The sequence below is a fragment of the Saccopteryx leptura genome, chromosome 5 (assembly GCF_036850995.1).
Source record: "Saccopteryx leptura isolate mSacLep1 chromosome 5, mSacLep1_pri_phased_curated, whole genome shotgun sequence".
NCBI lineage: Eukaryota > Metazoa > Chordata > Mammalia > Chiroptera > Emballonuridae > Saccopteryx > Saccopteryx leptura.
Genome location: NC_089507.1, coordinates 190,953,476 through 191,018,138, shown reverse-complemented (window position 1 = coordinate 191,018,138; position 64,663 = coordinate 190,953,476). Strand labels below are relative to the sequence as shown.

Genomic DNA, 64,663 nt, shown 5'->3' with positions numbered 1-64,663 from the left:
AAATGTAAAACTTGCTGGAAGGAAAAAAAACATTTTCTTTTTTAGTTTTAGATGAAAGACTCACAGTGTCAAACTCAGAGAGAGAGAAAAAGGGGGAAGTGGAAAAGGAGGTGGTGGGCTGAATATAGAGGTGACAAATGAGATCAGCTGTAACTTAATATTTCCCTGTAATGTGACAGGGACACTATGTTAGTGTATGAGTTTCTGATGATACCCAGAGCAATAGTTGTATCCCATTTCTTTCTTTACCCTCAGCCTTACCTTTAGACCTCACTTTCTAAATTCAGAGCAGTCAGGTAAAAGGGGGAGAAATAGAAAGATTTGAAGCACAAAAGGCTGAGAATTATTTGTGAAAAGAGAAAAAAAATGAAGCATGGGAAGGAGAAGGAAAAAGCTACGCAGAGGCCAGGGGAAAGTTTGGGAGGAAGAGAACAGAGAATAAGAAAAGGCGGAAGTTGAAGGGTAGTCCCATGCACCCATGTAAGAGATCATAGAAGAGTAAAAGAAATCAACTTGTACCTTTTAAGAAGTGTTAGTCTGGAAAATGAATTGGACTTTCCTTTTTATCTTTATAGAGATAGAATTAAATATGTTCCTGGGCTGAGTTGTGTTGGCTGGAAACACTGAACCACATAGAGTCACTGAATTTTAGATGGGTTACATTTTGGGAGTGAATCTCCAAGTCTTTGGTTTTGTGATGTGACTTCCAACTGAACCTTGAATTAAATTATCATCTGAGTCAATAGCGCAATGAAATAAAGAGTGGGTGTTTGAATTAACTCCAGAGAGGAAGAGCAATGTACTTGAGGTTTTGCTGAAATGAAAACTGTAATTGGAGGAGGGGAAAAGCAAAAGTAGTTCCAGCTTGAAAATCAAACTTATAAAGTAAATATAATGTATTCAATTCAGATTATTTAAAAGAAGAAAAAAAACAAACAACTAGGTCCTATCTGATTGGCTCAATGGTAGAGCTTGGGCCTGGCATGTGGATGTCCCGGGTGCAATTCCAGGTCAGGGCACATAGGAGAAGCCACCATCTGCTTCTCCACCTCTCCACCCCCCACCACCTCCTTCTCTCTTTCTCTCTCTCACCCTCCTGCAGCCATGGCTCAACAGTTCAAGCACATTGTCCCCGGGCACTGAGAATGGCTCTGTGGAGCCTCTGCCTCAGGCACTAAACATAGCTCAGTTGTGAGCATGGCCTCAAATGGGCAGAGCATCAGCCCCAGATGGGGATTGCTGAGTGGATCTCAGTTAGGATGCATGTGGGAGTCTGTCTATCTCCCCTCCTCTCCCTTGGAAAAGAAGGGGGAAAATTTGCCTTGTGAAGTTGCAAACTGGACATTCATTTTCAGACAGATTCCCTGGCCATCTAACTTTTTACAAATTATTTTCCGTTCTCAAATGTTAGTCACAAAGGGAACAGAAAGAGCAGGCCTATGTCAGTCACAGCTGCTGCCTTGCCCCACTGGTGGTGAACAGAGTCATTGCAGGGGGATCTGGCTGCTTCCGTGGATGTGAACTTGAAGGAGACCTTGGAACCACTGGAACAAGATAATAGCTCCCAGAAACTTGAGAAATCTGTGGTAAATACGTTGCCAAAGAAAGACCAACTGGATAAACCTTGAATTTTGATTTAAGCATTCCACCAGCATGATACAAAAAGGCACCTACACAAAATAAAAAGATGCCGGCATCTAACATCCTACATCGGAATGACTTACGAGGTGACGGTCTTGAGAGGACGTGTCCGGAAGAAGTGGCTGGAAGAGTTCCTCAGGCGCACTGTCTGCCAGGGGTGGCGAGTCTTGGCAAATCTACTGGTCGGAGAAGGTAGGTGGGTGAGCCTAGACTTGCTGCGTTTTAATCCTGAAGCAAGAGCTCCATGAATTTCCAGTATTGGTGAGCTGACCTACGCTGGAACAGACAAAGAATGGATTGTAGCCTGACCAGGTGGCGGCGCAGTGGATAGAGTGTTGGACTATCTGTATCTGGGATGCTGAGGATCCAGGTTCAAAACCCTGATGTTGCTGGCTTGAACCCAAAGTTCACTGGCTCGAAGCCCAAGGTCTCTGGCTTGAGCAAGGGGTCACTCGCTCTGAGGTAGCAAGGCACGTATAAGAAAGCAATCAATAACCAACTAAGGTGCCACAATGAAGAATTAATGCTTCTCATCTCTCTCCCTTCCTGTCTGTCCCTCTCTCTTTGTCTCTGTCGAAGAAGAAGAAGAAGAAGAAGAAGAAGGAGGAGGAGGAGGAGGAGGAGGAGGAGGAGGAGGAGGAGGAGGAGGAGGGGGGGAGGAGAAGGATTGTAATAGACTTAGTACCAGCTAACGGCTCACACCATGGATTGTAATAGACTTAGTACCAGCTAACGGCTCACACCAGAGACCTCAAACAGATTTAGGGAACTGGGGATGATCGCAAGATATTCCATCTTATTGAAGTCTTCTCAGGTGAGCATCAGTAGCATCCAGATCTCAATCTCTTTTTGCCAGTTGGGCACCAATTTTCTTCTAGTTCAGGTCAGTTTCCTGTGACAAGATATTTGAAAGAACCAGCATAGGTTGAGTCCATGCAAGAATCATCCTTGGGCTACCTGGTCAAATTGGAGGACTGGACATGGCCAATGTTGGCTTCTGTTGTGAAGAAGAGGAGCATCTAGTGGTGCCTCTACCTCAAGCATGTCTGTCAGATGACTCATCTTTCATTATATGAATCATGGGCACCGGAGGAGAAGAGTTAAGATTCTTGGCGGGAGCAGCCGGAGGATTAAATACTAAACCTGACATGTTGGCCATCAGGGAGTTTTCCCGTTCTCTGCCCCAGTGTTTGCAGAAAGGATAATGATGAATTGTGGCAGAGGCAGCTGAACCTGTCAGGGATTTTGAACTGCCTAGAAAAATCAAGAAAAGTTGGGGGCAGCAGATGGAAAGCGTACTAGGCACAATTTCTTTTGACACCCAGGTATTTCTGGCCTCTCTCTCACCTCACCTCCCAATCAAGGAGAATCATGGCAATGTAGCTTTGGTATTTACTGCTTTCCTGGAGTATAATTGTGCAATGAGGAAAACCTTATAAACTGGGAGGGGGTGTATGTATCAGAAAGGATTCTTCTCCATCCAGCCAGGGTAAAAGTGGAGAGCTAGGTCAGGGAAAAACGGAAAGGGAAACAGAGCAGTTAATGCTCACACTTAGGGAACACCAAAGAGAGATTTTCAAGGATAGACAACAGCATAAAAGGTGGAATAATGCAGGGTTGAGAAAGGGACGGCTCTGGGTACTAAGAGAGGCAGAGAGTGGAAGGAACATAAGGAAATTGTTTCCTTTTGATTGTTAGGTTACGGTCCTTTGAATGCAACAATTCACAGAGGCAAGCCTCTAGGAGCCCAGGATTTATTTAGACCACAGGAATCTATCTCATAGCAAGAGGATCCACCACCCAAGAACTCAATCATTACCAGTTTACTTCCTCCCAGCATTCATGATTGCCTCCAGGATCACATCATCCTGTTTTTAGGAGCAGGATATCTCGAGGTTCAGCTGGGGGAGGAGGAGTGTCTACTTCTAGTATCTCCTTCCTACTGTGAGTCCATTCAGAGACCCAACCGAATCACGAGATTTTCACAGGCCCTGCCATCCTTGGCCAGTCCTTGTCCCCTCTGCCAACGCTGCCGAAAGCATCACTCAGGCTCTGTAACACACGCTCCACCTCCACTCCTAGAAACAGCAAATGCCTTCAGGAGAAAAGCAGCCCCAAACACCAGGATCCCATTCCTGGCCTTCCCAACTCCTGTAGATCCTGGCCCGAGGACCTGCTAATCCATTATCTTTTCAACTCTGATGCCTTCAAGAGCATTGTTCGTGGACACGGATTTCTCTTTCCACTCACACTGTAAGAGGAGTCACAGAGAAGTCAGGTAGCATGACTAACTGAACACACTACCCAGTGGTGGGGCTGGGGTTCAACCCCAGGAAGAGAGGGCCCGGCACCTCTTCTCTCACGTTACCTTCTAAACCAGCGGTTCTCAACCTGTGGGTCGCGACCCCAGCGGGGATCGAACGACCAAAACACAGGGGTCGCCTAAAGCCATCGGAAATTTGGTCATTCGACCCGCTGATGTAGGCTGAGCTATTGCATAGTGGGCAATTTTCACTGTATACACAAGTAGGCATTCTGAGCCAGTTCCTCTGACGTATGGGGATTTAATTATTTTATTCTCACTATACATCCGTTTTCAACAGTGGAAATTTTAACCTCCCTTATTTCAGTCCCCAAGGATGTTTGGAAGAGTCATCTCACCTCCTTTCCACTTTTCCACGGCTACAGTGACAGGAAGGGCTGGGTGCACACCCGTCTTCCGAATGCCCTTTGAAATGAGGCCAGCACAGTGTCCCGAAGGCTTATAGCCACCCAGTTCTGGCCACCCCCAGCCCTCAGAACAGAGGGAGACTGAGGTTAGCGCACTGAGTTTCTCTAGACGCTCCCTGGATTGCGAAAGGAACCCTCTGGCGGCCCCTCCTTGGTTCTGTATACTTTCCAGAGCAGCTAAAGGCATATGGTTTGGGTTTTATCAAATCAAGAAGAAAAAGGCCTGACCAGGCAGTGGCGCAGTGGATAGAGCATCGGACTGGGATGCAGAGGACCCAGGTTCAAGACCCCGAGGTAGCTAGCTTGAGCGTGGGTTCATCTGGTTTGAGCAACCAGCTTGGACCCAAGGTCGCTGGCTCGAGCAAGGGGTTACTCGGTCTCCCAAAGGCCTGCGGTCAAGGCACATATGAGAAAGCAATCAATGAACAACTAAGGTGTTGCAACGTGCAACAAAAAACTAATGATTGATGCTTCTCATCTCTCTGTTCCTGTCTATCTGTCCCTGTCTATCCCTCTCTCTGACTCTTTCTCTGTCTCTGTTAAAAAAAATTTTTTAAATCAAGAAGAAAAAGGAAAAATGAACAGACTGGATGGATGGACAGAAAGAAAAATTATCTTAACAAAGTAATATTCTTACATTGCCTAGGCTTTTGAGAAAATTTTTCTATGAAATGCAATATTTTGTTTTTACTTAGTTATCACTATCATTAGATTTTGACGGGGCTGGAAATTTACGTAAAATGCAGTCATACAGGATCAAGGATTTATACATTTTGTGATTGGGTGCTTTGTGATTCAGGCGAGGTACTGCTGGAAACGCCACCTTCATTCTGGGTGCTGCACGTGCTATCTGAGGAGGCAAAGTAACGTGGAAGAGCAGAAAATAGGTATCACTGGGCTAAATAACCAAGACTATTATAAAGAATATAAATAATAAATTTATAATGCATTGCAATACAAATAAGTATTTTCAGTATAAAACTGCATTTGCACAAAGAAGCTATATATAGTCACAAATACAATGAAACTACATTGGAAACATATCCAAGGCGTAGGAGTCACACTTATACAATGTCACAGTTCACATGAAGCTTAACTAAGAATATGCATCTGAAGGACATGTCATGGTCTGATGCTATCACACGCCTTTGAACCGAACTTCCTGGATCAGAAAACTGTTCGAAAGCTGTCAGAGGTTGATCAGGCTTGATGACTCCACGTTCGGTTTTTCAAGGTAAGTTACAATCCTCAGGAGGATCAAAATGTAGAACTGAGGTAAAGAGATACTAAACAAGGACCTTTTCTGTTGGCACAAAAGATTCACATGAATACTTTCCAAAATCTTGCTGTATTTGACAGGCTGGGTTTAGCACCCATTTCTAACACTGGCAGCAGTAACACGGGAGCAGTGAGAGGAAGGGCAGGGAAATACTGACACTTGAAGCAGAAGCACCAACGTCCCTTCCCACTCCATGCCCACGGAAGGTGGTATGCTGACTTCTCAGGGGCACCCTATGTCGTCCATGATTTTTTCACTTAAGTGTTTCCCCTCCTGTGAAGCACCATGTAAGGTCCACTCCTGAAGAACTCGGTAATAAAGTCCCATGTTAAGTACTTTCCCTGAAAGACATCTGTCATCTACCCCAAAGGTGTCACAGGAGGGAGGCTCTGCAGGCTTACATATAACCAAATCGTGCAGCACCGTGGCAATCAACAAGGGGTTTGGGTCTCAGATTAGGACAAACTTTGGCTTTCTCCGGTGTCAAAAGCCAACTTGGCCAAAGCCCGTTTACTTTGACCGTAGTAGTTACTTTGAATTTCTGTAGAGGCTTGTGGCTGGAAGGCATCATATGCAGGTCAGGTTAAGTGCCCAGACAGGGAGCTGAATGAACCCTGCCTCTCTCGTGGGATTGCTTGTATGTTGCCTGGATAGGAGCTCTCTAAGCAAGCTGGGATGGTGTAGCAGATCCAGTAGATGTGTAATAAAAGAAACTAAGAAAAAGGCAGCTGGAAGTTCCAACCTCTCCTTCTAACTAATGAAAATGCAACCTGCCCCAGCTACTCAGACATAAAACACTGGACTCCCATTTCAAAATCCAGTTTATTTAATTTGCCTAATTTTGATTTACATAAAACATTCTTGTGTGATTAAATAACTGATATTGCAATACAGGGAAGCATGACTATTTTTTAATTTTTAAATAAAAATCATGTTTCCATGCATTTGACTTCTGGAATAAATATATTACCTATAAGAAATAGCCTTAAAATTCTATTGAAATGTTAATCTAATTTAGAATTATTTTAGCTTGACATTTTCTCCTTTAGTTTTAGTCTGTACTAAAAACAAATGTAAAGGCTTCAAGTGGAAAGAAATAAAATTAGATGTATATTTATCAGACCATTTGGTAAAAAAAAAAAAATCTTTTGCCAGAATATTAAAAAAACAGGAAAAATGGTTCTCATAGCAAGACATTTAAAATTTTAATGAACATTCTTCTCCAAATGATTTTCTCCCCACTCCATCTTTTAAAAAAATATTTCTGAGAAAGAAAATATATTTTAAAATATTATATAGTTAGATACTATTTGGGGTCCAACTGGAAATTGGCCTTACATTTCTAAAAAGCCAAAAAGATTTTACTTCTTTATTCCCTCCCCTCTAGTTGATACTCAACATAAAAGTTATTTTATTATGAGGGAGGAGAGATTGCACAGAAAAGCCAAACGGAAACCTTCCTTCTTCTGCATCTCTGCACTTGAACCTAACGACCTCTGAACACCTGCTTCTGCGGATTGTAAGAGGAAGGAATCCGGACCAGGAGGGCACGCCCAGCTCCAGAGCTACCCAGAAGAGCTTGCTGGGGGCAGGGAGATGCAGTGCCACCATCAGGACAATGACACTTTGGGTGAAGAGACCTGCCTCATGAGAGGGGAAGGAAATGAGCAAAGGTCCAGATATTCCCAGTCCCCCAGTCTCTGCTGGTCTCCAACTTGAGGCTGTGTTGCTATCTGAAGAGAAAAACTATTGGTGACTCTTTTTTTGGGGGGGGAGAATCAAATTGTTTTACTGAAGGCTTTGGGGGGGGCGCTGAAGGGCTGGGAGGACAGTGAGATCCTAGGTCCCCAGTTTCACAGCCACCGAAAGCTGGTGACTTGAACTTCACCATACTGCGGGATGAGACTGTCAGGTGACTGAACTGGAAAGATGAACAATAACCACCCTAAAAACTGAATTCTGGTGGAATAAAAACTCCCTTTGTGTTAGGCTTGCAACAGGCTCCTTCAAGCACAAGAGGAGAGCAAGTTTCAGAATCTCCCCGCCCACCAGTGACCCAGTGTTCAAAGTTAATATAAGACAAGGGTTATCTAAACAGCCAGGTAAGCGAACACTGCGTATTTCTTTTTTAAATGACAGCAACTTTTGAATTTCATATACCTGCTCTACTTATTATTCTGTCCAGACCCTAGGGGTGCAGAATCAACTTTAGTCATCTTTCATAAGCTCGGAACCTAATTTTATGAATTTATTCTAAGACATAAATCAGGTAAGGCAGAAATAGATGAATGGACTTTCTCAAAGAAACTGGCCCCCTGGGTACGTTCAGTAGATTGGTCACTGAGAGATTTGCAGGGATAAACTTCTTTACAAGATTAAGGAAGAAGGAAATGAAACCAAATCTTTCATTTCCACATATTCACTCTCATTAATTCTTTCACCAAAAGCACATCACTGAAGGAAAACCAGAAACGGTTTTTCAGTTAATATTAAAGTGGTTCAAGACCAGGGAACCCCTTGAGCCAAAACAAAGTAACACAGTATTCAAGGTTCCTTCACAAGACTACCTTGTACTGGCAAGGCACGGGGGACTTCTGGGGTGAAAAAGAATATTGCTAAATAAACTTTTTGAAAAAAAAATCACTACATTTTGGCAAAAAACAACAAAACTCTCTTCTGTAAATCCCTACTTCCTTTTGACTCTCCGAAGGTTACAATATTGTGTTTGAGACGCTTGGCAGTCGCACTTTGTGGGCTGGGGCTCGTGATGACCTAAACCTTCCTGTGGAACAAGCGCGGCTGCCGTCAGCGGCCGCTGTCTGAGCCCCCTCCCCGGGCGCAGCCTGACCAGTGTGGGGGCCTGTGGCCACGCGGGAGCGCTGGAAAGGTTCAAGGGGAGAAAGAACGGAACAAAGGAGACTCGGAGTCGGGATGACTTCCAAGCTCTTTTCTAGAATACTATCCAGGGCCCTCTCAACCTGCATCTCTAAGTAAGGGTCCCTGTACTGCGGTGACTGGAGTTTCTTACAGTCTGACAAAAATACTACACAAGAGGAAACAAGAATGAAACCAAATCTTCTGCTGCAGGCAAGGCTGGTCGGGCTGCTCAGTGCTCACTCCCTGGGGCCCACGGCCTTGTCCTCGGGAGGGCTGGGTGGCTGCTCTGGTTCAAACTGCCCCCAACAGCTCCTGGCACCAACAGCCTGACTGTCTGATTGTCATGCCTGGAGATTCGCACGGAAGTGCGTCAGGCTTGAGGCCGTGAGATCGCACCACGAGGCCGTTTCCAAGAGAAGCTTGCTCACTTAACGAAGAGTTGGTTTAAACTGCAGAGCAGAGGGAGCTGACATACTCCTCTGCTCCATACTCGCAGACATAGTCTCTAAAGCTACGGCCCTTTGTCAGCACGCTGGCTCCTGCGCTGCCTCAGCGCGTCCTCCACCTCAGGGGTGTCAGCGGCTGCGTGCGGGTCACCGGGCCCTGCCTGCTCTCCCGCCTCCCGCGGGGGCCCCGGCTCTGGGCCATCACTCCGCTCTGCATCAGCACCGGCCGCTGGGCTTTCCTCCTCCTCCTCCTCCTCGTCCTCCTCGTCCTCCTCCTCCTCCTCCTCGGCTTCGTCCTCATCGCCGAGGTCCTCCTTCTCTTCTTCCTCATCTATGAGGCTGTCTTTGTTCTCCTCTTCGTTGGAGTCGTCTCTGTCCTCCTCGGCATCCTGCAGCTGTTCAGCCCGATGAGCGTCCTCTGACTTCTCGCTCCACTCTGGGCATAAACAAAGGTCACGCAGCAGTCAAATAACCGTGTTTAGCTGTACAATTAAAAAGGGGGGGGGGCATGACAGTTTTCTCCATCCTGAAGCTGTTATGACACAGGACAGACGTCCGGCCACCGTGCCAGCCCCACCCGCGACCTCCCCGTCCCCCAGCAAACCTCACTGACCACGCTGACTTCGGCAGAGCACAGGGGCTGGAGGGCGGAGTGCCCGGCGCCTCGTACTCGGTACCTGGCGGAAGGCTCAGTGACCTGCTCACTGCTCATGGGAACGGGTTCACCAGGACAAGCTGAGCCAATCAGAGTACTGCCCAGTTTGGGGGCAGAGTCAGGGGAACAGCTGTCTCTACAGTGATCACTATTGCTGTTGACAGCCATCAAATCAGTCACATGGGAACAGAAATCTAACATTCCTGGGGCCGTGCTTGAAGCTGGAACATCCCTGCACTTTCAAGTGATGAGTGCCAATAAAATTCCCCTTTTTCCCCCTAAGCTGCTTTAAATTGGCTTTGTTATTTTTAAGAATTCTAAGGAGGTCTTGGCTAGCTGGCTCCATAGGATAGAGTGCTATCTTGATGCACCGAGGTGGTGGTTCTAACCCCAGTCAGGGCACATATGAAAAGCAATTAATAAGTGCACAACTATATGGAACCACTAAGTGGAACAACAAACTAATGCTTCACCCCCATTTGAAATCAATGAGGGAAAAAGAGAATTCTAAGGAACATAATATGTCTTCTAATTAAACAGTCATGCCCCACATTACAACATTTCAATCAACACTGTGCTACTATATTTTACAGCTGTCCTATACGGTTATAATGGAGCTAAAAATTCCTACTGTAGCAGTGCAACATATTCCTGGTGGGTTTGTGGTCGTGATGATACAAACAAACCCGCCCTGCTGCCAGCTGTGTGCACGTGCAGCACAGGCCATCACAGTAGCAGGCAGCAGCACCTGTGTGTGTGGAAGTGCCCTCGGTGATGTTCGCAGGACCAAATCACACCAAACTACGAGTTATCATAATGTACCCCATTAAGTGGGCAAGACTATCCATGGAAGTCTCAAAGCCTTGAAAACTTCAAAACTAAAAAGAAGTATAAGCTTATTTAATTGCCGACATAAAATTCAACAATTACCAAGTCTCATAAAAGTCTTTGTGCAAAGTTTCAAAAATAGGATTAAAAACATACAAATCCAGGGCTATCTGGTCTCAGAAACAATGCAGAACAGTACAAAGATTTTGGGAGACTTCTTGTAAAGGACTTAGTTAGAATAGTGATCGGCACACAGCAGACACTTAGTAAATGTGAGTTTCCTCCCTTCCTTTTCATTCCAGTTTGAATGAAGAAAAAGGTATCAACTGACTAACGGAGGGCATACACTTCAAGGGAAAAGTAAGTCACCAAAATAAAATATTTCTTAATTAAAAGAGAAAAAAATAATTTTAATTCAAGTCTATCCAGAGAACATATTTCAAGATACTTGGTAGTAGTGGTCATTTGGTAACTTAGTAAATCAGAAGGAAAATCCACCACCTACATGGACACAAAGAATGCCAAACAACTCCATGGCATGCGTTTATCATCCTTACCAGGATGTTCGGATACATGTCTTGGATGTGGCACACAGAAACACTCTGATATCAGCACCAAGACCTGGAGGAGTAAACAAAGGTATTTTATAGTGAGTAAACAGGGCATCTACCACTGAAAAGACTCAAAATTAGGCCTGGCTTCTATAACCAGTTATTCAGAAAAATAATTAGCAGTTGGTCAAAAGTCCTCAAAGCAGAAAAGAGTATAATTAAGAATTTCCTATTTTTTAAATGTGACACAATATAGGAAAATACTATTAATTGAGAACAGGGGTCATAAAGTCAGCTGTCAACAGACAGCCCACTAACAATAGACAAATCAAGCAGGTATAAGAAAATAGACACCATCAGCCAAGTCTACAATGGCCTTTACAAAAACAATCTCCAAAATCAGGCTTTACATGGGCCACCCTCACCATAAACAAGACTAGTCTGTCCTACAACAGCATTTTAAATGTACTCTAAAATTTTATTTTATTTTTTATTTATTTATTTTTTGTGACAGAGACAGGGACAGATAGGGACAGACAGATAGGAAGGAAGAGAGACAAGAAGCATCAAATCTTTGTTGTGGCTCCCTAGTTGTTCATCGATTGCTTTCCCATATGTGCCTTGACCAGGGGGCTACAGCAGATCGAGTGACCCCTTGTTCAAGACAGCGACCTTGGGTCCAAGCTGGTGAGCTTTTGCTCAAACTAGATGAGCCTGCGCTCAAGCTGGCGACCTCGGGGTTTCAAACCTGGGTCCTCCGCATCCCAGTCCGAAGCTCTATCCACTGCGCCACCACCTGGTCAGGCTATGCTCTAAAATTTTAAAGACTGCAAGTCATAATCTTTTTTTTTTTTTGTATTTTTCTGAAGCTGGAAACAGGGAGAGACAGTCAGACAGACTCCCGCATGCGCCCGACAGGGATCCACCTGGCACGCCCACCAGGGGCGATGCTCTGCCGCGACCAGAGCCACTCTAGCGCCTGGGGCAGAGGCCAAGGAGCCATCCCCAGCGCCCGGGCCATCTTTGCTCCAATGGAGCCTTGGCTGCGGGAGGGGAAGAGAGAGACAGAAAGAAAGGAGGGGGGGGAGAGTGGAGAAGCAAATGGGCGCTTCTCCTATGTGCCCTGGCTGGGAATCGAACCTGGGTCTCCCGCACACCAGGCCGACGCTCTACCAGAGCCAACCGGCCAGGGCCTCATAGTCTTTTTTGACTCGATTTTATAAACATCAAGTGACTAATCTACATTTTGTTCAGGGTTATCACCATCTGTATTCTCCTTTATTACTTTACTCAATATTTGTTTCATTAGGTTCAAGATATGTTAACATCTGGGGGCAATATTCAAAAAAAAGAAAAAAATGGCACCTTAATTATAAAGCAAAATGGATATTAAATGTCATAAGAAAAATGAATTAAGCACTTTGATAGACACTTAAGAGACACAGAGATTAAGACCAGCGAGAGCGCTGGCAAGGACTAAGAAGGACCCACGTGAAGCAGGCACACGTGCGGCCCTGCCCTGAAGCCCTGTGCGCAGTCAGGAGAGCTGGGCGGCGCCGGGGCCTGTCTCCTCTAAGCTGCACCAGGGGATCACGGGGGATCTTGGATCCAGGCAAAGCTCAGAATGCCTGTTTGAGGAGACCATGTTCTGTGGGCTGTGAAAGCTCCAAGCCATTTAATTAATTTGAATTCCAAAGAGGAAAACACTTCCATCTGAAGAGACACAGATTGAAAATTTACAATCAATCTTTTTAAAATTAAGTAAGAGGCCAGGAGGCAAAGAAACAGACTCCCACATGCACCCTTACCAGGACCCACTGGGCAAGCCCCCTGCTGGGCCATGCTCTTCTCATCTGAGGCCACTGCTCTGTTGCTCAGCAACCGAGTTATTTTAGTACCTGAGATGAGGCCATGGAGCCATCCTCAGTACCCAGGGTCACCTTGCTTAAACCATTCGAGCCATGGCTGTGGGAGAAGAGAGAGAAAGAGAGAGAAGGGGGAGGGGAGGCATGGAGAAGCAGATGGTCGCTTCTCCTGTGCGCCCTGACCGTGCGCCCAGGAATTAAACCCAGGACTTCCACACACCGGCCGACACTCTACCACAAAGCCAACCAAACAGGGTCAAAAACTTATAATCTTAATGTGATCGTCAAGTGTTTATTAGCTAGCTCTTCTTGGGACATACTGTTTTTGTAAATTTTTTCCCCATTTCTCAATTCCAACTGGAGGAAAAGTTTTTGGTTGGGACATATTGCAAAAGGAAAAAAGAAAAACAACCTGCCAGTGACAAGAAATACTGGTATTAAATTGGGCGTGTGGGGAGGAGAGGTTGGGGGAACAGGGTGGTAAGTCCTACTGTGACATCTAGAGGGCTGGGTGAGGAAGCCTAGAAAAGACATATGGGACTGTCATTGGCTGCGTGGCCCGACAAGTCACTTCACTGCTCTCTCACTTGACTCTCTGGAGGAACAGGTTTGGGCTGCCCCATGCCGAGGTCTGATTTATGTCTAATAGTACGTAATTCCACTGAACAGTCTTTCTTTTCAGAAAGAGTAAAACCTTCTCACTCTCAGTCTCTCAGTTCTAACCTGTTTTCTGGTCTGGAGAACCATCCCCTGGGAATGGGCCACACTCTGAGCTGCTAAGAACGTCAGTGTTTAAAATCAGGGTATACAAGAGGGTGTTCCCTTCCTCTTCACCTTCCCTTCCACGCTTGTGTTTTTAGGTTTCAGCTTCTACCCAGAAAGGTGTAGACAGGCATGCATCTAACCAGGGAGGCGGAAGGATTTCCTTGCTTCATGGACAGTGACATGCCTCAGGGGGAGGGAGGCTCTGTGCTAGGCTCGGTCATTAGCACATGAAAAAAATACCTAAGCACCAAAATGTAGACCAGGGGTCCCCAAACTTTTTACACAGGGGGCCAGTTCACTGTCCCTCAGACCACTGGAGGGCCGGACTATAAAAAAAACTATGAACAAATCCCTATGCACACTGCACATATCTTATTTTAAAGTAAAAAAAAAAACAAAACGGAAACAAATACAATATTTAAAATAAAGAACAAGTAAATTTAAATCAACAAACTGACCAGTATTTCAATGGGAACTATGCTCCTCTCACTGACCACCAATGAAAGAGGTGCCCCTTCCAGAAGTGCGGCAGGGGTCGGATAAATGGCCTCAGGGGGCCGCATGTGGCCCGCGGACCGTAGTTTGGGGACCCCTGATGTAGACAGTGTCTACACCAACTAAAATGGAGACCAGACAATGGAGGCCAAGACTGCTGCCTGTGATTGCCACTGCTTCTCCCCTGTCCGGCTTTGCCGTCTTCCACCCCTCAGAGCAGAGCTGCTCATAGCAGAAAATCTGCTGCCAGTGATTTGCTATACAGACTATGCACTTAGGGATCTTCCCTATCGGTTTAAAATCCAAAATATGTACCTGATTTCTAAAACCAATCCCTTGTTTACATGTGAAAACAACATTTTGTAAAATATTTCAACCGTCACTAGGTTCAATCAAGAAAGCAAACCCAAAAAAAAAAAAGAAAAAAAAGAAAGCAAACCAAAATCAAACTAGCAGCCTTGTTTTGGCTTCCAGTATTTTAAAACTAGGCAAAAATAGGAAATATAAGTCGGGCTACGGGAAGCAATGACGTGATCTGTAAATTGCATCTCCATGGAAAACATCCTGGCCCTCTGGGCCTACCTGTAATAGTTCCACTCCACAGAACCTCCGAGAGGGACGGACACCTCCCAGGTCACCAGGACCAAGTCTCACCTGACTGCGTGCCCGGGCTCTCCTTTCAGCCCCCGTTAATGGCCAAGGTAACACAGAGCACTGGACTGTACACCTGGGGACCTCACTCAAGGCAAAAAATCTAGCTATTGAGTGTTTTAACACATATTACAGTTGTAGAAATGGCATTTTGAGTAGAGAAATGTGAATGCTATACTATGAAAATTATTAATGAACAATTTGAGTCTATTACTGTTTTGAATTATTATTTTGTTAAAGTTCTCTTTCCAATTTATTATAAGGGAATGGTATCTTTATCACTTAATCACTTGAACAGTCTACAATCCACTCTTTTCTTTCTTCAGGTCAAGCCTCTTATATATATAACCTTCCTACACTGACTATTTGAATCTAAGTTTCCAAATGAACTTAGGGCATAGGCAGGCCTGACGTGATTTCATGGGCTTAAAGTCAACCTCAGAGATAAAATTCTGAACTTCTTTATGCTGAGAAGACTTTTCAATGGTCTTGCACTAGGCTCACTGAATCTACACTCTCTATACCTCCACCTCGGAATCTTCTGGGACCTCATATTGTTCCCCTACAAAAACCTCATACTCGTGTATTTCCAGAATATACTACCAGAATATAGCACTAGATAGTAGAGGAGAACATTTACATCCAAAGTCAAGTCCTTGTAGGCGAGAGCATTAGGGACATGCTGATTAGCAGTTAATGCAATAGAACGGAGCAAACCTAGGACCTAATGAATAACATACCTAAGTTCTATGCCAACCTGTGAGGTTAACATCAGCAGTCAGATCTCAAATACGGCAAAATAAAACTGAGCCTCCTTGGCTCCCTGGAATAAGACTGTTGCACTAACCTGTGACTTGCTATAAAGATAATTACTACTATTTTAAGCTAATTTTTAAAAAAGACTTTGCTAAAAAGTCAAAATTCATTATAAAATTAAGGGCAGACTTTTAAGATAATCTTAATTAAAAGTCTGTCCTTTTTATCTCTATGCATTCTTAGTAATCATTACTTATTTCTATCATACAGCATTTAGGAGCTATATAATTAATAATTAATATGCAATATAAGAGCTTTTAATAATTTATATTAATTAGTTTAAAGCTCAATCAAATTGATCAACTATAGATAAAGAGAAAGATTAAACATTTATGTGGCCCTGGCTAGTTGGCTCAGTGGTAGAGCATGGCCTGGTGGGTGGAAGCCCGGGTTCAATGCCCCGTTAGGGCACAGAGGAGAAGCAACCATCTGCTTCTCCGCTCCTCCTCTTCCTCGTTCTCTCTCTCTCTCTCCTCCCTCGGCAGTCATGGCTCAATTGGTTCGAGCACATTGGCCCCAGGTGCTGAGGATGGTTCTGTGAAGCCTCCACCTCAGGTGCTAAAAACAGCTTGGTTGCAAGCATGGCCACACATGAACAGAGCATCAGCCCCAGTTGGGGGTTGCCGAGTGGATCCCGGTTGGGGCGCATGCAGGAGTCTATCTCTCTATCTCCCCCTCCTCTCACTTGGAAAAAAAGAAAAAAAATATGTCGAAAAAAATATGTCAAAGAGTATAAAGCATGCCCAAATACTTACAGTTGCCCCGTTATCTAAATAAATTATTCCAACTCTTACCTAAAAAACCTAGGGAGCTTGACCAGGTGGTGGCGCAGTGGATACAGCATTGGACTGGACTGGGATGCGGAGGGCCCTAGTTCAAGACCCCGAAGTCGCCAGCTTGAGCGTGGGCTCATCTGGTTTGAGCAAAGCTCACCAGCTTGGACCCAAGGTCACTGGCTCGAACAAAGGGTCACTCGGTCTACTGTAGCCCCCGGTCAAAGCACATATGAGAAAGCAATCAGTGAACAACTAAGGTGTCGCAACGAAAAACTAATGATTGATGCTTCTCATCTCTCTCCATTCCTGTCTGTCTGTCCCTACCTGTCCCTCTCTCTGACTCTGTCTCTGTAAAGAAAAAAAAAAAACCTAGGGAAAAAATTCAGATACTTACTAGACACTGACTGTCACATTCAAAGAAAACACAGTGATGTGCTTTGCATCTTCTTTTTTTCACAATATTGACTGTGTTTTCACCAACATTATCTTACAAAATTGACCTTGGGGAAAGCAGAGTGTATGTGAAAGCAGCTGGCCAGGATCAGAGGTTTAACTGGAGGATATGAACAAGAAGAAATCCCCCCTTACTGAAGGAGCAGCCCCCCAGCTGGGCCTGTCCCTGCAGTGCTCTGATCGAGTAGGCAGTGTGTGCGCCCACAGCCGAGACAGGGCTGTCTCGGAAACTAGCAGTTCCAGTACCATCTCTATTCGCTCTTTCATCGCGGCCTCTATTTCGGGCAGCACACATCTTCAGAATATTTAAGGAACAGGATTAGAAGAAAATGATTTCATCAATTTTCCATTATATCTCCAATTACCATTAAAGCAGTATCAAACATGCAAATGCTATTTAACTGCTCAGATTACACACAAAATGATGTCTATGTGCGTCTCCTTTCTTGGCTGCTTTGTAGTTTCACATGCGACCCTTTTCACTTCAGAGACAGGAAAACAGACGGGCATTAGCTCTTACCAGACCCATGAGAAGACCAAAAATCAAAGTGGCTACCACAAAAAAGACGTAAGAACACCAAGCAGGAATCCCAAGGGTCACTGTAAAATAGTTGTGAAGATGCTGTAATCAAAACAAAAAAGAAATTTACTTATAATGAGGCCCAAAAATGTTTAAATCTACTTCTCTAGCTATAACTCAGGTCTGCACATTGTTCCTATATATAGGAGCTCCTATGAAGGTCTCTGGTGGTTTATGAGTCTACGATTCTTCAAGAGCAAGTCAAATTTTACAACACTGAGAATCTGAGAGTAACACTCAAGGTTTTATCTAATAAGAGTTACATTTCTTTGGAGTTAATTACCTCATAGAACTCTGGTAAAATTGTTTTCCTAGCCCCTTACTCCATGATGATAGGTTTCTTTGGTCAGTTTCTGCTAATAATGAGATACACCTTAACTTTTACATGTAATATAGCATCCATTAAAAATTAAACTTCTTGCACACTGGCCTGGGATGCTGAAAACCCAGGTTCGAAACCCCAAGGTCACCAGCTTGAGTATGGGCTCATCCAGCTTGAGCACAGGCACATCCTGCTTGAGCGTGGGATCATAGATCTGACCCAATGGCCACTGACTTGAGCAAGGGGTCACTCACTGTGCTGGAGTCCCCCTAGTCAAGGCACATGTGGGAGAGCAGTCAATGAACAACTAATATGCCATAACGAAGAATTGATGCTGCTCATCTCTCTCCCTTTCTGTCTGTCCCTGTCAGTCCCTCTCACTCTCTCAATAAAAAAAAAAAAAAAAAAAAAAATTAGGCCCTGGCCGGTTGGCTCAGTGGTAGCGCGTTGGCCTGGTGTGCAGGAGTCCCGGGTTTGATTCCCCACCAGGGCACACAGGAGAGGCACCCATCTGCTTCTCCACCCCTCCCCCTCTCCTTCCTCTCTGTCTCTCTCTTCCCCTCCCGCAGCCAAGGCTCCATTGGAGCAAAGTTGGCACGGGCACTGAGGATGGCTCCATGGCCTCTGCCTCAGGCGCTAGAATGGCTCTGGTTGCAACAGAGCAACACCCCAGATGGGCAGAGCATCGCCCCCTGGTGGGCATGCAGGTGGATCCTGGTCAGGTGCATGCAGGAGTCTGTCGGACTGCTTCCCGTTTCCAACTTCAGAAAAATGCAAAAAATAAAAATAAAAAAAAACTTCTTGGGTCTTGACCAACTTTTAAGTAGAACCAAATACTATGTACAGAATAGCAACCATTAAAATGTCAAAATGTCTATATACTTCCTTTTTCTCATCAGATTCTCATTTTTCTACCCTCACCCATCCTTAACAACTTTCCTAAATCATCCTAAAACCTAAAATGGAATATATTAGACAGGTTTTCCCAGTTAATTCATTATGAGAAAATGAGATTTCATCAGACTTTAAGTCCACACCCCTGTTTGCTTACTGTTCCCTGGAATCCTATTTGATACCAAAGACAAAATAAATAAATACAAATAAAAACAAAGAGGTTACTTCCATGTTAAAATCACACAGAAGTTACAGATATGAACTGGTCGTCTGGAGTCACAGCCCACTTAGATGTGGACTTGCCAGAGCCCTACTTCTTCATGCCAGTTTAGTGGTCACTGGTTTTGGCCAGAATAGCTTCAAAAACAGACATTCGCCCCAATCTGAGCAATTAGCAGGCATACAATGAAATGGCTCCAAGCCACATGCCAGCAACAGGCAGTGGTAACAAGTGAATGACTACCCAGAACAGATGAGTGATCTAAAACTGAGTCCAAGTTTCTACTTCAATTGAGTATTTCTCAAAACCTAAATTACTCTAGTATCTCCCATTGCGTTCTCAGTTTACAAGTACTGTATTAATACAATTAAATGACATTTCATTCTGGCTTAAGTCAGTGGTAAACAAAAAAGCTTGTTCAAGTAATCTAGAATAATCTAAGATCTCGTCTTTCCAATTTTTTATTCAATTTAAGAGATGAATCTAAAGACTCAGCAAGTATTTTAATGCTGACACATGTAACCAGAGTGTTTAATAAATATTTATTAGGTAAGTAAAAGTCAGTAGCAAATCTTCTTCTTCTTTTTTTTTTTTTTTGTATTTTTCTTAAGTTGGAAATGGGGAGGCAGTCAGACAGACTCCCGCATGCCCCCAACCGGGATCCACCCGGCATGCCCACCAGGGGGCGATGCTCTGCCCCTCTGGGGCATCGCTCTGCCACAATCAGAGCCACTCTAGCGCCTGAGGCAGAGGCCACAGAGCCATCCTCAGCACCCGGGCCATCTTTGCTCCTATGGAGCCTCGGCTGCGGGAGGGGAAGAGACAGACAGAGAGGAAGGAGAGGGGGAGGGGTGGAGAAGCAGATGGGCGCTTCTCCTGTGTGCCCTGGCCAGGAATCAAACCCGGGACTCCTGCACGCCAGGCCAATGCTCTACCACTGAGCCAACCGGCCAGGGCCGCAAATCTTTAAACTAGTCATAGGAAACGCAAGCAATCTTGATTTGTAAGACTATCATCTGTCCTTTGTTGTCTACACTGATCTTCATTCTGTCTTCAACTGTTTAATAAGAATAATCCAGGCCCTGGCTGGTTGGCTCAGCAGTAGAGCGTCGGCCTGGCGTGCAGGAGTCCCGGGTTCGATTCCTAGCCAGGGCACACAGGAGAAGCGCCCATCTGCTTCTCCACCCCTCCCCCTCTCTTTCCTCTCTGTCTCTCTCTTCCCCTCCCGCAGCAAGGCTCCATTGGAGCAAAGATGGCCTGGGCGCTGAGGATGGCTCTGTGGCCTCTGCCTCAGGTGCTTGAGTGGCTCTGGATGCAACAGAGCAACACCCCCTGGTGGGCATGCCCGGTGGATCCCAGTCGAGCATATGTGGGAGTCTGTCTGACTGCCTCCCTGTTTCCAGCATCGGAAAAATGAAAAAAAAAAAAAAAAAGAATAATCCAGCACTCAGGACCCAGCAGGCAAAAGAAGTATTGGATCATCAAAATGTTGTTTTCATCAAACCCTTTTCAATGGAAGTTCTAAAATGTCTGTGCAGGTCCCTACTTTAGAAAATTCTATGCTACTGAACATTTCTGCTCTTCTTGATGACTAAGTGCTGCCATCAGGATCAACCTCTGAAATGTGTCAAAGAATCAGAAGACACAGAAAGCCAGGCTGCCTTGGTGCTGACCCATGGATTTAAGTATTCTCAGATTTGCTTTATAAATCATCTCTGCCCAAGGGCCCTGACCAGTTAGCTCAGTGGTAGAGCTCTGGCCCAGCATGTGGATGTCCAGGTTCAATTCCTGGTCAGGGAACACAGAAGAAGTGTCCATCTGCTTATCCACCCCCCCCTCTCTTCTATCTATCTCTCTCTTTCTCTCTCTCTCTCCACCCCCCCCCCCCCTGCAGCCATGGTTCGATGGAGTGAGTTGGCCCCAGGTGCTGAGGATGGCTCCATGGCCTCCACCTTAGCGCTAAAAAATGGCTCCAGTTGCAGGAAAGCAAGGGCCCTAGATGGGCAGAGCATCGCCCCCTAGTAGACTTGCTGGATGGATCCCAGTTGGGGCACATGCAGGCATCTGTCTGCCTGCCTCCTCTCCTCTCCCTACATAAAAAAAAAAAGAAAAAAGAAAGAAAAAAAAATCATCTCTGCCCATTTGCCTTACTCATATGGTTAGGATGAGTAATGTTCTGTTAAGCCAGTCTACACAATCTCTTATGCCCTTTCTGCAAAATAAATGATTAAAGTGACCCTCAAGAAACTTTCTGTTTTCTAGAACGCAATACAGCATTTGCCTGAGTCAAACACTTTTTAGCACATTCAAAATATCCTCTCATTTTAATAAGCTCCACTTCAGTGTTCTTGTATCAGCTTACATTCTAAAGGATTTATTTGAGCTTCTTAGAGAAACCCTGATACAAAACTGGTAGAATGTGGTCTTTCAGGTGATCATTGCTACGGTCTCATTAATCAAGTTGTGTTTTCATAACTGCAGACATAAAGTCTTTATCTGTTTACTCTATCTGACTCCACAGTGGTCTTAGAGTAGCTTAAGAGGGTTAGGGCTCTTCGTTTTAGGTACTTTAATTTTTTCTTTATATGTGTTTCCAGGTTATCACTGATTAAAATGAATCTACTTCAGTTTCAGATCCCAGAGCTTGTTTCTTTAACTGCCAGGCAATGACAGTTTTCATTTGTGGAAAAACTGATCCTAATTCAATATTATGTGCTCATTACAAGGAAGCATCCTACTGTTCCCTTAAAATATACAACAATGTTGCCTGATGGGCCCAATACCTTACATTAATATCAAAGAGTCAGAACCAATTTTAGGCTACATACAGATTTGAGTACAAACTCTAAATGAAGATACCATTGGAGCAGAATATATTAGAAAAACCCAACTCAGGGAGCGGGAGAGAGAGAGAGGCGGGGGGGGGGGGAGGAGAGAGGGAGAGAGAGAGAGGGGAGAAGAGTGGTGGGGGCAGGGGAGGAAGAGAGAGAAAGACCAACTCATTATTCCACTCAGTTGTTCCACCTAGCTGCGCACTCACTGATTGCGCCTCATATGTGCCCTGATGGGGGTTGACCCCACAACCTCAGCATGATGGGACGATGTTTCATTCACTGAGCTACCTGGCCAGGACCCAAACATTTCCTTGAAGGGCAGAGCAAATATTTTAGGCTTGTGGGCCACATGGTTTCTGTCATAGCTTTACCATTGTAGAGTGAAAGCAATCAGAGTGAGCATGGCTGTGCTCCAATAAAACTATTTACAAAAACAGGTGGCAGCCTGACCTGTGGTGGCCCAGTGGATCAAGCGTCGGCCTGGAACGCTGAGGTCGCCAGTTCAAAACCCCAGGCTTGCCCAGTTAAGGTACATGGGAGCAACAACTTTGAGCTGATGTTTTCCGTTCCTCCCCCCTCCCCCCCCCCACCTTTCTCTCCCTCTCTAAAAAATCAATAAATAAAGTCTTTTCAAAAAGAACAAAACCAGGTAGCCCACCCTCAAGCTGTAGTTTGCTGATCCCTGACATACTGAATCAGCTTCAGGCTTAGAGAATCTGATCTGCAGGGAGATTATGAGACTAGGAACACAAAATGAAGTAAAACCACATAAGCCTGACTCAGCTTTCATAAAGAGACTCAGAGCTGACCTAAGAAAAGATGCCTTTTCCATAGCAGTTACAGGTCACTGTTCACTTAGGCCTTGCCACACACAGACACAGTTCCCCGGGGAACCCCTGGGGACAGGAGCTGAGCAGCTTTAAAAGAAAAGTGAAATTATAAAAGCATTTATAATGTTTATTTTTCCTATGGTTCAGATGTTACATTCTTACTCATAAAAATCCCTCTGCAGAGATCATCACAAAGGGGATATATTTAGTTACTTACCCATATCTTGCCAGAGAGGCTAAAAAGACCAGCCATTCCAGACATCCTAAAAAATGAGGAGAAACGCTGGTGACGCACACGGTGCAGAAACACAACGAAACGAAACAGGTCCGAGGGCCCGCCCTCCTCTCTGCAGTGCCCTGTCCCTTCTCCTGAGTTCACTCGTGTTCATGCCCAGCGTGGACTCCACAGCCAGAGCTCAGCCTGCTATGAGGACGGGATGGGGCAAAGGGAGGTTCACAGTTGTGAGTGTGCAGAACAACAGTTTATTCTTGTATTACTTATTAGTTAACCATTGTATTATTTTCCATACAAACACCTGTAAACCTCCTTTTGCCCCACCCTGTACATGCAAATCCCCGGGCCCTTCCTCCTTCCATTGTATAAACCTGGCAAAAACCCACCCGTGGCCAGCTGCGTGTCTCTGGGGAGAAATCAGATAGCCAGTGGACTGTCCTCCCTTCACGGCCACGAATCTCAGTGAGCCTGTGACACTGCATTTCTCGGGCTCTACCCGACAGGGCAGCTCGTGCCCTTCCCTGTCTTCACACCCTTCCTCTCCCCCTCCCCCACCACTCTCAGCTAACAGTGCTCCTCACATGTCACTGTGAAATCAGAAGCCACCATGTGATCGCTCTTATCTCCACACCACCAAATCTGAGCCTGGTGTGCACCTGCACCCACCTTCTCCTGTTTCGCCAGAGAAAGCCTGTCTGCCGTCACCGTCTAAGTCCTCGCTGTGCCCTAGACCCCGCCCTCTGGCTTCTGAAGGACGTGGTTCTTTCCGTCAAGCCCTCCTGCTGCATCAGCGGTTTTCCTTTCTGCTGGATCGTTTTCATCGGCATGAAAGCCCGTTCTACCCTTGACCTCACATGGCCCTGCAGCTCCACCGACAAGCTTCTCCAAGGAAGTCGACACTTCCTCCATACCTTAGACTCGGTCCTCTCTCACCTCCTGGTACCATGGGACACATGATCTTTGTTCAGGATCACCCTAGCTCCCTTGGTTTCTGGAGAGTCACAGCCCCTGCCTGTCCCGGCTCACTGGTACTCATTTTCAGTCTCCTGACTCCCCTTTACTGACTCCTTCTCTACCCAACTTCTTAACTTCATGCTGTCCTATGGCTAGGTCCTAAGTCCTTTCTCTCTCTGTGATCCCCTCCACTCTAAGGCTTTAGACAGCTCCCACATGCTTGGTATCTGTGCTCCTGAATTCTCCGGAGACCCATTTCCATGCAACTCACTTGACAGTTCCACAAAGAAGTCTCCAGAAAACTTCACACATCTGACACTGAACCCTTGGTTCTTTCTTGCTCAAATCAGTAACTGGTACCAAGACCCACCAAGTACTCAAACCAGAAACTCAAAGAGATTTTCTGTGTCCCTTTTCTCTCCTTCACTTTAGCCAGTTATTATGGTATGGCTTTTTCTACCTCACAAATTATTATGCAGTTTGCCATCGTGCCCATAAGTTTCCTAGAGAGATTCTGCTAGGTAGTCAAAGACACCAAAGGTTTTATTTTCCCCATCAGTACTATAGCAATTCTGGCCCTGACCAGTTGGCTCAGTGGTAGAGCACTGGTCCAGTATGTAGAGGTCCGAGGTTCAATTCCTGGTCAGGGCACATAGGAGAAGCGCCCAACTGCTTCTCTACCCTTCCCCCTCTTACTTCTCCCTCTCTCTCTCTTCCTCTCCTGCAGCCATGGCTCAATTAGAACGAGTTGACCCCAGGCACTGAGGATGGCTCCATGGCCTCCTCTCAGGTGCTAAGATGAGTTGGTTGCTGAGCAACAGAGCAATGCCCCAGACGGGCAGAGCATCACCCCCTAGTGGGCTTGCCGGGTGGATCCCAGACAGGCTCATGCCAGAGTCTCTCTGCCTCCCGTCCTCTCACTGAATTAAAAAAAAAAATACAGTAGCAATTCTTTCATGAACTATAATTCAAGAAAGATTCACTCCCATATCTTATCAATAATTAAAAGGAAGAAAGACTAGTAAACGTGTTCAATACCATATTATGCAAAAAAGAAAACAGCTGGCATGGCGTAGTGCAAAAGTGAGGGAGGGAGTTTTCTGTAATCCACCTCAATCTGGGTACTTCCTGCCCGATATGCTGATAACTAGCTGAAACATATGTGGGTCATACACCCAGAAGCATAGCAATGGTCATGCGCAATCCTGATAATCAGAAGCGGGTATGAAGAAAAGTGCAGCCTGGCCCTGGCCGGTTGGCTCAGTGGTACAGCATTGGCCTGCCATGTGGAAGTCCCGGGTTCGATTCCTGGCTAGGGCACACAAGAGAAGTGCCCATCTGCTTCTCCATCCTTCCCCTCTATCTTCTCTCTCTCTCTCTCTCTCTTCCCCTCCCACAACCAAGGCTCCATTGGAGCAAAGTTGGCCTGAGAGCTGAGGATGGCACCATGGCCTCCACTATAGGTGTTAGAATGGCTCTGGTTGCAATGGAGCAACGCCCCAGATGCGAAAAGCATCGCCCCCTAGTGGGTATGTTGGGTGGATCCCGGTTGGGCGCATGCGGGAGTCTGTCTCTGCCTCCTCACTTCTCACTTCAGAAAAATACAAAAAAAAAAAAAAGAAAAAGTGCAGACTTTCATGGCCCATGAATTGTTCACTAGATACCACCTATTTAATAACACCTCCTTATTTAAAAAAATAACAAGTTACGTTAAAGAGGCTGGGGATTTCCAGCCAGTCAGAGGCTCCACTGATTGCCATTTCTTCTCCAAGATATAATTCTGCAAGTCTTCGTAGACTCCTGGGCCACGGTAACGACGGAATATCCCATCCTTTGCGCTATAAATTGTAAAAACAAATAGAAAATAAACCTGTTAGACAACAAGTGTTACAAATAATAATCAAAATAACTATTGGTTTTACAAGTGAACTACACTCTGAATTTTAACTTGGCTCATATGAAGAAAAAAATCACAGGCATAAAATCAGTAAGCACGCATAAATATTAATCCATTACAAATGAGAAATTCAGAAACAGAAAGCATTAAACATTTTATTTTATCACCACAAAATCTGTAACTACATATAAGCAAAGTTCCTGCCAAGTTACTTTTTATTATTTTTGCTACCAAGTATTTCAATTTTTCTTTTAGAACAGCAAAACAGCAGTTGTTACCAAGTTTTAAAAATTGTATCCCTGGCCCTGGCTGGGGGCTCAGTCGATAGTGTGGACCCAGCATGCCAGCGGCTGTAGGTTCAGCCCGGTCAGGGCATGCACAAGCAGCAATCGTGAATGCACAACTAAATGGAACTAAGTGAAACGGAGTTGATGCTTTTCTCTCTCTTCCTCCCTTCTTCTTTCACTCTCTCCAATCAATGGGGAAAAATTTTTTTTAAATTGTATCCACATTTCCAAATTAATGTCATTCAAGTCTCTCCCCTCAAAATTAACAAAACACTTCCTATGTCACACGCCACCCCAGACCCCCTCGCTCCTGCCTTCTCCAGAGTCCAGCTTCCTAGGGAAGAGTCTCCACTCACCCCTTTCTCCTAGTACAGGACTATACGCAACTTGGGGTTTTGCTTCCCCAACTCCATGGAAACCACTCATATTGGGGGTATCCAATGACTCTCAAGTGCCATATCCATGGGGCACGTTTCTGCCATTTTTCTTCTGTCTGTCACTGACTGGCACTGCCCACTACACTAAACACCCTTCCTTCCTCCTCCCCTTGGTTTTTATGAGCTCTCTGGACTTCCTCCTCATCCTCTGACCACCCCTCTCACTTCCTTACTCCTTGACCTACGTTTGGCCAACCCTCAGTTCTATCCATGACTTACTTCTATTCCCACTGCATATGTGCTCTCTAAATATATTTCAACTCTATCTATCTCAATGCTGAGAAATTCCCAGTATGTGTCTCCAGTTTAAATCTTTCTTCTGAGCTTTGGATTCTCAAACTATCACCTAAACTTTTCCATTTGAAATTAACATAGTCACTTCACACTATCTTCTTCATTTTTGGTCTCTAGCTTTCAAACTTCCTTTTATTCTAATAGCTCCTTAGTAGCTTTTACTAGTTATACACGGCCTATTGGTAGGTATCACAGGCTTTTCCTTCCTGAAGGCTAATCAATCACTGAGTCCCAATGACCCCATCTCCTAAGCCTCTCCAGAAGCCACCCCCCTTCCTTTCTCTCCCCTCTCACTACCTAAACCCCTCTGGACTCATCACACAGGATGACTCCACTGTACCCTTTGGGCCAGCGATATAGAACTAGTATAGTTCTCAGAAGTAGCTCCTTTTGTCCTGGGCTTTCCATGACATCTCTCTATCTGGAAAGGCCTTCTCTTCTCTACTCTACTCTATCTAACTAGATATCTATCTAGATATCTATATATCATCTATCTATCTTATTGTGACTGAGACAGACAGACCAAGAAGGAGAGAGATAAGAAGCATCAATTGTTCACTGCGGCACCTTAGTTGTTCAGTGATTGCTTTCTCATATGTGCCTTGACCCGGGTCTACAGCAGACCAAGTGACCCTTGCTCAAGCCAGCGACCTTGGGCTCAAGCTGGTGAGCCTTGCTCAAACCAGATGAGCCCACGCTCATGCTGGTGACCTCGGGGTTTCAAGCCTGGGTCCTCCGTGTCCCAGTCTGATGCTCTATCCACTGCGCCACCGCCTGGTCCGGCTACCTTATCTATTGATATTTAACCAGTCCCTTCCCATCCATTAGGAATCATTCCAGCTTTCTACGCCACAGAAGAGTCTTCTCTGGCCCACGCCCCACTGGCTGCCTGACACGCGGTTCCCCTCCCTGCAGCACTCTGAGCACCTCCCCTAACAGTGTCACCCTGCACAGCTGTCCTCTAACAGTGTCACCCTGCACAGCTGTCCTCTAACAGTGTCACCCTGCACAGCTGTCCCTTTCCCTCCAGACGATATGCCGAATGGTGACAGAGAAAACAACACTGAAGTTCTGGTACACATCTACTGGTTTCTAGTATTTACAGACCAGAAAATGACTTAAACTCACTGGAAAAATGCTGGGAGAGTGGTGACAAAGAAGCGGCCGCTCAAACCTACAAGAAGCACAGACAAAAAAAGTTACAAGTCAAACTCAGACTAACCCAAGCACCTCACTTATGATAAAAACAAGTAGTCTTGAGCTTGCTTTTATAACCACAGTATTAAATCACATATACTATATATTTTTGACTTAAATTAATTACATTTTTATACATTTTTTTAACCTAATACTGTCCAGTCACTGACAACACAACTTGCTTCTCTTTGATACACAAACAGTTTTCTGTGCTGTGTATCACTTGGAATTGTATACTGGCTGAAAGAGCAGGTTACAGAATCATGCTACCTGGGCTAAACACTCAATTCTCCATTTACTAGCTGCATGACCTTACATAAATGACTTAACCTTTCTGAGTCCCAGTTACCTCATCTGTAAAATGGGTAAATGAAAGCCTAACTAAATTGTTCTGAAGTTAGATTAGCTCAATATGTTAAGTGCTTAGCACACAGTAAAGAACTCAATAAAATACAGGTATTATTACAACAGATGTAGGTTTAAAAATAATAATAAAGAATCAGAAATAATAAGATCATGTATGCCCATATTTCCCCATGTATAAGATGCTCTCATGTATAAGACGCACCTTGATTTTGGGGCCCGAAATTTGAAAAAAAAAAATGTATTACATAACGTACTATAATCTACTGGTAAAAAGTGCGAAAGAATGAGTGCAAATACAACAAGCACGAAAAAGCGGGAAATACAAGTAAAAAAAACTACAACCACTGTCTAAGATGCACCCAGTTTTTAGACACCAAATTTTTCCAAAAAGGGTGCATCTTATACATGGGGAAATACGGTAATCTGCACATTTAAAAATTTACAAGTACTGTCAAGGGACTCTGTAAATTTAAAAGATTTGTTTTCACTTGTCTTAGCAAATCTTTACTGAACACTGTGTATCAAATGCTATGCTAAGTACATGTGAAAACAAAGACAAAACAGTTCATTGCTCAGCAAATATTTACTAATTATCTTCTTTGTTCCAGGGACTGTGATAACTGCTCAAGATACATAGATAAGCAAAAACATGGAACAGTATCTGTTCTCAGAGTTTCCAGACTAGTTGATGGCAGAGGAAAAGACCTCAATACTTACGTGGTAGCTGTACCAGAGATAGATGTATCAAGAAAGGGGCATGAAGCAAAAACTGAATGAGGCTAGGAGTAAAGAACTCCTGCTCTTTAAATGCTTACAAATAAATAATATATACTGCTCACAAAAATTAGGGGATATTTTATAGCTTCATATTCACTTTGAAATATCCCCTAATTTTTGTGAGCAGTGATATGGGCACCAAGAATGAGCAAGCCTGGTTCTCGCAAAAACGGAAGAAAGTTAAAGGATCCTCCTGGCCAGCACGGGAAAGTGAGACATCATTTCCACATTTCTCACCACTCTGCCTTTCACACTGAAGAATGATTTGGACAAAATCAGTGTCTATTCCAAATAAGATAGTTCAAATTTGTATCTCTGTAGTCACTCGTAATTTGAAATGCTAAAGGTTTGTTTTTAATACACAATATTTGTGCCCATTTTATAAAATAAATTTGTAATCAGCATAATAGTTTATTGATTAATGATGAGTCTTCCCAAAGAAGCATTCTCTATTTTTTTCTCATAGCAAACCAAACAGACTCAAAAGTGGCCCCATGGCGCCTAAAAGAGAAAACAGTACTCTGAAGGTAGTAAAAGTCAATGCTACAAAAGAAACATTTACTACATACATTTAAACTTGCACATTTTTTACAGTTTTACTGGCAGTAACAAAAACACAAGTGGCCTGACAAGGCAACTGAGGACTGTTAACACGCATCTCTGTGCACAGGGCTTCTCCACCTCTAACTCGGCTGGGAATGCCACTCCAGCGGCAACAGCGTAGCTTTTAGTATACTCCAACTCTAAATTGCCAGGGGACAATTATCACATACTTTTGCTTAAAAGAATTATTATAAAGAGTTTCATAGCTCCTTTCTTTATTAGAGATTCTTACAACCATCCAAAAACTTTTACCTAAGAAGGGTGACGTTAACGAATTATGCTTTCTTTATATGATCTTTATTTATTTATTTATTTATTTATTTATTTATTTATTTATTTATTTATTTATTTATTTGGAGAAAGAGGAAAAGAGAGAGGGAAAGAGACAGAAACATCAATCTGTTCCTGTATGTGCCCTGACCAGGGATCAAACCGGCCACCTCTGTGGTTTGGAACGATGTTCATGCCAACTGAGCTATCCAGCAAGGGTTCTTATATGATCTTTTAAAATGAAATGAGCAGATAGCAGCCCATCACTTTAAGTTTCACTCAGGTTTTCTTTTTATCAGCATACATAGGATTTCTAATAAATGATATCACTGAAGACAGTATTTTTAACTGGTTCTTTAAAATCCTCCCAATGTTCTTGGTCATTACTAGCCATGGCAATAAATTAAAAAGTAAATGATAAATATAAAAAGTATTTCAAAAAACATATTAAATTATATAATATGCAAAAGCACTATTTCCATTGTCAAGGGCCAGCTTACCTGGGGTCAAATCCCATTTCTCTCTCTTCTTAGTTTTTAACCAGGGATGTAGTTTTAATGCCTCTGGGCTTCGGGTTTCTTATTATAAATAAGCATCACAACTTCTCACAGTATTTCAGTATTAAATAATTTTACATTTATAAAGCATACAGAAAATAGTACCTGATATATAATAAGTACTAAATATATGCTAGTTATTATTTTTTATATTTAAATCTCTGATTCAAAGTTAGAGTAAAATGAGAGTATGAAACAGGCAGAAACTAATTCGTTAAGTGCTTTGCAAACTATACATTATTTTGGATAGTATAACATATCTTTACTAATAAATGGGCCTGTGGAAATCAATGAGTATAAAGAAAATTAAAAAAAACACAGTGATAGATGATTTCTAAGATATTTCTGCATTTTTCTGAAGGCTAGAAGGTATAAAATAGGATGCTTTTCCCCAAAATTGCTAGGTTAAAGGAAATAAGAATTTTATGACTCTTGCTATGAACTGCTGTGTTGTTTTCTGAAATTACTATACTAGTATACAAGACCATTAATTCAGGTTCATTTAAAATACTGATCATTTTAATAAACGCTCGCACCTCAAGATTGCTTTCATTTGTTTGTTAGTATTTCTTCAAATGACAAGCCATGTGGAATAGTAGGGTACAGGAGTTCTGTTCGTTGTCCAGAGTAGCACACTGTCATTGAGGATGTATTCAGTAAAATCAACAACAAAAACAAGAGCAACCAAAGTAGTCCTTACGATTTTGACAACTACTAAGTAAACCCTTAAAGACCCCACACCATATAAGTCATCTCAAATAAATGTCACTTCAGAGAGACTGAAAGACATCAGAAAGCTCTGGGTCTCAAGTCAGTGCTCCAAAAATGTCTCCTAATCTTCAATGCCAATGGTACAAAGTGCTAAGGGAGACATTCGTTATCAGAAATGTTAAAACATTACCAATTTGAACAGAAGCACCATGTTAGGCTGTGGCGTCAGGGTTCAAAAACAAGTGAGGTGGGGATCTTAACCAAGGGCAGATCAGCAGGGCGCCGCTCACTGTAAGGTTTGCCAGAGGCTCACTGCAGCACACCTCAGTGAGTGTGGGGGAGACAGGCGCACTCTTGCACCTTCAGGTAAGAGAGGAGGGCTGAGCACAAGGTCTCCCAGAGGCTCACTGCAGCACACCTCAGTGAGTGTGGCGGAGACAGGCGCACTCTTGCACCTTCAGGTAAGAGAGGAGGGATGGGCACAAGGTCTCCCAGAGGCTCACTGCAGCACACCTCAGTGAGTGTGGCGGAGACAGGCGCACTCTTGTGCCTCCAGGTAAGAGAGGAGGGCTGAGCACAAGGTCTCCCAGAGGCTCACTGCAGCACACCTCAGTGAGTGTGGCGGAGACAGGCGCACTCTTGCACCTTCAGGTAAGAGAGGAGGGCTGAGCACAAGGTCTCCCGGTGGCTCACTGCAGCACACCTCAGTGAGTGTGGCGGAGATGGGTGCACTCTTGTGCCTCCAGGTAAGAGAGGAGGGCTGAGCACAAGGTCTCCCGGTGGCTCACTGCAGCACACCTCAGTGAGTGTGGCGGAGACAGGCGCACTCTTGTGCCTCCAGGTAAGAGAGGAGGGCTGAGCACAAGGTCTCCCGGTGGCTCACTGCAGCACACCTCAGTGAGTGTGGCGGAGATGGGTGCACTCTTGTGCCTCCAGGTAAGAGAGGAGGGCTGAGCGCAAGGTTTCCCAAAATTTTCACCTGCCATTTTTACCTTAAGGAGTAAGTACCACTTTAAAATGAAGATTAAACTGCAACATAAAAGAGACATTAATCCAAAATGCAGGAAAAAAGTTTCTTATTTAGCAAGTTTATCTTAAACATATATAGCAAAAGAAAATGAAGAATTAAAAGATTGGAGAAAATTATTATGACAGAACTATATTTTGATATGCAATACAACCAATAATTTAAGTTCTATATTAAGAAAATGGAGACAGCTCTGAGTGTTTGTTCTACCACTTATTACCTGCATTACCTTGGACACGTGACTTCACCTCTCTGAGCCTATTTTCCGAGTAGTGTAGAAAGTGTGTTCCTAGAGTTGCTGGAAAGCTGAATTGTGCACAAGTGCTTAACATAAGTGAAGTAAATGCTTACCTAAGTATTAATTATCACCAAAGAGAAAAGCAGAAGTAAAGCAATGACTATAAAGAAAGTAGAACAATCCTTACCTTTGAGATCGAAATAAAGTTGTCAATATAATAGAACACAAAAGACTAATTTTTATAATTACAAAATTAAAACATTAACACTAACTGAAGTAAGCTAAACTGGCTTCTGCAGTAATTAATCTGGTTTTAAACACAAAGCTTATTCTTGACTGTGGTAGGAATAAGGGTATTTCTAATCTAGTGAAATACCCATCACCCATGGGTGCTCTATGGGCAGCTACTGTTTTCCTGTCCTTTAAAACTAAGCTCATCTGTGTGAAACGGAAGACTCAAGTACATACTCATTACTCATTAATTTCCCGAAGCCCTAACTGACACACTACCTGGCCTATGAGGTATTAAACAGGCAATATGTTACCTAATCTAAGGTCTGTCCTCCTCTCCATTTCTACTTCTAACTGGAAAAATGCAATGGGTGTTTATAATCCCCAGTCTTTATAACTCTGAAATCCTAAAAAAAAAATTCTTATTAAATATGCCAATAGGATAGTTACAGGATTAACTAGAATTATGCATGAGTACTCTGAAAATTCTTGCTTTCCCTTCTTTTTAAATTTTGCAGGGAAAAGAAATGAAACTGTCCCTTACTAACATTCCTGTGGCAAGGTAGCCCTAATTAAAGAATAACAGAGGTCTATCACCAAATATAAATCTGTACATAGCCTGACCTGTGGTGGCGCAGTGGATAAAGCATCAACCTGGAATGCTGAGGTTGCTGGTTCGAAACCCGGGGCTTGCCTGGTCAAGGCACATATGAGAGCTGATGCTTCCTGCTCCTCTACCCTCCCCCCTCTCCCTCTCCCTTTCTCTCTCTCTTGCTCTCTCCTCTCTAAAATAAGTAAATAAAATCTTTTTTAAAAGTAAATAAAAAACCCTATATACAGAAATAACTAGTAAAGTGCTCAACTGTCAGGAAAAATAGTAACATTTCAATGGCTTCCCACTGCTCATTCAGGATATTAGAGTCTGTAAAAATAAAGTTAATACTCAAATAGCTTCTAAGAATAGCGACAACCTTCCTTCAGTTTTCTCTTTCTACCAGCTGCTATAGTAACCAACCTATCAGAGAATCCTTTTGCATATTCCAGCCAAATGTCCTATCTCAAACCCAGCTGCTTTGCACAGCTGCTACTAGTCCAAGCCACCACCCTCTTCTCCACCCTGGACTACTGCAGTAACCACACAGTGTCTCTTATTTATTTATTTACTGGTTGATTTTAGGGAGAGACAGAGAAAGGAAGGGAGAGAGGGGAACACCGACTTCTTGTTCCACTTATTTATGCATTCATTGGTTGCTTCTTGTATATGCCCTGATCAAGGATCAAATCTGCAACCATGGTACATTGGGACAATGCTCTAACTAACTGAGCAACCTGGCCAGAGCCAGTTAATATCTCTTATTGCTTCTACTTCTGACCTGTAGACAATTTTTCCCACAGCAAAGGAATTCTTTTAAAATAAAAATCATGTCATGTCTCTCCCCTGCTCAAAACCTTCTACTAGTGTCCTTCCTATCACACTCAGTATGAAACAGAAACTCCTCACCACGGCCAACAAGAGCCTACATAGCCTGGTCCCCTGCCACCTGTCCAGTCCTGTTTATCTGGAGTACCCCCCTGGCTGCCACACTGTCCTTCAAATAAGCTGAGTTCACCCCCATCTGTACATGCTACTTGCCCTGCCCAGAAGCCCCTTTCCTGAAAGCTTAGTGAAATTCACTTCCTCAATCTATCAAGACCTCTGGTCAAACAGTCCTTCCCGACTATTCTATTTAAAATATTTCCTACATTTTTACTGTTTTCTTTTCCTTCAGAGCCCTTGCTACCAATCAGACAGTACTTTCCATTTTAGTTTTGTTACAAGCTATTTCCTTAACTAGAATGCAAACTCGGTGAGGAAACAGGTCTTTGTCTTCCTCATTTTCTGTACTGTTATTCACCTGTTTCATTCATCGGCATCTTTGGTTTCCAGAACAGGACCTGGCACATGGTAGGAACTCAAATATTGTTGAATAAACACGTAAATTAAAAGCATTACGACTGTAACTTAAACTTATAAATACATAACATAATCTGAAGTGAAATATTCTCTAGGCCACTAAAACAATCAAATGTGTAGAATTTTGTCTCTTATTTATGAGTTACAGTTTTTAAGTTTTTATCATTTAAAATATCATAAAAATCTAGAGTCTCTACTATTAAAAAATTGTTTTAATTCATAAAACAATCATTTTTCCTTTTTGGACTTTGCTTCTTCTCTATTCATATAGAATTCTAGACCAAAGACCTTTTGTTCCTTCTTCTTTGATAAGTATTTCAAATATATATTGTTTATATTTACATAAATAGTATGAGTAAATGAATTTATTTTGAAAATATTTCATCATAAAAAAATATTTCATCATAATCAATTCCTGTTACCTCATTATCAAAAAAGTACAGATTGACTCACAATAGAAAAAAATAACTACAAGTGGAAAGATTAAAATCAATCTGAGTTTAAACTTGTGAATCTATCACAAAGATTTAATTCTTTTAATTCAAATCATGCTGTGAATTAACAGGTACACCAAATGGCTGAAATGTGAATAGGACATCTGCATTTTTAAGAAACTCTTCACTAAATGAGTCTGGTGCCCACTAATGAACAAGGTTTACACCTGATTTCATTTGACTTAAACAACTATGAAAACAAGTGTACAGCAAAAATGTAACTGCAATGATTGGACCTCCAGAGGAACTCGTTATAACAGCCTAAACCATGAACAAATAACTATAATTTTCTATTTCTAAAAAGCAGATGGGCAGAAGTGGCTTTGATTCAAATGCTTAAAAAGGCGGAGGCTTGACAACTAATTGGTTTCAATAGGTATCTCTCTCCATGGGATTGTCAACACATGGATCTTAACAGACACCATCAGTTTTGTTGTCCAAGAAGTTAATTTAGTACCTTGTCTTTCTTGAACTCACAATTACTATGTGAAAGTAACAGCTACAGTTTCATACCTTCTTTTTTTACATAAAAAAGAATACAAATAGGTAGAAATTAAATGTAGATAGGAGAAAATGCCTACTAAAGTTTGAAAATAGTCTAAGACTGGAGTCACAAAAACCAACTTTTCTTCAAAGTTTATGTATAATACACTTTTTTGTGTGTGTGTTGTCTTTTTTTGTGTGTGTGGCAGAGACAGAGTCAGAGAGAGGGACAGACAGACAGGAAGGGAGAGGGATGAGAAACATCAATTCTTCATTGTGGTTCCTTAGTTGTTCATTGACTGATTTCTCATACGTGCCTTGATCATAGGCTACAGCAGACCGAGTGACCGCTTGCTCAAGCCAGTGACCTTGGACTCAAGCTGGTGAGCCTTGCTCAAACCAGATAAGCCTGTGCTCATACTGGCGACCTCGGGGTCTCGAACCTGGGTCCTCCGCATCCCAGATGACACTCTATCCACTGTGCCACCGCCTGGTCAGGCTAATACACAGTTATTTTTAAACTACAAATACAAATCGTGTATATCTTTTAAGAATATAAAAGGTTCCTGTAATCCCTTTTCCTTTCTGTTGAAAAATTACATTATTTACAGCTAATAAACATCAATGAAACAACAGAATTAGAAATTCATCATCTGATTCAGGTAAGATTATTATGTATCTTATAACCTCAAAGTACCATGCCACAGATTACTTGCTAATCACAAAGTGGAATTTATTCTTTATAATTGATATGTTCGGTATCATCACTTTAACCAAGTGCTCAAACTCAACATCACTGATAATGACTGTATGTGTCTCCTGATGGCATCAACTAGGCACAATATCTCCTATGAAGTGCTCCTGCCACATCTTCCCAACAGGAATCATGCCTCCAGGCTGAACTTCAAGTTTACAGAAAAGGTAAAATATAAGGAAACACCTGGGCAAATCTCTAGCCTGTTCTCTGCAGAATATCAATGCTATGAAATAAATAAGGGACTACTCTAGACTGAGAGCAATTAAAAACACATGACAACCAAATGCAAATGGTGAACCTTAATTAGATCCTGGTTCCCAAAACTATAGAAAGACGTGGGAAATGATTAGAAAGATTTTAATATGGAAAATTGAAAATAAAGTATCATGATGTGTGCAACTTATTTTCATATGACTCAGCAAAAGAAAAAATTAGTAAAAAATAGGCCCTGTCTGTTTGGCTCAGTGGTAGAGCATCAGTCCAGTGTGTGGATTTCCCAGGTTCAATTCCCAGTCAGGGCACACAGGAGAAGCGCCCATCTGCTTCTTCATCCCTCCCCCTCTCGCTTCTCTCTCTCTCTTTCTTCCCCTATTGCAGCTATAGCTCGACTGGAGCAAGTTGGCCCTGGGTGCTAAGGATAGCTCCATGGCCTCTGCCTCAGGTGCTAAGGAGAACTCGGTTGCTGAGCAACGGAGCAACACCCCAGATGGGCAGAGCATTGCCCCCTACCAGGCTTGCCAAGTTGATCCTGGTCAGGGCGTATGTAGGAGTCTGTCTCTCTGCCTCCCCTCTTCTCAATGAATAATGTGTGTGTGTGTGTGTGTGTGTAAACATATACATACATACATATATAAACCAAGCCTGATATGCTAAAATGTTATGTTAATTCTAAGTGGTTAGTCCATGACTATCAACATCTGAGTTTTCAACTTTTCTCTAGGCTTGAAAAAAAATTCAAAATAAAAAGTAATAAACTTTTGCCTTTAATGTTCAACATTTAGAGTACCTGGTTCTTGAATAACATCCACTTTCCCCACACTGATATGAAGAAGTTCACCATTCTTTGCAAACGCCTCCCATTCTGAATCAGTCTGCTGGCAGGACGGACACCATGGTGCATAACTGTAAAAGAAGAACTAATCAATATAAACACATGAAAAATATCCAACAAAATAGAAAAACAGAATATTCAAATAAAAAATAAATCTGTCTAAAAGTACAAACAAAAAGCTTTTCCAAAGTCATTTGGTATAGAAAATCAGAAGCCTATCCCTCCCCCCAATTTAATGTATGGATATTAATTCACTGGGAAAAAAATAGCCAAAATTTAAGATTTTCACAAAATATTGTAATACATAAAATATTTTACTTCAATGTTATTCTTACAATCAACCCAAATTTTGTAACTTTCTAGGTAGTTTTTGATTTTGGGGGGAGAATTGTTTTGACTGCCCTACTGAAGGAAGACAATTTTCACAAGGGTGTCCCTACACTAGCGAGTACTGGATCCATCAAGGCTGCAGATCTGATGAGCAGAGACCAGAAGATCTGTTACTAGTAGGTCCCCAAGTATGTGAGTAATTTCCAAATCTCTGGCAGTTCTGAACCAGACCAAGAAAAAAGTAGAAGCTATGGGCTTAACCAGCTCTAACCAACACTTTCTTAAAAAGGAATTAGAAATAACTGGGTTTTGACCAGAACCTTGGTTTTTACATTTTTTTCATTCAATAAACTTAACTTGAACTGCACACAATGCCAGAAGCTAAGGCTGTGACTATGAAGAAGACACAGGCGGCACCTCTTCTCCTTGTGGATACAATCCTGAGATGACCACTGGTAAGCACAGGGATCATTAATAATCCCGGTGGCAAATGCCATGACTGAGTGTGGAACAGACCCTATGTAGACAGATCTCAGGAGCTAGCATTGGGGGGGGGGGGGGGCTCAGAAAGGCCCACAGAGAAAAAAGCATCTGTGCTATGATCTAAAGTAGGAGTATTAGCCAAAGAGTGGTCAAAGAATGTTCTAGTCTAAGTAGAGAGAACAGTGCATGTGTGTAAAGGATCAGAGTCCTGAGAAAAGAGGGTGAAGACATCATCCACAAACTTTAAGAAAGTGGTATAAGGAGTTAGGACTATTTATTTGAAGCTGCATGGTAAACACTGAAGAGTAAGAGAATTATGATCAGATTTACATTTTCAGAAGATGCTCTGAGGAGCTGTACAAAATGCACGAGTTTTTATCAGCAGAAGGGCGGCACAAAGGAGCTAGCTATTAGCAGCAGAAAAGCAAGAACTATTTCTGATTTTTGAGCCAATACATGTTTTCCTTAAGGGAAGACAGCTGGGAGCACTTTCCTCATGCAGACTGCCTCTTCTTTGCCCTCCCCAAACCAGGTGGTGGACAGATTACTTTAAGATTACCGCTTTGTTTCCGAGAGATTGAAACTGCAGCTAGGTCAGGTATTAAATCTAGGTTTGGGATCATGCGCTTTTAACACCTGTGATGCCATTTTGGGTTTTGTGGTTTTTCTCTAACGTTTCCAAGGCACTTTCCTGACACATTAGCTCATCTGAACCTTACGATCTCACTGTCAGACAAGGCAGGTTTAGAGACTCTTGCTTAAGGTCACCTAAAACCACACAGAACAAGAGCTCAGGTGAAGGTATTTATGTGATAAAAATCTCCAAGTAAAATAACACCGAATATCAACAGAGAAGGAAAGAGGGGGAGAGGGAGCCAGAGGGAACAGGGGGCAGGGATGGAAGAAAGGGAAAGAAAGAGGTAGAAGACAAAGAGAAGGAGAAAAAAGAAATAATTAAAAAATAAGGAAGAAATCTTGAAGTATAATTCAATGAGCTCTAGATCCTCTTTGCTTTCTTTTACACTTTCAAGCTCAGTAATTACTGTCATGAAAATTTCATCATCTAAAAAGAGTCCCAGTCCTTAATCTCTAAACATGCTATTATATAAATTAGACTTTTTTTTTATAATAGTGACCCTTACATATACAAATGCCATTGAGGTCATTTTAGATAGTCCATTTTCTATGTAGTTCTAGCCACTGATGATAGCACTGGCAATACCACTGTCTCCGAGACTGAATCAGTTTACGTGCTGGAATCCACCAGCACCCTTCACTCACCTAGTGGGTTCTCTGGGTGGTAGAGATAAGCCAGCTCCAAGTCTCAGGTGTGGGAGCGGTCCTTTGTTGTTGCTTTTAAAATGATTAGTATGCTTCTGTATTTAAAGGATAGTAATTTAGAACCCATTATAAGTAAAATACTTCCAGGGGCCAAAGAAAAGTCATGTATGTGACTTTCTGTCTCTCCATGTATACATACGTACATATGCTAATGTAGGCAGGGGAAAGAGAGCAAAGGGAGTTGGTTTTGTTTATTGATTTGAGAAAGGGGTAGGAAGAGCGGGAAGCTCCAACCTCATAGTAATTGCTTCTCTATGTGCCTTGACCAGTTCTATTTTATAAAACTTGGAAAGAAGCCAGCTTCATTTAGAAGCTACAACAACCCATTTAGCTTCATTTGCTATATGGCTAAAAAGTATTCATAGGCTCAATTGCACATTTCAGAAATGCATAGTGCCTCAGCCCCCCAGACAGGTTTGGGAGGGATCTTCTGGGAGAAGGTGCTTCTGCGCTTCCACTCTAAGGCACGCACAGTGGGAGCCAAAATGGTGACCACAGAGGCTAAAATTAGCAAGCCAGCTAAATTTTAAAGAAACTGATTAGTTAGCTCAACGAAAGCTAGTCCTTTCCAGCCCCAAAGTTATAAACACGGGCTTAACCAAGGTCCAGCCCTTTTTGCCTTCCTGCTCGGGAATGCGCTAGCCCACTGGCAGCCATGCTGTACGGGCTGGCAGCAGACGGTCTCCCAAATACAGGCTTTAAGCAGCACCTGAACTGGACTGAGCTTTCATATGGGCTAAACCATGACGTAGCATATATGGACTTTGGTTTCTATAGTGGGCTTACTGAAGACCAGACAGAACTTTATCCTTGGCAGGACAAATGGAGATCAGACGCTGAAAGCCTTGTAAGCACCTTCTATTTCAACCCCAAATAGATCTTACTGCAAAAGCCTAAGCTTCAAAAAAATGCTCTTTATACAACACCCTACATGAACCATTATTTCCACCATCATCTGAACCAATATTACATAAATGTAATTTATGTGCATACACATCAATAAAACTCATCAGAAAGGACTGAATGCAATATTCATTGGTTTCTTTTTTAAAGATTTTATTGATTAGAGAGAGAGAAAGGGGGAGGGGGAAGAGTGGGAAGCATCAATTCACAGCAGCTGCGTCTCATACATGCCTTGACCAGTCTTAAACCATTCCAGGTGGACACTTTATTCACTGCACCACCACAGGTCAGGCTCATTTGTTTCTTAAAATTAGTTCATAGTGGCAGTCTTCTTCTAATTACGATAAAGAACAGGCCTGTCCAACTTTTTCTTCTACGTATAAATTAATCTTTCTTCAACTTAAGAACCACCAATAGAAATGGTGACCTTTGTAGTCATGGAATCTATAAGACAGTATCTTTCTTATTTATAATTTTTTGCAGATGACAGTGGTCTATAAAATTAGGAAGCTTCATAAAGACATTTAAACCTATTCAGATAGACAAAACACTATTGAAATACAGTAACTTTGATATCAGTTCACTGTTTTTCTGGAAAACAAATTCAACAACATGCTTTTGTTATCCGTGTGAGCATACATGCACAAATTATACTTAAATTTTTGCTGTCTGGAGGTGGTTAAAGGTACCTTGATTTTTTAATTGCATAACTCAGTTTGGTATGAAATTGCATTAAGTACACTGAACAACAGTTCAGAGAAGGCGTTACTAATTATATTTCCTAGAAATAACATTTTACTAAAAATTCTCTCCAGTAATGAGCAATTTTTGTCTTGGCTTGAATTTCACCAGTATTCCCAGTACATTCTCTTTTCTTCCCCTTGCAGAAGTGAGATGAGTCATGAGATGCAATTCATGTTTACTCAGAACTTACTGTGACCAAAATGCTCAGAACAATCTGATAGTGACCATGAAAGACGTATACTAGGTTCCTCTTTCTGTAACTTATTAAATTAATCTAAATCAAAATGCCAGCAAATGACACCTTCACTATATCAGGTGCCACCCTTCATTTTAGAAAATCTGGATAACCTCCTAATGACCCAACAGCTGAAAATCTTATCCTCAAATACAGTCCTTTAGTTCACTTCTAAGAATGTTACCAAAACTACAGAGAAGCCCCGGCTGGGTAGCTCAGTTAGTTAGACTAGAGCGTTGTCCCTATACTCAGGGTTGCAGGTTGATCCCCGGTCAGGGCACATACAAGAAACAACCAATGAGTGCACAAATAAGTGAACAGCAAATTGATGTTTCTCTCTATATATAGATCTCTTTCTCTAAAATCAATAAAAAATTATTTTTTTTTATGTAGAGGAAAAATAAAAATTGACAGCTCTACAAAACCGTAACACTTGCTAGAGAAAAAGGAATTCATTACTTCTACAAGAATGAACACTCCATGAAGGCTGTGACTGGTGTATTGCTTGTATCTTATCAATGCCTGGCAGATCCTAAATGCTTATTATACCGACAAACAAATGGTCGATGAGAGTGATTGCCCTTAGTGCCTAACAAAAAACCTATGTGTGTTTCCTTCAGTTTGATATACTGCAGGAAGCTCTTCATTAAAAGAACAAATAAAGTTTATTATTTATTCATTCACTTAGTCAAAAAGCATTGATCAGACCTAGTACTTGACAGTTATTAAGGCTTTTAAGAGAAACAGGAAGAAAAAGTTCCTTTTCTTAAACACTTAGGAGTCAGACAAAAACTCACTACAAAAGCATATACATTAATCTACAATTTCAGTTGTGATTTGGGCCATGCTAGATACAAACAAGGCACAGTGAAGAATAATTTTCATGGAGGCATAGTGTAAAGCCAGTGGCCAAGGCCACCATCACAGCAGCCTGGCCCATGCAGGTTCGCATTGGATTCGGACAGTTGGTAAAGAAACAATGGAGCCAAAAACTGATGGGCCATCATCTTTAATCCTAGCTTGCATCCGACGGGCAAGTAAAAACACACACTGGGCTCCAAAACCCACTCATATTCAGTGCTCACAAAGCCACTGACTTATCCGAGTTTCCTAGAATCAAAGGTTTCTAGCTCACCGACTTATTCACCTCTGTTCCCCATCTCCTTCCTTCTCCCTGCATAAACTGCACTAACTGGCCTCACACTCAACACTCCACCATCTTTGCTGCTTTTCCTGGCCTCCTCCACGTGGCCTTTCTCTGCTCTCCTCTGCTCTCTCCTCTAATATTAATCTCAGGAACCGAGAGAGAGCAAGCTCCTGTTCTGCCCTCATTTTATAGTGTAGAAATCAAAACCTTTAATCCAATATACAAAATAAGAAAGTCTCTGATACAAAGTCACTTATCTGAGGCATAATTGGATTGTACCACCCCACATCAAAAAGGGTGGGAAAGGCTTAGTCCTAAAACCAAGCCCCAGGCTACAAGGATTCTGCCTGCCCACAGCCCTCAGAGACACACATTAATATCACCTGGGCGATGGCTTCCACATGGGCAGCACTATCTTCAACAAAGTGAGCAGAATATATTTTATCTGCCCAACACATAGTAAGTCAGAGCACCCTTTGAGTGGTGAAACATGTCAGAAAGAAGCATTCAGCAATAATGCTCTCCATTGCAAAAGCTAGAAAGATGGTGAAACCACAGATAGGTCCCTGATTCCCACAGGGAAAAGAATCCTCCTGAGGAGGGCCAGGGTGCTGGCTAGCTGACAGCCTAAGCACACCAGCCGGACTCTGTCTTCCTTCCGGCTCCCCAGTCCCCAGCTCCTCTCCATGGCCTGCACCAGAGACTGCAAAGTTAGGCCTGCATTCTAGTTCTCCCTCTGGCCACAACTTACCATATTTCCCCATGTATAAAACTCATCTCAATTTGGGGGCCCGAAATTTGGGGGGAAAAATGTATTACATAAAGTTATTGAACTCGTTTTATTCATCATAAAATTCATACAACTCCTCATCACTGTCAAAACTCCCATCCATTAGCTTGTCCTCATCTGTGTCTGATGACAAATCAGTCTTCAACAATGAGAGCAAAACAAGCATGAAAAAGCAGGAAATTCAAGTAAAAAAATCTACAACCACTGTATAAGACATACCCAATTTTTAGAGCCCAAAATTTTCCAAACAAGGTGTGTCTTATACATGGGGAAATACGGTACTAAGGATCCGGCTTTAATCAAAGCTTTAATCTTTTCAAGTTTTCATCTCCTCTAGTAAATGAGAATGATTAATTCTGTACCTGAGTACTGGGATGATCAAATAAAACAGCATTTAGAACCTGTGATATGAGCACTATGAATGTTCACTGTGACTGAAATGACAATGATGATATGGATAAATACTCTTTGTGGAAACAATCTGAAATCAAATACAGTGTGTCCCTAAAGTCATGGTGCACTTTTGATTGGTCACAGGAAAGCAACAAAAGACGATAGAAATGTGAAATCTGCACCAAATAAAAGGAAAACTCTCCCAGTTTCATACCTATTCAGTGCAATTCGATGTGGGCTCACGCACAGATTTTTTAGGGCTCCTTAGGTAGCTATCCCGTGTAGCCTACAGACTCATCACTGACTGATGGCCTACCAGAACAGGGTTTCTCCACCAAACTGCTGGTTTCCTTCAACTGCTTATCCCACTGAGTAATGTTATTCCTATGTGGTGGCGCTTCATTATAAATGCGCCGATAGTCACGTTGCACTTTGGTCACGGATTTGAATTTAGCGAACCACAGAACACACTGAACTTTCCTCTGTACCATCCACATCTCGACTAGCATGGCCGTGGGCTGCTCCGCTGTATACATGGTGTTACATCATCATCTGCGCACGCGCACATGTAGCCACATCATCCTACAGAAACTGGGAGGGTTTTCCTTTTATTTGGTGCAGATTTCACATTTCTATCGTCCTTTGTTGCTTTCCTGTGACTGGTCAAAGTGCACCATGACTTTACAGACACATTGTACTTCTGTGTTACTTTATGAATTCCTCCTTTACATGTTTTTAAATATCCACAATAGCACCTAGCGCAGTCATTGTCACTCAGATATATCTGGACATGTGCATAGTGGATGGAGGCTGTTAAATTATTTTGATGTCACATGATTAGCAGAATGTAAGAAGGATGCCAAAGAGTCTGCAATGAGTGAACCATCCCCACACATCAAAGAACTGTTTAATCCAAAATGCCAATGCTGCCCTGGCGAGAACCACTGCTAGATGCTTGACAGAGGAGAAACACTCAGTAAATATTTACACTTGCTAAATAAATGAATGCTACATATAATTTTATTTCCTTCAGGGCACAGTACACAGCTAGTCCTTGGGAATCAAAGAATGTAACTCATTCATTTTCATTTTATCAGACCTCAAACCTGAACATGATAAGCAATGACTATCAAAAACTTAACCACCAAATCTAGACTATTACACTGCAAAATATTATAACTGTCTGACATGGGTAAGGTTAAGGCAACAATGTTAAAGCCATTCTCTCTAGGTAAAATAAGGATATTGGGAAAACAATAATAAAAACTAGAGGTCCTAGGAAAATGAGGCTTTTCTCCACCACCAGATGACCAATTGCAATTCTGAAACATGATCATCCCAAGAACAAGGTCAGAAAGAGTAGTGCTTTACAAACATCTATAATGCTTTACAGCGGAATTTTAACCCAAAGACATACTTTTTCTCTGGATATAAGTTTAAAGATAGGTGGGTCAAAATTAAGCTATTTGAGCATCTTCATATTTCTTTTAGAGGTACAAGGTACCAGAACAGTATAAAGAATGTATTATATTACATACTTCTGTGTTACAAAAGAACAAAAGTAGTTTTCTCAAAGACTGATTAATGAGAGCCAAGCAAGTGTTTAAAATAGCAAACAGTTACAAAGCAGCTCAATGATAGTATGAAACAATGGGAATAAAACACTAGAAGGCGTTTTAAAGAGTAGATAACCTTTCCTAACCTTGAGAAAGAGCAAACTTTCCATCAGAGGTTGATAGGAAAAAGTACAGAAAGCCAATGAGAAAGACATGGCAGAAATGGGGGCAGGAATTAGAAAAGAACATATGAAGGCAAAAAATAAGATAAATGAATATATCAGTCCACAGCATTAATGAAAATGTAAATATGTAATAATGGAAGAATTTTTCAGATCTTAAAATTGTGAATATTTTTAAACTGATATTTCTCCTTAGCAGAGAAGTGTTTTGTTTTGTTTTAACTGAAATTTAATTATGCCCTGGCCAGTTGACTCAGTGGTAGAGAACTGGCCCAGCATGTGGATGTCCCAGGTTTGATTCCTAGTTGGTGCACACAGGAGAAGCACCCATCTGCTTCTCCATCCCATCCCCTCTCAATTCTCTCTCTCTTTTGTCCTCCTGCAGCCATGGCTCCATTGCCACGAGCTGGCCCCCAGCGCTGAGGATGGCTCCATTGCCTCCACCTCAGGCTCTATCTAAGACAGTGGTTCTCAAAGTGTGTGCCAGGGCGCACTGGTGCACCCTAGATTTCCAGGTGTGCCTTATTGCAGTGGTCCCCAACCTTTTTTGGGCCACGGACCGGTTTAATGTCAGAAACTATTTTCACGGACCGGCCTTTAGGGTGGGACGGATAAATGTATCACGTGACTGAGACAAGCATTAAGAGTGAGTCTTGGATGTAACAGAGGGATTCAGGTAATTTTTTAAAAATAAAACAACTTAAATATAAATAAAATGGAAATAATGTAAGTTACTTATTCTTTCTCTTCGGACCGGTACCAAATGGCCCACGGACCGGTACCGGTTCCCGGCATGGGGGTTGGGGACCACTGCCCTATTGTATTCCAGAGAAATATTGATATGTGCCTGTTGGGGATAAAAAAAACCAACAGGTTTTTTGGAGTTTAGATTTTTGGGGGACAGAGGTGTGGGGAATTGGCTATAAACTGACAGTGTGCCCAACCCCACCTCACTTGCCTGATTAGATTGCAAAAGGCTGTTAAGCTGTGGTGCTGGATTGTTTACACTACCCCCTATGTTCCCCAAAAAGATTGGAGGCAAGTTTCTTTTATCCTTTGGTGTAAAGTTAAGATGATATGTATGGTGGGGGTTTTCTGCACTTGGTAAAATTCTTGGGTTGCCTTGGAACCCAAGGCAAAGATGATCAAAGATCTCATTGATTTCAGCTAATGGCCCACTTTGCCCTATAAATAAAGCAAGATGTGGTTCTGGGGCACGCTTTGTTCTTGCCAGCAGCAATGACAAGACCCTCCCAACCCCGTATTTTCTTAATTCCACACCGTTCTCACTCGGGACCTAAAATTACTAGCTGCACTGGTTCGCGGTATGTGCTCAGATATAAAAATAAATATAGTTACTCTATTATACCATTTCATTATGGAAATACTGCTCTCTTTAACACATCATTATTATATTTATTATTAACATATCATTATATTATTTTTAGATAAATACACCCAAATAAAATGGATAGATTTCTCAAAAAGAAGTATGATATTGAAGAATCCAATTCAGGAAGTGAGCAAAAGTTAAGTGTAAATAAAATAGGTCTTGAAGGCTGATGGGCAGAATTTAATTTACAGCATTTTCCATCACTTAACACTGAACAATACAATCGAATTAGAAACCCATTTACGGAAGTTTCAAGTGATTTTGGTTTAACATTAACAGAAGAAGAACTGGCAGCTATATCCACTGATCCTGGATTGATGATTAAACATAAGGAATTGTCGCCCTGGCCGGTTGGCTCAGCGGTAGAGCGTCGGCCTAGCGTGCGGAGGACCCGGGTTCGATTCCCGGCCAGGGCACACAGGAGAAGCGCCCATTTGCTTCTCCACCCCTCCGCCGCACTTTCCTCTCTGTCTCTCTCTTCCCCTCCCGCAGCCAAGGCTCCATTGGAGCAAAGATGGCCCGGGCGCTGGGGATGGCTCTGTGGCCTCTGCCCCAGGCGCTAGAGTGGCTCTGGTCGCAATATGGCGACGCCCAGGATGGGCAGAGCATCGCCCCCTGGTGGGCAGAGCGTCGCCCCGTGGTGGGCGTGCCGGGTGGATCCCAGTCGGGCGCATGCGGGAGTCTGTCTGACTGTCTCTCCCCGTTTCCAGCTTCAGAAAAATGAAAAAAAAAAAAAAAAAAAAAACATAAGGAATTGTCTTTTTGAGCCTTTTGGATTTCTATAAAAGAAGACTATGTGGCAATACCTAAAAAAGCTTTGAACATTTTACTACAATTTTCAACATCCTATTTATGTGAATTAGGATTTTCTATGCTCAACACAATTAAGAATAAAAAGAGAGGAATTCTTCAACGTATTGACGAGGAAATGACAGTTTGCCTTTCAAATATATGCCCAAACATTGAAGAAATCGCTAGGACATGTCAGACTCATGTTTCTCATAAACACAAGAATGAAAAATTTAACACATTTGCACCAGGACCTGACGAATTTACTAAATCTTTTTTTTTTCTTTTTTTTTTTTTTTTGTATTTTTTTTCTGAAGCTGGAAACGGGGGGAGACAGTCAGACAGACTCCCGCATGCGCCCGACCGGGATCCACCCGGCACGCCCACCAGGGGGACACTCTGCCCACCAGGGGGCGATGCTCTGCCCCTCCGGGGCGTCGCTCCGCCGCGACCAGAGCCACTCTAGCGCCTGGGGCAGAGGCCAAGGAGCCATCCCCAGCGCCTGGGCCATCTTTGCTCCAATGGAGCCTTGGCTGTGGGAGGGGAAGAGAGAGACAGAGAGGAAGGAGGGGGTGGGGGGTGGAGAAGCAAATGGGCGCTTCTCCTGTGTGCCCTGGCCGGGAATCGAACCCGGGTCCCCCGCACGCCAGGCCGACGCTCTACCGCTGAGCCAACCGGCCAGGGCCGAATTTACTAAATCTTACTAAGAATATATTTACATATATAAAGATAATTTTGTCATTTTTTAATTTTTTAACCCCTCTTTTTTATGAATTCTAAAAAGCATAATTCAAAAAAATATAACATAAAAATGTTTTTTAATGTCAGAATAAATTTAATTTTGTCATATTTATTTCATTTAATTACCATAAAAACACACTTGGATTTTATATTTTTTCTTTAATATTTGACTTAATTATTATAACATATTTCTCAGAAATTTGTATATAGTGTGCCTACAATTATTTGTAGGATTTTAAATGCGCCCCAACTTAAAAAGTTTGAGAACCACTGCTCTAAAAAGAGCTCAACTGAGCCAAGGAGCAACACCCCAGATGGGAAGAGTATCGCCCCCTAGTGGGTTGGCTAGGTGGATCCCAGTCGGGCACAGGCAAGGGTCTGTCTCTGCCTCCCCTCCTCTCACTGAATAAAAAAAAAAGAAAGAAAAAAATTAAATTGCAAGGATCTAAACAAATTGACTGAAAGTAGAACAAATTAAATTTTATAATAAAAAGCTATTCATGCCTCAGAGCAAACACTGTTACTGTTAAATTCTTAAAAATGAATTATTGATACCAACATAACCAGGAATTGCATTATAGGAGCTTTGTATAAAGGGGAATATAAAAGAAAAAATTCCCAGAAGAGAGGAAGCATATAAGCAAATGAATAAATAAAGAACTCTCATTCAAAGTACAGTAATGTCAATTTCTGAGCACTCTCAGCAAGCCTAACTTGCTTCTTTAGAGAAGTGAAATATGTTATCAAACAATGTGAACCTCTAACAATTTCCACTTACTACAACCAATTTGCCTGAACAAGGTGTTAACATGAAAGCTCTAAGAGGTACAGTACTGAGAATATACAAATTTGATATTGTTTTAACCCCACTATGAGTAGTGAGTTTTTTTCATGCTCGCTGACTCCCGGGAGTGAGTTTTTATTCAAAATATGAAATTAGTTCCAGTTACAGTTTTATTAATTTAAAATCATGTTTGTTTGATAACCAATTTATCGAAACAAGAAGAACATACATTTGCCTTTTTTTAATGTTGCCATCGTACGTGTACAATTGTACTCTGGATGGTCAGGAGGCACGAGGATGTATATGAACGTTCGTACAACTCAAAGGGTTAAAGTGCTCAATTTGGTCTAAGGTGAGAGAGGGTGTATCATAAATAGACAAGAGCCCCAATATTTCTTCAGTACAAGCACCTAGGTTCAGTACATAGAAAGCTGGATGCAATGGGTGAAGTCCTCTTTCAGCCTTGTTTCAGGAAGAAAACTTCTAGAATGATCTCAAATGTCTACACAGCTTACTTCCGGTTTTAAGTCTCATGATACATCACAGCCCAAACACATTCCATACAAAGGGCACATGACAAGCTTAAAGCAACTGATTACTATGTCTAGGCTTGTACATTCATGGAGAAATAAAATTTGTACTGTCAACATGACCAAGCATAGGAGCTGTTGGCTGTTGCCTATTTATAAGCTTAACTTGGCTTAACATTTACCTCAGCTTTAGTGCTCTTAATTCTTCTACCAAAAAAAGAACAAAGAAGCTATTCCAAAAGAAACTATAAAGGCGTTTCTGCTTTGACTTCCATTATGTACATATACAAATTTTAATAAGAAATGTGATGTCTAGAAAAACTTTTGTAAGAAGGTCTTACTGCAAAAAAAAAAAGTGTCTGTAGCACTAGCTGACAAAAGTGCAGTCTCTCCAAAACTCTTACAATTACTACAGATATGACAGTCGGGAATAAAGCTCCACTTTGCTAAAAGGTTTCTCTCTTAAATGGCAAATGACCTCTTCGCTTCCATTCAAAGTAGTTAAGTGGTTTATTTTAATAAGAGCTTTGTATCTACGGATCTCTTTAACAATAATTTCATTGATTTATTATGCTACCAAAGGCATTTTACTCTGAGCTCTAAAATATCCCCTCCTTTGTTATTGATAGGTAAATGTATATTTGAGGGATGAAGTGCATTCTGTTTGGAACGTAATTTGCTAAGTGACATAACTTTTGGCTCCGATCTCACAGGGACGTTTTCACTTCATCACATCTGCCTGTATCTAAATGGAAAGATTCAAAATTTTGTCTTGGACAAATAAAGGAAAGATCCAGCGGTGTGTCTGTGTCCTCAATGAGAAATTAAGTACCAAGTAGTAATAATGGTCAAGTATATATATTGCTGAAACCACAGGCTAAGAAAAGGTGGTCTCAGTGATCTCTTTCCAGAGGTTCATTTTCTCAGCAAGCCCACCATTATGACCTCTAAAGTCTATCCAAACACCTGCACCCTATTTCCAATCTTGCACAAGATTACTTTCTTCCTAGTAAAAGTTAATGTAATCTATGAACAACCCCTTGCCTGCTCCTAACTATATTTCCCCATTTCCTTCAACCAAAGGCACCATCCACGATTTACCTTCTACCGTTCAAAAGTGGCAGTTTATTAATGTCCTTTTCTTTAAGACACGAGCATAATTGTTATCTTTACCTAGAAATTCCTACCTCTAAAAACTGTAACATTTATTTGAAATCTTGTTTTAAAACTGCAAAAGCGCCCATCTTTTTGCTTTATTTTTCACAAGGACATCTCGGGGCTTTCAAAATGAAGACGAAGATGCTTTATACAAACTGGTCTGCCCTCCACCGAACTATTATTCAATAAACACCTCGCATGCCCTCCGACACTATTTGTGCTGCACGTAAATGACACTGCATGGCCGCCTTTTCTCCTCTACCTCCCCATCTTTATCAAGAGCACGTTGTTTTTTGCAGTTTCTCCGTCCCCCTCTCGACGCCCTCTCCTTGGTAAGTTGCTTGCCCACCCCTCTTATCCCTAAAACACTTTTCCCCGAAAGCAGGGGGCAAGCAAGGCGATGGAGGCGAGGGGATGCGGTTGCCCTCAACTGTCACCGCGGAGGGCCGGGCGCGCATGCGCGGCGCGAGCAGCCGGGTCGGGGGCGAAGCGGGCCCGGGTCTTGAGGACGAGCCCCGCCAGGCTCCGGGAGGGCGGGGCCCGCAAAGACGGTGTAGCGTGCGGGCCGGGCGGGGACACTCACAATTTCAGCATCCACTCGCCCTCCATCACCAGCGTCCAGTTGGAGGCGGTCATGGGAAGCACCAGGCTCTGCTCCGCCGGCAGCGCAGCCTGCTCGGGGCCGGCCTCATCCTCCGCCGCCGCCGCCGCCACCCAGGCAGCCAGGAGCGCCGTCAGCAGCGGGCAGCAGCGCCCGCCCGCCATATTGAGCGCGGAGCGACGCTCCACTGCAGGGCGTGTGGGGAGAGGCAGCGGCGGGGCTGCGGCTTCCCTCGAGCCCCACTGGGCCTTCCCAGGTAACCGGAGGGGTGTCAGCACGCCCAGCCTCCGCCCCGCTGCGCCGACAGGCCGCGCTCACGCGCAGCGGCGGGTACCGCCTCTTCTCAGCCCCGGCCCGCTGAGGCCACGCCCCCTCCCGCCTAGACCCGCCGCGCTGCCTGGGCTGTCGGTTACCTAGGCAACGGCCCCCTACTTCCGTACCACCAAGCAAAAATAAACAGATGACCCCATGTGGCTCAAGTTAGAACGTGCATCGCGTGTGCCCAGGCTACACAGTGGGGGGGGGCCGGGGAGGGGGAGAGGGCTGGCACGTGTGAGTTTTTCTAAAGAGAAATATGACCAGTAATTTAAAAACTCGTCTCCTCAATGGTATCAACAATAACAATGATGGCAAAGTACCATAAACCTGTTTAACGGAAAATGGAGGGACGTAGTGGGCGTGTCTTGCTGAAAGGGCAAGGAAAATCACTTTCTGCATGTGTATTGAAATATCATTGCCTAATTGGAGGTTACAGTGAGACTAGACTGTCCTGTTGTATTTTTTTTTCCAAGAACAATTGTAATTTTATAAACAACTTTTAAAACGAGGGTACTACTAGATAAAATGAGTCAGTTAAGAATATTGCCAGCTGCAATTAAATGCACTTCACACTGCTACAATTTTGTCAAATTTAAAGTGACAGTAGTCTTGCCTGACCAAGCGGTAGTGCAGTGGATAGAGCCTTGGACTGGGAGGCGGAGGACCCAGGTTCAAAACCAGAGGTTACAATCTTGAGCTCAGGCTCATCTGGCTTGAGCAAGCTCAACTCCTTGAGCACTGGTCGCTGGCTTGAGCCCGAAGGTTCTTGGCTTAAAGCCCAAGGTCGCTGGCTTAAGCAATCAGTCACTCGCTCTGCTGTACCCCCCCCCCCCAGGCAGGTATGAGAAAGCAATCAATGAACAACTAGAAGCCACAACAAAGAATTGATGCTTCTCATCTCTCTCCCTTCCTTTCGGTCTGTTCCTTTCTGTCCCTCTCTCTGTCTCTGTCACACAAAAAAGGAAAAAAAAAGTCTTAAATATTTCCAAATTTCTTTCTAGATATACATTAGTGTATCTGTACCTGGAGATCACCACACTCTTATGTGTATGACTGAAATATAATCAGAAGTTTGGTGAGCTTTCCAAAGTGTGCTTTATAAGGAAAAGCCTGCACTGAACAGCTAGCCTGCACTGTGTTTCCACCATCTGAGCCAACCCTTATAAAGGAGTTGCTGGAATCCTACTTCAACCAATAGGACTGCACATCTTCAAACAATGCTCTATTCTAACCAACCAGGACTGTGCCTTTGGGCCAATTAGACTTCAAGGATTTGGAATCTTCATTTGCATAAGGACAGACCAATCAGGGACCAGGAGTGGGCACTTCTGCCTAGATAAGCCAAATCTCCTTTGAGTCTGAGTGTGCATTTTCCCTTTCCAGCAAAAAATTGAAGTCTGTGTTTCCCATGCTAAGCTGAAAATGTCACCAAAATAGAACACAGCAGAGTTGTCTAACTGGAAAGGGGTCTGGGTCCCGGGCCACCTTGTCCCTGGGCTGTTGCACAACCATGTGAGTTTTCATACAGGTACTGTATCACAATTGAGCTGTATTGCTCTGAATAAAGATTCTTTCTTCACTGCACTCCAAATCTGGGATACCTGTTGGCATTGAATTGGTGACTACAATCATCTGTTGACAGTGATCATTATATCATAAAAAATATGTGACCCTATATATTAACTTAAAGACTATTAGAGCTATGATTATTTCAGGGCACATGAGCTCAATCTACAACATACACTAAGAAAGGTTAATTTTGCCTCCAGAGAAGGTCTCCCTGTATTAGGTGTTAATTCATAGTAGCTAAGTTCTATGTGGTACCTGCCTTTAATCAAAATGTGACTGGAAATTACAAACATTGTAAATTTAAAATGTTCCTACAGTAAATGTTACTAAGAGTTACTGTTATTGTATACATATTGTTATCCAACTTAAGGGGTTTGTTTTGCATTAGAGTCCTCTCTTCAAGAAGGTTGTCACAAGGCAGTTTATTTACTTTAGAGGTGGATTCATGTCCAAAGCTCTATCTCCCCTAAAGAAGGCTTAGCAGTTGCTTATATACAGCATTTGGTCAATTACATGTAGATTCTTCTTTCGAGTTGGTTACACTTATCAGGTTGAGTTCCTGTCAAGCTCATCCTGTTTTCTGCTTTATCTGCAAAATACTGTGCTACATTTTAACATTTAACAAGAACAGCAGTTAGTAAGAACTGCACAGACCTTAAGACCCTTGTCTAACAAGGTCAATCCTATAAACTCAATGGAAAACATTTTGTTTTGCTTATAAAAAGAATGGACTCATGTGAATTCGACCATCCTAGTCAGTGTAGGTTTTGTATATCTGTGATTTGTGGGTTTTTTTTTAATTTCTTAAAAATAAAATCCAATATGAAGGAATTACATTAACTTTGTTAGGTGTGATAATGGTGCTATGAATATATTTTTTATTGGTTACAGATAGTGAAATATTTATGGTTGAAATAATATGCTGTCTAGAATTTACTTTTTAAAACTCCAGAAATAAAATTTGGAGAGAGGAGGGAGGATTTTAAAAAAATGACTCAATTAAAAATGTTTTTGTTTTTTGGGTTTTTTTGTTTGTTTGTTTGTTTGTTGGGGTTTTTTTTGTATTTTTCTGAAACTGGAAACGGGGAGGCAGTCAGACAGACTCCCGCATGCGCCCGACCAGGATCCACCCGGCACGCCCACCAGGGGGCGATGCTCTGCCCATCTGGGGCATTGCTCTGTCGTGACCAGAGCCACTCTAGCGCCTGGGGCAGAGGCCAAGGAGCCATCCCCAGCACCTGGGCCATCTTTTGCTCCAGTGGAGCCTCGGCTGCGGGAGAGGAAGAGAGAGACAGAGAGGAAGGAGAGGGGGAGGGTGGAGAAGCAGATGGGCGCCTCTCCTGTGTGCCCTGGCAGGGAATCGAACCCGGGACTTCCTCACGCCAGGCTGACGCTCTACCACTGAGCCAACCAGCCAGGGCCAATTAAAAATGTTAATAATCTATAAGATAGTAGGAGGTGAGGGTGATACCGTGAAAGCAACTGTCAGAAGTGAGGCCACAGTCAGGGGTAGGGGACCTGGGGCTGAGGTTCGGTCTGTCGCAAATGTCTGGAGACTTTCCCGTCTCTCTGGCTGCAATGATGCAAGGAGACATGATCTTATATTTCAGAGAAAAAAGTCATGGTTTGCCACCTGCGTGCGTGTCTCTGAACCCATTTGTTTTTCCCTACCCCCCCCCACACACACACACACTGGGAAAAGAAGAAGAAAAAGAAAAAAGAAAGAAAAGAAACTACTGTTGAAGCTTTTCCTGTCTCTAACCCAAAATGTGTGTTTAAATACTGCATTGCTTGGCCTTCAGACTAAGGCGAGCAGGGAAGAATATAGCAAGAGTGTGTGGGAACAAGCTCATGGTGGGATGGCACAGATCAGGGGCAGGGAAGCAATGGCTGTCAAACCTTGATTAACATCTCAGCCTGACACTTCCCACCAATGTGACTTGTGGCTAAAGCCAGTTAATGCCAAGGTTCTGTTTAAAGGCAGGTACTAATAGACATACTGCAGATGATGGCTGTGAAGATTGAATGAGATAAATACAATGCCTAACTCATAGTATGATTCAGTAAACATTATGTATTATCGTTGGAGGCAATAGCATGCTATTAGACTTCTAAAACTCTATTTTTTCTAAATTAAAGTCAAATTCACTTATCACGGTACGCAAAGTCCTTCACAATCCTGCTTCAGTTTTGTTCACTTTATGGCCCACCATTCCTACAGTCCCCCACGCTCCAGTAACACAAAGCTACTCTCCGTTCCCCAAACATGTGAGGAGCAGAGGCCTCAGCCACAGCTCTGAAGAACTAAATCCTGTGCACGGCCACGTGAGTGACCTAGATGCAGATCCTCTACCCTACTCTGAGCCTTAAGAGTGACCTAGAGCCAGAGGGGACAGCTTAAGTGGCTCCTTTAACCAACACAAACTGTGAAACAATAAACGTTGCTTTCAACCATTAAGATTTGGGGCATTTTGTTATGCAGCACAGGTAACTAGGTCAGTGCTCAATCCTTTATATGTTTAAAGAATGAAGTTATGGTTTTAAGATGATTGATACCTGGTATGTGAGAGAAAGTTTCTGTCCCTAGGCCATAGTTTCCACTGGGAGCACTGTGGGTAGCTTGGGTTACACAGAAGTCCATGGCTCCACCCTGGAAAAGGAATTCCTTGTACTCCGATGAGCTGACTCAATAGCAGAAGAAAGAGGAAGAATGTGGTACATGCATAGTTGTAGGGTCATGCTGGACATGGCCCTTCCCCCTCTGCAGCTGCACTGTGGTCACGGATCCTGACCACGGGCCACGAGATAAAGGGTAGTAAAACAGTAGTACCTCAGGGTTTACTAAGAACGATGAAACTGAGTCATCAGATACGTATCGAGGAGGGACAACACAGATCGGCATGTGCCCTGCCCCTTACCTCTTGGTCACCTGCTGGCTAGCATGTAGACAAAGAGTTTCACCTGAGTAACTGTCCAGGGCTGAGCTATCAAGGGGGGCGCAGAGCTTTCACCAACCGGGGGCTATTGGAGCTGCCCCTACGTGTAAGTAATAAAGGTTGTGTCTGCTCCATCTGGTCCTCAGATCGTTTTTCTGGGTCTGGACCTCTTGTGTTATAATAGCCAGTCCTCTCCTCTTTCCCAGACTGCGGACAAGTATGCTTCCACACTCTCTTTGAAGTTACGCCTACCACTGTAACAGTTTTAGCCAGTGGTCAGCAAGCAGAAGGGATGTGAATGTGCTGCTTGTAGTTTGAAGCGTTTAATCACTGGTGCCAGACGCTCTAGTGTTCCCTTCTCCTGCTGGAACTTTTAGAGAAAAGATCATGATCTAGGAAGTCCAGAGAAGCCTGAATTTTTGAGATGAGTCACGGGGAACAGTTGCCCTGATGGTCCCCTGTATTCTTAATGAACTCTGAATAGACAAGAAATAAACTTCCATTATGATAAGCTTTTTTGGGTTAGCTTCTGGTGTATAACTGACCACCCAATATCATAATTTATGTTTCTAGGAGTTGATAGGTTCAGTGAAGCTGCTTTTCCTTGGGTTTCTTCATAGGATGTCAGACAGTGGAAGCTAAGGCTAGAGTTATTTCAAGGCTTTTAGGCTCATGTGTCTAGAATGTCAAGTGGTACAGGATGGCTGGAGCAACTGGGGACTGATGAAACACCCCTCTTATCCAATCAGCCTCTTCATGTGGCTACTTGGGCTTCCTCCAGCGTGGCAGTTGGAGAGCTGTCATATTTCCTCCCTTTAGAGCAAGAGCCCCCAGAGGTCTAAGGGGGAAGCTGCAGTAGTCCTTATGGTCTTGCATCAGAAATCTAAGAATGTCCCTTCTACCACATTCTATTGGTCAGATCACTAAAGGCCAGTCCATATTAAAGGGAAGAAGAATTGGTTTTTTACTTCTTAACAAGAAGCACCAAAATAATTTGTGGTCATCTTTCATCTAGCAAAAAGCTACTCTGGAAAGTTGGCACTGTTTGTCCCTAAAGCATAATCTACTCTGTTCTGATGAACCCTCTGTGTTCCATTGATGGCTTAATCAAGAGTAGCTTGGGGGTTTGCAGGTGTGGGTGATGTTTCCAGAAAGCAGAGTGGGAACTACCTCGCCCCCTTTACCTTTTGTGGGTAGGCCCATCCTGTGAGGTGCCTGTTTGTGCCAAAGGTATTGGAAAGAATAGTTTTCAAGCCTTTGGGCAGCTACATGCATTGACAACATGGCGTTTTAAGGACATATAGGACTTAACAGGATTTTTGTTCAACTTGTTTCAAAAAGACCCAGAAGAATATAAGATTTATATAAACAAACATATATGGTTCAAATATCAGTCTTTTGCATCCTGAACCCTTTTTAAACATTGAATGATTGATGTAAATAAACAATTTGCCAAACAAAGTAAGAACATATTTCAATGGTAGAAACCTTTAACATACATTAACAAAAATAGACCTTGATAAAATTGGCACCTTGGGACCTGATATTAAGAGGATAATCAATGAAAGATAGAAGATTGTAGTAAGATTACAGACTTCATAACAATAGGGTAGATAAATAATAAAAAATGTTTTTCCCATTGAGGATGGTGAAACTGGTACAGAAATATTAAATAAGCTAAACCATGTTGTAAAATTAGTCCATAAAGTAATAATAGTACAGGAATTTAATTACACAAACAGATTTGCTAAATGCCTTACAGGAACAAGGAGTGGAGAGAAAATTTAAATAGGACATTTTCTAGAACAGATGGTAGAGAAACCAGTACAGGTGAAAATGCACTGAACTGTCTCAGGCTGGCGACTAGAAACAAAGCCAGAAGGAGCCTTGATAAGCTGCTGACCCCTTCTTGGTTAAAGAGACTCACTAATTTATCTCAAAACTAGTATGTGAGCTCAGAAAAAGCATCATATAAGAGAAATATACACAAATCAATTATCTTCCTATATACCAGTAAGAATTAATTTTAAACTGTAGCCCTGGCTGGGTAGCTCAGTTGGCTAGAGTGTTGTCCCAATATAAAATATATACAAATCAATTCTCTTCCTATATACCAGTAAGAATTAATTTTAAACTGTAGCCCTGGCTGGGTAGCTCAGTTGGCTAGAGTGTTGTCCCACTATACCAAGGTTGTAGGTTTTTTCCCTGGTCAGGGTGCACACAAGAAACAGTCAATGAATGCATAAATAAGTGGAACACCAAATCGATGTTTCTTCCTCTCCTCCTTACTCTCTCTCTCTCTTTAAAAATGTGTAATATAACAAATATCTCATTTAAGAGAAAAAAAACCTAAAGAAACAAGTAGGACATATGAAAGAAAAAAAAGAACAGCTAGAAGACTTTATGTGGTGTAGGTACCAATTTTCCTATATTAATCTCTAAATTCAATGCAATATTCAACCTAAGTTGAATTTTATAGAATTCTGAAATTTTATCTTAAAAAGGTAATGCTTAAGACTAGCCCACAGGACTTTGAGAAAGAACAGTAATATAGGTCTTACCCTCTCAGATACTGAAATCTGCTATAGGGTTACAATAAAACAGGAAGGTAGTTGTGTAAGAAGAAGCAAACAGGTAAATGGATCAGAATAAAGACTCAAGAAATCAAACTATATGGATGTTTACATGTGTTAAAGGTGGTATATTAGTCATGGTAAAGTAGACTTGGGCTGCAGTTAAACACCCAAAGCATCTCAGAGACCTGACTCTGAAAGCTCATTTCTCTGCATGAAAAAGCCACCCTGGGTCTCAGAGAACCTAGAGGTGAACAAGAGGCAGTATCTTCGCAATACAGCTACTCAACTCTTGCAGCTCTACAGCTCCACATGACATCTCCTCCATGATTACCCCAGGGAAAGAGAAAAGTCAAATGCTGCCAGGAACTTTTGGCTTTCTTAGACTACAAGCAGCACATCCACTGTTCAGCTCAAAGTCGCTAGCTAGAACGTATCATAAGACTGCCTAACTTATAGGAAGGGTGACGGTCCATGGCAACATAATTTCCATGTACACTGATGATGTCCACAACGGTATTTCAACTCAGTGAGAGAGACATTGCATTAATTCGCGGTAGTGTTAGGACATTTCCTGTATATCAAGAAAAAGACTATCTCTGTATACCTCAATCTTTACATCAAGTTAAATTTCAGATCAAGTAATGAAAAAGCACAGAATAACAAATGCTCTTGGAGGAAACAATTCTATAATCATCTAATGGGCAAAGCCTGCCTTAGTGTCATGGGATAGGGACCCAGCCCAGAGTGGGTTTGCTCAGGCCTACCTGTAGTGTGTAGGTTCTTAACTTCGTGTAGGAAAGGTTTTGCAAAACAGTAGGCCAGGTGATTCCAGAGTGTGTTTATTAAAGCTGGGGACAGTGACAGGAAGGATGGGATTAGGGTAGAAGTAAGAGGAGAGAGCTCAGGTGGGGCCGCTTTGCCTCACTGGAGAGTCAGAGGAGAAACGGGGCCTTGGAGACAGGCTCGGGGTGAGCCCAGGGTAAGCTGCCACTGTCCACTGCTCCCTGGTTGCAGGTCTCGTAGGGCCCCTTAGTGTTTTGTTTTTTTTTTCTTTTTTTGTATTTTTCTGAAGCCGGAAACGGGGAGAGACAGTCAGACAGACTCCCGCATGCGCCCGGAACGGGATCCACCCGGCACGCCCACCAGGGGGCGATGCTCTGCCCATCCGGGGCGTCGCTCTGTCCCGACCAGAGCCACTCTAGCGCCTGGGGCAGAGGCCAAGGAGCCATCCCCATCACCCGGGCCATCTTTGCTCCAATGGAGCCTAGGCTGCAGGAGGGGAAGAGAGAGACAGAGAGGAAGGAGAGGGGGAGGGGTGGAGAAGCAGATGGGTGCTTCTCCTGTGTGCTCTGGCCAGGAATCGAACCCGGGACTTTTGCACGCCAGGCCGACGCTCTACCACTGAGCCAACCGGCCAGGGCCCTCTTAGTGTTTTTGAAGAAGTAAAATTTCATACCTGAGAACAGGCAGGGCGTACTCCAGAGAGAAGAGTGCTGGCATCTTTTGTCTTGAGGGGTTTTGATCTTTCTTCTGCGGGAGAAAACCTTAGGGGACGGTTTCAGTAGGATATGCAGCAGCTTTGCAGGTGTGTTTTTAATATGCTGATGCATCACACTGAGTGTACAGGGGAGTTTGGGATTGTCCTCTGGTCAGCTTCACTGCTTTACTTTTATCCTAGGCCTGTCTGGCTGTAATCTGGTTTTGTTATTTGTTCTGTTGCCTTCATGTGTCCTTGGGTTTGGTCGGCACAAATGGCATTAGTTGGGTCTCTGTCCTGTATCTCCCTGACCCAGAGTGATTTAAGCTATTTATTCTTTGGTCAGAGACAAGAGGTATAAACCATTTGTTCTCAAGTGTTCTTGGTTCGGAAAGATAAAGTAGTGTGATTCACTAGCCGGCTGTAAATTGGTCAAATTGTTTGACTTTTTTTTAATGTATTTTCATTACATTTATTTATTTTTTTAATTTAAGAGAAAGAGAGAAACATCTGTTGTTCCACTTTTTTATGCATTCATCGGTCAATTCTTTTATGTGCCCTGACCAGGGATCGAACCTGCAATTGAGTTCTCTGAAAGAGTTGTGTGGGATTGCAAGTCTGTTTTCCCCTTGATTATGTTTTAGAACCTAGTGTTTGAGTATCTATCTCTGAAGTGCTGCTGAAGCATTTGATATAGTGTCTTCAGGTTGTCAGGGTAATTATGTTAAGTACGCTAACACTTAGAAACACTCCAATATAGCAAACTAAGCTTGTTGGCTTGATTGCTGTGGCAGAAACATATCTGCAGAAATTGGAAGAGACCCTATTAAATTAGTGCTCTGTGAACTTATTTGACCACTGAACATTTTTCCACCTTAATTTGTGAAACGGAGTATGTTTTGTTCATTTAAAACGTCTTTCAGCTCTGGCCAGATTGCTGAGTTGTGGAGCGTCATCCTGGAGCACAGAGGTTGTTAGTTTGATATCCTGGTCAGGGCACATACAGGAGCAGCTCAATGTTCTTCTCTCTCTCTTTCCTTGCCCTTCTTTCTCAAAAACAAAACAACTAAAAAACATCTGTAAGTCAGGATCCAAGGAAAAGACTTCAGTTAGTATAGTGCTTCATGTATACCAAATCCCGAGTGATATGACAAATACCTGCTGAATTTAAACATTGAATCGGTGTAGATTAGTTTGTGGATGCTATTTTAAGCTCAGATGTTGAATTCATGAGGCATATAACAGCATATAGCATTTGGTTCAGTTATGGAGCAAGAATACAATGCTACACCAAAAAGATATGTCGAAATATTCCTGCTTGTATTTCTCAAGTCTTGTGTAGAGGACACTTAAGCCTAGAGTACTTCTTAAAAGAATAAATAAAATAAAATTTGATTTCTTCTCCCACCCAATTCCTCACACATCTGAGCTCCTCTCAAGTCTCTCTCTGACATGCACTCCCCTCCCTCCGAAACACACATCCCCCTTTTTATAGCTAAGCATCTTGTTCCTCTCTTCCTTCAACACGAGCCCCTTAAGTGATAGACTCACTCAAGGATGGGGGAGAAAAGAGACTGGAGGAGTCCAGGCTGACTTTACTTCAAAGAGAAAACTGACAAATCACTGATAAACCATGGACTCCATGAGCTCTGATACTCATTGGTATATTACACCATTCATAAACATGCTAACAAGAGCAGTTATGTGTATTGATATATTTGCTAATTTTTACTTATATTTGTGAAGGTTTTCTAAGAAAATTATTTCTTATGTTTGATTTTATGTAATAGATACTGATCAATTTCTATGCATACTAAATTTCCAAGAAACATAATTTTCAGAGATGTTACTGATTTTTTTTTTTTGTATTTTTCTGAAGCTGGAAATGGGGAGGCAGTCAGACAGATTCCCGCATGTGCCCGACCGGGATCCACCCGGCACGCCCACCAGGGGCGATGCTCTGCCCATCCGGGGCGTCGCTCTGTCCCGACCAGAGCCACTCTAGCACCTGGAGCAGAGGCCAAGGAGCCATCCCCAGCACCCGGGCCATCTTTTGCTCCAATGGAGCCTTGGCTGCGGGAGGGGAAGAGAGAGACAGAGAGGAAGGAGAGGGGGAGGGGTGGAGAAGCAGATGGGTGCCTCTCCTGTGTGCCCTGGCCGGGAATCGAACCTGGGACTTCCGCACGCCAGGCCGACGCTCTACCACTGAGCCAACCGGCCAGGGCCTACTTACTGATTTTTAAAGCATCATTTAGTATTTGAATGTATTTTCCAATCGTCGTTTATGTCAAATTACCATCTCTAAGGTGAGTTACAAATGCTCGGTTGACAGTGCACTAAATAATAAAATTGGTAGTTGTAGGAGATAGCATATATGTCAACCATATAAAAGATATTCAGAAATTGTTTTGGGCCTTAATTCATTAGAAAACTTTATTAGTTTTAGCCAAGTAAGTTTTTTGTTTGGTTGGTTGGTTTTTTTGTGACAGAGACAGAAAGAGAGAGACAGAGACAGAGAGAGAGACAGATAGGGACAGACAGACAGGATGGGAGAGAGGTGAGAAGCTTCGTTGTAGCACCTTAGTTTTTCATTGATTGCTTTCTCATATGTGCCTTGACTGGGGGGCTATAGCACAACAAGTGACCCCTTGCTCAAGACAGTGACCTTGGGCTCAACCCAGTAACATTGGGCTTCAAGCTGGTGACCACAGGGTCATGTGTATAATCCCACACTCAAGCCAGTGACCCTGCGCTCCAGCTGGTGAGCCTGGGCTCAAGCCGACCTCGGGGTTTACAAACTTGGATCCTCTCCATCCCCTCTATCCACTGTGCCACCTCCTGGTCAGGCAGCCAAGTAAGTATTTATGAATAGTTTCAGCTTCACATATATCACATCAGACACACTTCATAAAATCAGATTTGTAAATGATTAGCTAATGTTTTAGTATGAAAGGCACTATAACTTGCTCAATGTTGTTAATGGAAAATATTTTGCTATCATTAAAATACAAAATTTATAATGTATATAGAACACTTTCATCTGTCAAAGTGATATTGTATTCCAAAGAGGATCTATTATGAATTCATAAACAAATAAGGAAAGAGCAAGTGGAGATTGCCAAAGGTATTCTGAAGTAAGTTTATTCATTTTGTGATAACGCAATTGAGCTAGATACTTGTAGTTGGCATGATTTTCTATGTGTGTGTGACTTTAACTAAAGCATTTAAAAATTTCATCTCCTTGAAGTTTATTTAACATAAGGTAATGTTGATCATATTGGAAAATACAATGAATGAGGTAGGTTATGAAATAGCACATGTAGTATACAATAGTGGAAAGTGCATGTGTTGGTGCACACACAAAAAACGGGATATATATATCAACAATTTCCTAGCAGTTAATGTTGTAGTGTGTAGTTATAACATATAGTTTATAGGTAATGCTATATCGGTATATATAGAACTTCCTAGTTTTTTACAACTTACACATTTATGCATAATTTATTTTTTAAATATATATTTCAATTTATTTATTGATTTTGGAGACAGAAGAAGTGGGAGAGAGACAGACAGACAGAAACATCAATCTGTTCCTTTATGTCTGAGGCCACTGGTCCGAATCCCTGGGCTTGCCTGGTCAAGACACATATGGGAGTTGATGCTTCTTGCTCCTCCCCCTGTCCTTATCTCTTTCTCTCTCTCTCCCCATCTGCCTCTCTGAAAAAAAAACAACTGAATAAATAAAAATTTTTTAAAAAGCATCTATTCCTTTATGTCCCCTGATTGGGGAATAAAACCTGCAAATGTTGCATATTAAGATAATGTTTTAATGAACTGAATTATCCAGCCAGGGCCATATTTATTCATAATTCAATTAATTTTTAATCAGTCAGTTTATCTTGATGGTATTTAGGTTATTTCTAAACTTACTCTCCTAAACAGTGTTGTAATGAATAATCTTGTACACACAACATACTGCATATATGTAAGTACATCTGCAGAATAGTTTTCTAGAAATAGAATTGCTGACTTTAAGGAGATATGCATTTGTTACCTTGACACCCATAGCCAATGGTCCTTTACAGAGATTGTCCCAGTTTATGCTTCCATGAGCAATATGTGGAAGTACCTATTTCCACATACACCCTGAATGCCGCCTGTGTTTATTCAATTTTGCCCCAAAACTTGCTTACTTCAGAAAACGTAAAAACCACACAGCAAACAAATATTTTGGTGGCATTATAAATGATTCCCTCCTCTTCTGTTTTTTTCCTCTGATATATATAAATATATATATATATATATTCTAGATTTTCAAATTAACAGAAAAAATGTCAAGTTATAGAACAGTAGAATATA

The 64,663-nt window shown here is 42.6% G+C and overlaps 1 protein-coding gene across 1 annotated transcript; it reads right to left on the bottom strand.

Annotated features, from left to right (window-relative positions):
- Positions 1-5,293: 5,293 nt before the first annotated feature.
- On the bottom strand, positions 5,294-51,776 carry TMX4 (thioredoxin related transmembrane protein 4). The gene is made up of 8 exons (XM_066387179.1): positions 51,411-51,776; positions 37,284-37,399; positions 27,741-27,786; positions 25,407-25,535; positions 22,726-22,771; positions 17,349-17,450; positions 11,014-11,077; positions 5,294-9,409 (listed from the first exon to the last, which is right to left on the bottom strand). The coding sequence occupies exons 1-8, from the start codon at positions 51,590-51,592 to the stop codon at positions 9,039-9,041; spliced, it is 1,056 nt and encodes a 351-aa protein (XP_066243276.1). The 5' UTR covers positions 51,593-51,776; the 3' UTR covers positions 5,294-9,038.
- Between the last annotated feature and the right edge of the window lie 12,887 nt (positions 51,777-64,663).

Coding starts and splice junctions, on each gene's coding strand:
- TMX4 (XM_066387179.1), bottom strand. CDS start 51,592: ATGGCGGGCGGGCGCTGCTGCCCGCTGCTGACGGCGCTCCTGGCTGCC. Junction 27,787..37,283: donor GGATGTTATTCAAGAACCAG/GTACTCTAAATG, acceptor TGCTTCTTGTAG/GTTTGAGCGGCCGCTTCTTT. Junction 11,078..17,348: donor TTGGTCTTCTCATGGGTCTG/GTAAGAGCTAAT, acceptor TTACTCCTCCAG/GTCTTGGTGCTGATATCAGA.